Here is a 60948-nt window from a genome sequence, read left to right on the forward strand (position 1 = left end):
TGAGAGATGCTTCTGTGTTGTTCTGTGTTGCAATTGTCTGTTCTTTTTTGCCAGTGGGTGGGTTACCGGTAACCGGTTGGCCAGCAGGCAGATCTCTGGGCTTTCCCTGTTAGGGGCAAAGCTCCTAGGACTGATCTGGCACAAGGCTTGGGTGGGCATTGCGCTTGGGTATATGTAGGGGTGGGATTGCTGAGTCATAGCACGAGAGTATGTTTACCCTTTGGAGAAACCGCCAGTTTTTAAAAAAGTAATTGACCCTACGGTATGCTGTTCTCCTCCCAATCCTCCCCCACCCCAGCCTGTATGAAAGTTCCAGCAGCTTCTTATCCCGGACAATGCTTCATGTTGACAGTCTTGCCTTTTTCCTTTCAGGCTTTCCTTCCTTCCTTTCCTTCCTTCCTTCCTTCCTTCCTTCCTTCCTTCCTTCCTTCCTTCTTTCCTTCCCCTCTCTTTTTTAAAAATGTTTATTAATTTTTTTTAATGTTTGTTTATTTTTGAGAGAGAGAGAGAGAGAGAGAGAGAGAGAGCATGAGCAGGGGAGGGGCAGAGACAGAGGGAGACATAGAATCTGAAGCAGGCTCCAGGCTCTGAGCGGTCAGCACAGAGCCCAACGTGGGGCTTGAACTCACAAGCCGTGAGATCATAACCTGAGCCGAAGTCAGACGCTCAACTGACTGAGCCACCCAGGTGCCCCAAATGTTTATTTATTTTTGAGAGAGATAGACATAACGTGAGCAGGGGAGGGGCAGAGAGAGAGAGAGAGAGAGAGAGAGAAACACATAGCCTGAAGCAGGCTCCAGGCTCTGAGCTGTCAGCACAGACCCTGACTCAAGCCTTTCTTTCTTTCTTTCTTTCTTTCTTTCTTTCTTTCTTTCTTTCTTCCTTCCTTCCTTCCTTCCTTCCTTCCCTCCCTCCCTCCCTCCCTCCCTGCTTTCCTTCCTTCCTTCCTTCCTTCCTTCCTTCCTTCCTTCCTTCTTCCCTCCCTCCTCCCTCCCTCCCTTCCTTCCTTCCTTCCTTCCTTCCTTCCTTCCTTCTTTCCTTCCTTCCTTCCTTCCTTCCTTCCTTCTTTCCTTCCTTCCTTCCTTCCTTCCTTCCTTCCTTCCTTCCTTCTTCCTCCCTCCCTCCCTCCTTTCTTTCTTCCTTCCTTCCTTCCTTCCTTCCCTCCCTCCCTCCCTCCCTGCTTTCCTTCCTTCCTTCCTTCCTTCCTTTCTTCCTTCCTTCCTTCCTTCCTTGCTTCCTTCCTTCCTTCCTTCCTTTTCTTTTTTCTCTCCCCTCTCATTTTAACCGTCCTGGCAAGTATGTAGAGGTATTTACCGTGGTTTCAATTGATCTTTCTCAGATGAGTAATGGTGTCGAGCATCTTTACATGAGCTTATCGGTGATTCTTAGTATTTTGTTTTGGGAAGTATCTGTTCCATTCTTTTGTCCATCGTGTAAGTTTCCTGTGGCTGCCGTTACAAACTACAAAGCTCGCTGGCTTAATACAATACGTCTGTATTCTCTAACCGTTCTGGATGACAGGAAACTGAAACCGGGGTCATCGGACTGAAATCAAGGTGTCGGCAGGTCAGTCCTCCCTCCCTTAAGGGGAGAAACGTGTTCCTTGCCTCTTCCAGCTGCTGGTGCCCCCCTGCCCCGCCCCCGCCGGCGTTCCAGGGCAGCCACATCCCTCTGGTCTCTGCCTCTGTCTTCACGTGGCTTTCTGCTCTGTGCGTCCATGTCGTCTCTCCCGTCTTTTATGAGGACACTTGTCACTGGGGTTAGGGCCCACCTGGGTAATCCAGGATAACCTCCCCATTTCAAGATCCTTAATTAACCTCATCACATCTGCAAAGTCCCATTTGCCATATGAAGTGAGACTCACGGGTTCTGGGCATTGGGATGTGGACATGTTGGGGTCTGTTACCCAATGTACCACAGCCCCTATTTGTAGGCTGCTCGGTCTTTTTCCTAGTGACTCGTAGGTGCCCTTCCTAGAATCTGCATACCACCCCTTGGCCCCTTGCTTGAGGTGGGGACACTTTCTGGCCGACCTCTCATGGGAGCCGAGGGGTAAGAAGCTTGGCAGGGGGGACATGGGCTGTGCTTCTGGATGGTCCCTAACTGGTTTGGCATATTTTCAGCTGCTTATTGGACACTCGAATTCCTTTGAGAAATGCCTGCATTCCTTGTCCCTAATGCTTGTTTAGGGTGTCTTCTGTCCTACAAAAGTTTTTTGGTTTTGTTTTTGTTTTTTAGTTTTGATAAGCCAGGTTTTCTCATCTTTTTTTTTTTTTTATGGCTCTTACTTTCCCTCCCTTGTTCAGGAAGAGCTCTTTCACCCCAAATTATAAGCATCTTCACCCTAAGAGTATGGGATGATTATGCCCCCCAGTTTGCAGAGGAGGAAACTGAGGCACTGAACTGAATCTCTTGCATTTCTCATTTATTGGGTCCCAGGCACCTTATGAAGGATTTTGCAAGAACCACGTCTTTGAATCTTTGAATCTCCTGGTGTTGGGGGTCCCCCGAACCACCTCAGGCTCAGTGATTTGCTAGAAGGACTCACAGGACTCAGAAAAGCTGAGTCATGTTGATTCCAGAAAAGGGATACAGATTAAAATCAACAAAGGGAAAAAGGTGCATGGGGTATAGAGTCCAGGAGAGACAGGGTGCAAAGGGAACAGCATGTGCAAAGGCCCAGAGATGTGAGTGAGAAGGAAATCCGTAAAAACAATTTTTCAACGTTCCTCTTAGAGTGTGTGGCTTAGTGCGGCAGGAACGAGGGGTCGGCGAGCAGGTTACAGAGGGCCTGGGCCATGGAAAGGTGAGCAGGCACGGAAAGGAGGCCCTGCGTGACCGGAGACCCGAGGACACTGGTCTGTACTGGTCCGCACAGAAACGCATTCCATTCCGGTCATCTCTTTTGTTTCCCAGTCATTCTTTTCTGCATATTTCAAGCCACAGCAGGCTGTCTACAGAAAACTCACCAACACTGAAAAACATAAAATGGAATGGTAAAAATCACCTGTAATCCCACTATCCAGCGATGACCACCGTTAACTTCTAGCCACGTTTCCCATCCTCTGTGCACACGCACACACGCATGTGTGTGTAGAGAAAAAAAAGTTATGCATTGTATGTGTGTTGGTAGATATACACATATGTACAAAGTGGGAATTGTCCTGTAGAGTGCTCCGTATCCATCTTTTAAGTGATCAATAAAGAGTCTCAGAGGAGAGGGCTTCACCCTTGGCCAGGTGAGGGCTGTTTTTGTTTGTTTTTAACGTTTTTTTGTTTTAAGAGCATGAGCAGGGGAGGGGCGGAGAGAGAGGGAGACACAGAATCCAAAGCAGGCTCCAGGCTCTGAGCTGTCAGCCCAGAGCCCGACGCGGGGCTCAAACCCACGAACCGTGAGATCATGACCTGAGCCAAAGTCGGACGCTCAACCAGTCGACTGAGCCACCCAGATGCCAGGCAGGTCCGTTTGTGAGCTGGTCTCCAGAGGAACACTGGCTTCAGCAGCAGTTCTGGAGGGGAGGGTGTCCCCATAAGAGGTACAGAATGTGCAGACATGGCCACCATGGGGAGTGTCCCCGAGGGCCCTAGGGAGCCCTGCCAGCTTCTCCTTTTTGTTCCCTTTGTTAGTTTTGGTTATTGAAGAGAGTCCAGCGCAGGACGGTGGTGTGGGTAGGGTGAAGGGGTCTAGGGGAGTATGCTGAGGCCCCCAGGGATTGGACACAGCAAAGCCGATAGCATCCCACGATCTCAGAAGGGCACCAGGAGTCCATCCCAGTTGAGTGGGGGCAAGAGCCGTAGCCGTAGGTCAAGGGCAGAGCCACTGCGGCCTTGCGACACAACGGGAGAGATGTGCCCCACTGTGCCCTTTCTCCCATCGCCATCCTCCCTGGTGGGCACTGCCCAAAGCGAGTGCCCGCCAGAATACAGAGGACCGCTTCGCCCAGATGCCACCCCTGCCTCCTGGGAGCAGACAAAGATGGGCAAGGATGGGGGCGCCTGGGTGGCTCAGTCGGTTAAGCGTCCGACTTCGGCTCAGGTCGTGATCTCACGGTTCGTGGGTTCGAGCCCCGCATCGGGCTCTGGGCTGACAGCTCAGAGCCTGGACCCCGCTTCACATTCTGTGTCTCCCTCTGTCTGCCCCTCCACTGCTTGCACTCCGTCTCTTGCATCGTCTCAAAAATAAATAAACATTAAAAAAAAAAAAAAAAAAAGATGGGCAAGGATGGAGAGAGCGAGGGGCGCCTGGCGAGGCATTTGCCTCGCAAACGTCCCCAGAAATCCCTTCCATCCTGTGTCCCTCGTGGCTGCTTGGCCACCCCAGAGGGGCCAGACCTCCCTTTGCCCCACACCATGCTCACCTTCGGAGGGACGGAGCCTTCCGTGCAGGAATGGGAGCCCCAGGGGAAAGGGAGCTCCAGGGGAGAGAGGTGTGAGGGAGGGTGAAGGAGCCTCCAGCTGGAGGAGACCAGAGGAGGCTCGTGGTGGGAGACCAGTACCTGAGAAGATAAGGAGTGGGCACTCCCAGCCTGCATCGGGCTGCCCCTGGTTGATGCCTGTGGCATCACGTGGCGGCCACAGCACGTGGGGGGAAACCGTCTGTATCTTCTATTTGCCCATCCCCAGACTGTTAGGTAACTCCCTGAGTACTTGTAGGGTAACACAGAATTATTATGTTAATGTTTCACTTGTAGGGTAACACAGAAGGTATCTGTTCATGTTTTACCACGAACAGAAGCCTTTGTTAAATTCATAAGTGATCAATGGATCTTTGTTATGCTACCAAGGTGACTCTGGGTGGGGCTGGTGGAAATACCTAAAATAAGATGATGACTGAGCCAGCCTGATTTTCTGGTTCAAGCACATAGCCGTTCCTCTTGCCTACCGGAGGGGCCTGAGTGCCAGAAGGAAAGCATTGTTTTCCCATGGAATGTGCACAATCCCTCCTACACCTCACCTGCCGTGTATCTTCTATAATGAAGCTGCAGTTGTAGGTAGAACGTTTTCAGGGTGTTCTCGAACCTGAGGGGGTTTGTGGGAGCCCCCGAATTTGTAGCCATTTGGTCAGAAGTGCGGGTGGCTTGGGAACCCCACTCGTGGCTGCTACCTGGAGTGCAGGCAGTCTTGTGGGACTGAGCCTTTACCCTGTGGAGTCCACACTAACTCTGCATGATTCTTGTCAGAACTTCATGGCAGTACACCATGCTTGTTGGCCAGCTGGGGGTGAAACAGAGCAGTACCCAGATGGGTTTCTCATTACCAAATTATCTTTTCTTGCTAAATGGACAAAATAGACAGCACATAAGATAGATCCTTGTAGCCATTTTAAGTATACAATTCAGTGGCATTCAGTACATTCACAACTGTGTGTAACCATCACCACCGTCTTTGTCCAGAACTTTTTCATCATTCCCAACAGAAATTCAGTATCTCGTAAACAACTGAGTTACTTTTTTTTTCCCCCTACAAATATGGCCCCGTATTACTCTCTTCAGAAAGTAATTACAGGGACGGGCGCCTGGCCGGCTCGGATGGAGCAGGATGTGACTCTGGATCTCGAGGTCGTGAGTTCGAGCTCCATATTGGCGGTAGAGATTACTAAGAAAAAGTAAATAAAAACTGAAACATAAAAGTAATTGCAGGGAGAACGAACTGCTGCTATCCTTTGACTCTTTGAGGGGAAGGGACAAGATGTTCTTTTGGAGAAAAGTGAAAGGAGAGAGGGAAGGAAGTCTGTATCAGGTATGTTAATGAGCAGGTTACTTCTCTGGGCAACTGGTGCTTAATCGTGCAGGAGATGGGAGGCCAGGTACGAGACACCTCAGAGTTTTCCCCCTGCCCCTCTTACGTGCCTATGGATCTTGAGCTTTATTTTAATTTTTTAACTTATTTTTTAAGTAATCTCCACACCCCATGTGAGACACCCCGCCGAGCCTGGAGGTTTAAGCTTAGAAGATGGACACATCACACACCACACAGTGGCACAGCAAGCCCCTCTCTTGCCCTGGAGGGCACCATCCTGGCAATTAGCGGGAAAGAGCCTCCCCGAGAGCCATGCTGGGCCTCAGGGACCCTGGGCTAAATCTTTGTGCATCCCGTTGTTAGTTTCCTTTGTTTTAAATGTTTTAATTTACTTTTGAGAGAGAGAAAGAGATAGTGTGCAAGCAGTGGTGGTGGGGGGGCAGAGAGACAGGGAGACAGAGAATCTGAAGCAGGCTCCAGGCTCTGAGCTATCGGCACAGAGCCCAACAAGGGGCTCGAACTCACGAGCTGTGAGATCCTGACCTGAGCCGAAGTCAGATGCTTAACTGACTGAGCCACCCAGGCGCCCCTCCCATTGTTAGTTTCTTAAGAATAATTCCGGGAAATGACACCGTTGGATCTGATCATATGTACATTTTGGATTTTCCTCCTTCATTTAACTGAGCAAGTCCTCGGTATTCAGAGGAGAAAATTGGAAAATCGAGACCATCATAAAACCTACCTGGCAGAAATCATCAGCATTTATTTACATTTTGGTGTATTTTCCTTATATATTCTTTTTCTTTATCTTTTCCTTTCTTTCTTTTTTTTTTTTTTTTTGTATTTTAGTTCTCCCTGACATCTCTTTTGAAAAATTGTCAAACCTACAGAAAAATGGAAAAAAACTATGCAATGAATCCCAAAATGCACTTGTTCACACTGTGTGCCCTGTCTGTGCACTTCAGATATCTTAGATCTGCATGCTTTTGTCTAAGATCATGCTGCTATTAAAAAAAAAAAAAAAAAACACAAAACACCACAGGCTGGAGGGCTTAGACAACAGACATTTATGTTCTCACAGTTCTGGAGGCCAGGAAGGCCAAGATCAAGGTGCTGGCAGATTCGGTTCCTGGTGAGGTCCCACTTCCTGGCTTGCAGACGGCTGCCTTCTCACCAGTGTGCTCAAATGGTGGAGAGAGACAGAGAAAGCCCGGGGGGCCTCTTTCTCCTCTTTTAAGGACACCAGTCCCCTCCTGGGGGCCCTGCCCACATGTCCTCACCTAGACCGAATTACCTCCCGAAGGCCCCACCTGCAAATACCATCTAGGGTTAGGACTTCAATGTATGTGTTGGGGGAGCCTACGAACATGTGGTCTATAACACTTTACATCTCTATCTGTGTCTTTCTACATACACAGATTTTTTTTTTTCCACTGACTCGTCTGCAGATGTCATGGCACTTTACGCTAAAAAGCTTAGGTGTGTGTCTCTAAAGAACAAGGACCTTCTCCCACATATAATCCAAAATGCCATCATACACCAAGACAATTCTTTTTTTCCCTCAATTTTTTAATGTTTACTTATTTTTGAGAGAGAGAGAGAGAGAGGGAGAGAGTGAGCAGGGAAGGGGCAGGGTGGGAAGGAGACACAGAATTGGAAGCAGGCTCCAGGCTCTGAGCTGTCAGCACAGAGCCCAACGCGGGGCTCGAACTCACGAACCGTGAGATCATGACGTGAGCCGAAGTCAGGCGCTTAACCAACTGAGCTACCCAGGCGCCCCACCAAGACAAGGCTTCATAATTGCATAATGTCATCTAAGAAACTGCTTGTTGTCAAATTTCCCCAACAATGTCAAAATGTCTTCTATAGATTTTTTTTTTCTGCCCAACCCAGGACTCCATCGTGGCCCACACATTACATTTTATCGTTGTCTCTTTAATCTTTTCAAATCCAGGACAGCTCTACCTATTTTGGATTTGTATAACTTTGGATTTTTGCAAACTTCCAGCTCAGTTGTCCCGCAGAAAGCGACCCACACTCTGACTTCATGATTAGATTCAGAATGAACACTTTCAGTAGGAAAACTCAGTGGGTGATGCTGTGTCTTCCCTGTAGGTGGTGAGCACTGGGTTTGTCCACTCAAAAAGTGCCTTTTGCTCTTTTGTAATTAGTCGGGAAGTTACTTATTCATTGATTGTCGGGTTCATTTGTTTGCTTTTATTTTTTAACTTATTCTCATTTTTTAAGTAAGCTCCACACTCAACATGGGGCTTGAACTCATGACCCTGAGATCAGGAGTCGCATACTCCACCAACAACCAGCCAGACGCCCCTATTTATGTTTTTAATAAATATTCCCCAAGGGGCACCTGGGTGGCTTAGTCGGTTGGGCGTCTGACTTGGGCTCAGGTCATGATCTCACGGTCTGTGACTTCAAGCTTCACGTCAGGCTCTGTGCTGACAAGCTCGGAGCCTGGAGCCTGCCTCAGATTCTGTGTCTCCCTCTCTCTCTGCTCCTCCCCTGTTCACGCTCTGGCCCTCTCTCTCTCAAAAATAACAAACATTTTTAAAAATTAAAATAAGTAAGTAAATAAATAAATATTCCCCGAGCACCCACTCTGTACCCGGCCCATGCTAGGCGGTGTTGGAGATACAGGAATGACCGAAACACTCTTGGTCCTGCGTTCTCGGGACTCCCAGTCGATTGAGGAGACAGGCCCCTCCCCAGATAGTGACAACCCAGAATGGTTGGAGCTAGGACAGCAGAGCCCCTACAGAGGGTGATGGACTCAGCCAGGGTGGTCAGGAAGGGCTTCCCACAGGAGGAGGCCTCTGAACCAGGACCCGAAAATTCAGGATGAGTGTGGGAAGGAGTGAGTGTTACAGGCAAAAGGAATGGCATATGCAAAGGCCCGGAGATGAGAGCAAAGTGGGCTGAACGCTGAATGAGGTTCCATTGGAAACTTCCAGAAAGTCAGCAATGGTGTAGATCAAGCATGTGGTCATTTTATTTTATTTAATTTTTTTAATTTTTATTTAATTTATTTTCTTTAACTTACATCCAAGTTCGTTAGCATATAGTGCAACAATGATTTCAGGAGTAGATTCCTTAGTGCCCCTCCCCCATTTAGCCCATCCCCCCTCCCACAAACCCTCCAGTAACCCTCAGTTTGTTCCCCATATTTATGAGTCTCTTCTGTTTGGTCCCCCTCCCTGTTTTTATATTATTTTTGTTTCCCTTCCCTTATGCTCATCTGTTTTGTCTCTTAAAGTCCTCATAGGAGTGACGTCATATGATTTGTGTCTTTCTCTGACTAATTTCACTTAGCATAATACCCTCCATCCATGTAGTTGCAAATGGCAAGATTTCATTCCTTTTGATTGCCGAGTAATACTCCCTCGCATATATATACCGCATCTTCTTTATCTGTTCATCCATCCATGGACATTTGGGCTCTTTCCATACTTCGGCTATTGTGGATAGTGCTGCTATAACCATGGGTGTGCATGTGTCCCTTCGAAACAGCACACCTCTATGTATCCCTTGGATAAATGCCTAGTAGTGCAATTGCTGGGTCGTAGGGTAGTTCTGTTTTTAGTTTTTTGAGGAACCTCCATCCTGTTTTCCAGAGTGGCTGCACCAGTTTGCCTTCCCACCAACAATGCAAAAGAGATCCTCTTTCTCCGCATCCTCGACAACATCCGTTGTTGCCTGAGCTGTTAATGTTAGCCATTCTGGCAGGTGGGAGGTGGTATCTCATTGTGGTTTTGACTTGTCTTTCCCTGACGATGAGTGATGTTGAGCATTTTTTCATGTGTCGGTTGGCCATCTGGATGTCTTCCTTGGAGAAGTGTCTATTCATGTCTTTTGCCCATTTCTTCACTGGATTATTTGTTTTTTGGGTGTTGAGTTTGATGAGTTCTTTATCTGATATGCCATTTGCAAATATCTTCTCCCATTCCGTCAGTTGCCTTTTAGTTTTGCTGACTGTTTCCTTCACTGTGCAGAAGCTTTTTATTTTGATGAGGTCCCAATAGTTCATTTTTGCTTTGGTTTCCCTTGCCTCCAGAGACGTGTTGAGTAAGAAGTTGCTGCGGCCAAGGTCGAAGAGGTTTTTGCCTGCTTTCTTCTCGACGATTTTGATGGCTTCCTGTCTTACATTTAGGTCTTTCATCCATTTGAGTTTATTTTTGTGTCTGGTATAAGAATGTGGTCCAAGTTCATTCTTCTGCATGTCGCCGTCCAGTTTTCCCAGCACCACTTGCTGAAGAGACTGTCTTTATTCCATTGGATATTCTTTCCTGCTTTGTCAAAGATTAGTTGGCCGTACGTCTGTGGGTCCATTTCTGGGTTCTCTATTCTGTTCCATTGATCTGAGTGTCTGTTTTTGTGCCGGTACCGTACTGTCTTCATGATGACAGCTTTGTAATACAGTTTGAAGTCCGACATGTGTTCATTTTAAAGCGTCAGGACTGTTTCTGTGAGCAAAAAACCATTAGGTTTTTTTTTTTTTTTTAAGTTTATTTATTTATTTATTTTGAGAGAGAAAAAGAGAGTGCATGCAAGCGGTCGAGGGGCAGAGAGAGAGAATCCCAAGCAGGCTCTGTGCTGATGGCACGGAGCCTGATGCGGGGCTTGATCCCATGGACCACGAGATCAGGACCTGAGCTGAAATCAAGAGTCAGATGCCTAACCGACCGAGCCACCCAGGGGCCCTCTCTCTGGCTTCTTGCAGTGAGTGTAGCTCAGGGAGTTTGAGGAGCGTCCTTGAAGCCTTGCTCAAGATTTCAGGTCCGGAGAGGGAGCAAGGTGACTGAGCCTGGCCCGTGAGCCTGAGAGCCGGTTGCCAGGGTGGGAGAGCAGCAAAGACTCTTCTGGTGGCTGTAAAGAGAGGCCAGGTCCCCCCAGCGGCACTCACTTTGGCAGGCACTCTTGTCCCATGTTAAGTCACCATTCCCCCCCCCCCCGCTTCTCCGTCACGAGCACCCCAGTTTGATTGGGTGTAACCATGTAGCCAGCCAGGAATATTGGGCTCCCCTGCAGTGAAGGGGAAATCTACTCTCTGGGGTTTTCAGGAAATCCAGTGGCTTCCTCCTAAAAAGGGACAGCTCAGATGCACATGCTTTGTGACCACCCCTGCCCTGCCTACTGCCTAGAAGGAGGATGTGGGTGCCCAGAGCGACCTCGGGCATCTTTTGGGCATGTGACTAAAAGCCCCATAACGAGGGAGGTTAGGCTGGAGAGGGAGCCTGGGTCCCTGGGGACATCGTGTGGCCACGATGGCGGCCTGGCTGCTGGCCTCAGGCCCTGTGCCTGTGGCAGAACAGTAATCCCCACTTGGGGAAGTCATGGGATTCTCCAGTTTACATGCCGTTTCTGGCTGACGGCAGGGGCGCATCTTAAATTTTGGCAAACCGAACACCCCACAAATACCAGCATTCATTCCTGAGGCCACGGCTGCTTGGCCAGGGTCCTGCTTGGGCTCAGCAGGGAGCCTCCGTCATCAGTGCGTGACCCCGGCTCACGACGGGATCTGCCAGTCTCAACGGGAGATGCTCTGAGACTCTGGTGTTTTGTTTTGTTGGTTTAAACGGCTTTATTGAGGTCGGGTCTACACGCCATAAAGTTCCTGTTTCCAGTGGACTCTTTTATTATTTTTAGTAAATTTACATAGCTGTGCAACCATTACCAAAATTCAATTTTAGAATATTTCTGTCATTCTAAAGAGATCCCGCGTATCCATTAGCAGTCACCCCCTACCCCCTCGACCGCCTACACCCCCCACCCTCCATACATCTATCCCCCCCCCTCCACACACCCCCCCCCCCCCCCCCCCCCCCCCCCCACCACTAATCTACTAGATTTCTCTGATCTGAAAATTTTGCATAAAAGGAATCATACACTATGTGGCCTTTTGTGTCTGGCTTCTTTCACTCAGCCTAATGTTTTCAAGATTCATCCATGCTGGAGCATGGATCACTGCTTCACCCTCCTTTTTATGTGTTAATAATATTCCACTGTATAAATACGCCAGATTTTGTTCATCCATTCGCCAATCAATGGCCACCTGGGTTGTTTCCTCTTTTTGGCTCTTGTGAATAGACGCCACCGCGAACATTTGGGCACACGCACGTGGACGTATGCTACTTCTCTTGCGTAGATACCTGGGAGTGGGTTCGTTGGGTTTTATGGTAAATTGATGTTTAACTTGTTAAGAAACTGCCACACTGCTTTCCAAAGCGGCCGCACGATTTGACATTCCCACTGGAGGAGGTACGTGAGAGTTCCTTTTGCTCTGAAACCTTGAAAGCTATTGGCTTTGTTGTTGTTGTTGTTGTTGTATCTATTATAGTTATTCTAGTAGGTGTGAAATGGTATCTCATTGTGGTTTTGATCTGTGTTCCTCTAATGACTAATAAGTTGAGCATCTTTTCATGTGCTTATTGGCCATTTGTATGTCTTTGGTGAGATGTCTCTTTTCAAAGCTTTTGCTCCTTTTTTAAAAAAAAATTTTTAATGTTTATTTTTGAGAGAGAGACAGAGAGTCCGAGCAGGGGAGGGACAGAGAGAGGGAGACACAGAATCTGAAGCAGGCTCCAGGCTCCGAGCGGTCAGCACAGAGCCCGAGGCAGGGCTGAAACTCACAAACTGTGAGATCATGACCTGAGCCGAAGTTGGATGCTCAATGGACTGAGCCACCCGGGTGCCCCACCTCTTGCTCCTTTTAATTGGGTTATTTATCTTCCTAATGTTGGGTTTGTTTTTTAAAAAAAAATTTTTTAAGATTTTATTTTTCAGTAATCTCTATACCCAATGTGGAACTCGAACTCACAACCCCAAGGTCAAGAGTCCCACGCTCTAGGGCACCTGGGTGGCTCAGTCGGTTGAGCAGCCAACTTTTGATTTCGGCTCAGGTCATGATCTTGCATTCATGAGTTTGAGCTTGGCACTATGCAGAGCCTGCTTGGGATTCTGTCTCTCCCTCTCCCTGTGCCCCTCCCCAGCTCACGCACTCTCTCTCTCTTCAAAATAAATAAATAAAACCTAAAAAAAAAAAAGAGTTGCATGCTCTATCGACCGAGCCAGCCAGGTGCTCCTCCCCATTTTGTAGAAAATAAAACCAAAGCCTCATCAGTTCTCCCTCCCTCCTCCACCATCTGTCCTGACGATGCTGAGTATAATTCCATGTGAGACTTTATACTTTTCCTAGATCTGCATGCGTCCGAAGTCAATGCATGCTCTTGTTTTTAATCACACTTTATGTGTCTTTCAGGACTTGTATGTATTTCTTCACCGCACGTTATGTTTTGGCAACTTTTCTGTGTCGAAATGTATAAAGCTCACTCATTCTTTTTATTTTTTATTTTTGAAATTATGACATTTATTAGTAGTGAAGTATTTCAGAATTGTTGGTGTGTTGGCAAAAGCCTGCCTGTGGATGGAAGACACTGCCAGGAAAGCAAACATGAGTGATTTCACTGCTTTTGCTGGTTTCGTTGTAACTACGTGCTTGACAACCACGGTTTAACTTACAGATTTTGACAGAAAATTCCCTTCCCTTCCATTTTAGGCTGAGTTTCCATTTGGAGCCCTTACCTTTAAGGGACTGTTTCTTTAGATTTATGAATGAGGAGCGCCTGGGTGGCTCAGTTAAGTGCCAACTTCGGCTCAGGTCATGATCTCGTGGTCTGTGAGTTCGAGCCCCGGGGCGGGCTCTGTGCTGACAGCTCAGAGCCTGGAGCCTGCTTCGGATTCTATGCCTCCCTCTATCTCTGCCTCTACCCTGCTCGCTCTCTCTCTCTCTCTCTCTCTCACACACACACACACACACTAAACTTAAAAAGAAACTTAACAAAAAAGAAAGTAAACACCCACTCATGATTAAAAAAAAAAAACTCCCTGAAAACTAAGAATAGAGGGGACTTCCTTAATTTGATAGAATTCTACAGCAAATACCATACTTTCTTCCTTGATGTCTCAAAAGAGTCATGGAATAAATGGCAAAAGAAGTAGGAAGGAAAAAATGGTTCTTATTTTCAGATAAGTAGATACATACAGTTTAAAGAATCTACAAACTATAAGAGTAAGATCAACATACATAAATAAACCTAAAAAAGAAAAAAAGAGGCTACCTTGTGGGGCCTTGGAGGAGGTAAGGGTGGGAGAGGAGAGGCCTGGATCAGGGCAGGGGCTGCAGGGAGGGAGAAGACTATGAGGAAGGCCCCAGGAGAGACACTTCCTGCCTGGATTTGGGCATCGCTGGGCCCACATTCTCAGAATTCTCACTTGGTTCACTTACCAGGTTACAGAGGTGATAAAGCTGAGTAGAGACTCTAAAACTTATCTGCATGTCTGAATCTTCTGTAAAATATTTTTTTTAAATAAAGGAAGGCTATATAAAGGTTTCATAGATACAAATATGTTTGCCAAGAACCTCTGAAACTGATAGAGAAGTTAAAGAAAGCTCCCAGAATGTGGAAGGAAGAGGAGGGATGGGAACCAGGACAGTGACATCTAGAGGCGATGAGCGTCACTGCAGGTGGCTCAAAGTTAGGGGCTCATCCAGACCGTTCCTTCTGACACCAGCTGCAAGTTCCGGGAAGGGGGGCAAAACAACCAGTACAGGAGTACAGGACAGGGTGGGGCTGTTAATGTGCTTACAGGTGTATTCGCCTGGAAGTTCAGAAATAGGTATATATTATTTACAATTACCAAGATTGCCAGTAAGCAGTCAAAAATTAAATTAAAATCACTTGTAAGGGCGGCTGGTTGGTTCAGTCAGTTAAGCCGCTGACTCTTGATTTTGGCCCAGGTCACGATCTCACGGTTCATGAGTTCGAGCCCTGGGTCAGGCTCGGTGCTGGTGGTGGGCAGCCTGCTTGGGATTCTCTCTCTCCCCCTCTCTCTGCCCCCCCCCCCCCTGCGCCCCCCCCCCCCCCCCCTTTTTCCCCCCCCCCCCCCCCCGCAAGACAAACAAGTAAATAAAATCGCTTGTAAAAATTGACAGGGGCAAGTACAGGATGCAGAATATGTTATAAAGTCACATAATGGATGGGTGGCAGCAGAAAAATGGAAACATTTATTTTATTTATTTTCAAAAAAATTTTTAATGTTTATTCAAGTTTTGAGAGAGAGAGAGAGAGAGAGGGAGAGAGACAGCAGGAGAGTTGGGGAGGGGCAGAGAGAGAGAGGGAGACACAGAATCTGAAGCAGACTCCAGTCTCCCGGCTGTCAGCACAGAGCCTGTCGCGGGTCTTGAACCCATGAACTGCAAGATGGTGACCTGAGCTGAAGTCGGATGATTAACCAACTGAGCCACCCAGGTGCCCCTATTTTATTTTATTTTATTTTATTTTATATTTGAGAGAGAGCACGTGTGCACTGGAGCAGGGGAGGGGCAGAAAGAGAGAGGGGGACAGAGGATCTGAGGAGGGCTCTGTGCCCACAGCAGAGAACCCAACCGGAGGCTGGAGCCCCTGAACCATGAGACCGTGCCCTGAGCCAAAGTGGAAGGCTTAGCCGACTGAGCCACCCAGGTGCCCCTGAAAACACAATCGTTTTTGAAAAGTCAACTTAGCAAATCAAGAAATGGAGGTATAAGCTTGTTATTTGGCATCATGGGGTTAAACTGGAAGAAATAAATGCAGAAAAGACCAAAAGTGGTTTGAGTAAGAGCAGGCCTGAGGCCGGAGGTAGGGAAGGTGGACTTCTCTGTTTTTCAGTGCACCCCCTTCCGTGTTGCTGAAATCATCCCCCACCCCCCGCCCCCAGCACCACGCCCGCCACGTCCTTATGTTATTCTTCTAACTAAAAGGAAGGAAAGGCAACCAGGTCACCGTGGCTGCTCCGGGGGCTGGTTGCCCGACGTGATGTATAGGACGTTTTCAGAAATTCATTTCGTAATGAGCCCGAGGACGCGTATTGTCCCCCATCAGTTCCTCGGTCTGTGGATGGCTAATAATCACTCCTAGGGAGACCCGCGTTTCCGCACCAAGTCTATGCTTGCGTTGCGTTTCCAAACGATGACAATGCTGAGACTCCTCACTCACATGAATAAGTGATCAGGTAAAGACGTTGTGGGCACAGCCTGTGGCTCAAGCCCCGAGCTCCTTTTGAAGTCCCAAACCCCACAGCGAACACGCCTCGGGGGCTCAGAAGCGGCAGCGCCACCTTAGGGGGAGGCGGGAGGGAGCCTGGCTGGCCCTCGGGGGGCGCTGGGAACGCGCTCAAGGAGCCAGCTTTACCTCTGCCCTGGCTCTGTCCTCTCCCTCCCCCTAGAGGTGCGGCCCCCGCTCTGGACGGCCCTTCCGGGGCGGCCTTTCTCAGCCCCGGCTGCTTGCCAGAATCCACTGGAAGCTTTCGGAAGATGCCCTCCGGGCCGCCCCAGGCCCGCTAACTGACTCGGCCCGGCGCCGGTCGGTAAGGCGCCCACTCCCTGGCGCCGGCGGCCGCGTCCCCATTGCTCCGGCGGGGACGCCGAGGCGTCGAGGGGCGGGGCCTGCGGCGGCTCCGCGGCCAAAGATCCTTCACCCCTCTTCCCCCCGCAGTGTACCACTGGGCGGAGATGCGGGCCAAGATGCGCCTCATGGGCTTCAGGGCGGAAGCCGTCAAGCCGCTCAATGAGGACGCGGCCGCCGAGCTGGGCGCCGAGCTGCTGGGAGAGGCCACCGTCTTCCTCGTGGCCGGCGGCTGCCTGGTGCTGGAGTACTGGCGCCACCAGGCGCACCAGCGGCGCAAGAGGAGCGAGCGGCTGACCGCCTGGGAGGCGATGCGGGACGAGGTGGGCCACCTGGCGCTGGCGCTGGAGGCCCTGCAGGAGCAGGTGCGCGCGGCGCCTGCGCAGAGCGCGCTGGAGGAGCTGCAGGCGCAGATGCGAGAGGTGCGCGCCCAGCTCTGCGCCCGGGACCCGCCGTCCGCCCCCCGAGCGACGCCCGAGGAATAGGGGGACTGTAGGGCCCCGGTCTTCGATGTGGCTGCTGTCGGGGCTGTGACGACTCTGACATGGCCTTCTGTCCACACGGTCCGTTGAGGAACCTGCCCAGCTGATTCCACCTGGTCCCTTTCGGGGCGGAAGGGAGGCTGGACTGGGGCTGATCCAGCCAGGCTTTTGGTCGGCCGCCTCCCTACTAACCTGGCCGGAGGTACCTTCCACAGGGACTCTGTTCCAACAGGAGTCCCTTTGTCCTATCCACCCCCCCCACCCCCCGCCATCTCTCCCCCACCCCCACCCCCAGGCCCAGTCCACGGGTTTAACACTTTGTAATGGAAAGAGATCGTGTTCCATTGGATCCCACCCACCCGCTACTAGGTGGGCCGGCGAGACACGTGGACCCAGCCAGCTCATTCTGTCACACTTCCACTTATCTGAGTAGAGCCCCCCCCCCCCCATTACACCAGAACGCCCTTTCCCCCTTCTTCATTGGTGCAGACCATTGTAAAGAAAAGGCAAGCTCCCAGGGGGTTTACAGACCCGGTCACTTTCCATCTACCTCACTTTGGAGGGGACAGAGAAGGATGGGTCTTGGAGGGCCTTCTGCCCAGTGGGTCACCCTGTGGCTCCTGCCTTCAGTCCACCAACCACTCGTACCTCAGCAGGTCACCCCCTCAAGTGGATCATTCCAATAGATACCCCCCCGCTTTAGTCTGTGGCATAACCCATGGTACAGGGTCTCCCCACCGCCTGTGGTCTGTTCCAACAGGACTTGGTCCTCTGGGACAGAAAAATTGGTCCTGCCTGGGGATGGGCCATTCTGTGTTGGTCTAAGCCTCTGTGTACCTGAAGTTCTGGACCTCCTGTTGTCCTTTTCCACTGTCCTTCCCTGCTAGCCCTTCACAGGGACCCACCCAGTCCCCTGCTACATGGGTCACTTGTCACATCCCATCCAAGCCTGCTCTCAAGTACTCAGGGATTCCTTCTTCCTTCTTGCCTTTGGACTGATCGCCCAGCCCACCCTCACCCTCCTTCACGCAGTGGGACCACCTGCCCCTCAGCTCTGAAGTCCTCCACCCCCATCCGAATGGAATATTCCAACCAGGCAGGGTTTTCTACCCCACCTACCCCCTGCCAACCCATTGAACCACTGAAGGGGGTGTGTGTGAGCTCTGTGACTTCTGAATTCTATTTTTTTTCAAGACTGTAAATATTTTATAATTAAAGGAGCTCTGGGGTAAAGAAGTCATCTTTAAGAATGTGTCAGAGAACCATGACGTACATCTACAAAATGGGTACAAGGCTCACTGAAATTAGGAGAGAAGCTGGGAGGAGTCCCACAGGAAGGGCAGAGTCATCCCGTAAGCCCTTTCCCAGATGGGGAAACTGAGGCCCAGGGGTAGCAAAGGGACTTGCCCGATGCCACACAGTCAGTGAAGGACCATGCTTAGCTTTCTCTACGGTACTGAACTGTTTGGTGCAGGGGGGAAAGGAATGAGGAGGCTGCCCAGAAGAGGCTTGGGGACAGGAGGAGGCTGAGAGGGTATTGAGACCACCCAGGCTGCAGGAGCCCTGTGGCAACTGGAACAGGTGCAGGGTGGGAAGGAGGAAGAGGAGGGGAAGGGAGTTTGCTGGGGGAGGGGCACATCCCCGTCTTCATCAGAGCGGCCCTTCAAATCACTCCAGAAACCTTAGCATTTATAAAAACTGGCAGATTTATTCCGTAGGGGCCAATTTTTCAAGAAGCTAAAGGTGAAGGTGGGAGAGGGGAGGTTTCCTCCCCTTTTCCTTTCTCCCTCCTTTTATTTTCCCCAGGGGGTAAAAATGGCCTGGCCCCCAAAACCTACCCAAATAAAAAAACAAAACAAACAAAAAAAAAAACAAAACTGAGGTTCCAAAAAGTTACAGCATCTTAATTCCTCATAGAAAAGGGGAAGGAGCCAAAGGGAAGGGAGTTCCCTGGGGTGGGGGGGTGGAGGTGCCCCCAGCCTGGTGGGACACACCCCCCCCTTAAATAGCTGCCCCAAATGGGACAAGCCTGGGGCACAGCATTTAAAAACTCCCCATACCCCATTTTATCAAAACCAAAGAGAAAAAAAAATTTCCCTTTCCCCCCCAAAAAACCTAAATATATATATATTTTTTTTTCTTAAAAAAACAAAAATTCGAAGGCATTAAGCGTTAAAGTGAATCTAGAACAAGGGAATGTGAAATTCCCTCCTTCCTCCCCCCTTACCGTGGGGTTCATTGGTACATCCCCAGCGGAGGAACCAGCCCCAAGGAGAGGGGAAGGACCAAAGGGAGCAAAGGGTGGGGGCCTCCCCAGCCAATCAGCAGCCAGTATGGGTGTGGGCACGGTGCCAAGGAAGCCACACCCCCTTGGAATTTTCCAAGTAGGATGGGGAGCGGGGACATCGCATTCCTGTGTAGTCTTCAGCCAATTCCAAGTCAAGTTGAGGCAGGGAAAGCAGGGTGACAGGCGGGGTGTGCAGAAAGGACATATGGGATTTTCGGGAGCCCTGTGGTCAGGGGGAACCCCGCTTCCTCAGCTCCTGGACAAATGCTGGAAGGAAACAAGGGGCAGAGGTCAGGGGCGGAGCCTCTTCCCCCTTCCCTTCCAGAACAGGGCTCTCTGCAAGGGATGCCTCCAAAATAGACATTTAAAATTTAAAAAACCGCCTCACCTTCAATGATTTCCTCTTTCACTTTCTGCAGTTCCTTCCTCACCTCTTCCAGAAGCTCCTGGAAATAATGGGGTGTAACCAGTCAGGAAGGGTACCTGGACTTGTAGAAATGAATCCTCCCTTTCTTAATGACTGAAGGGCCAGAGGAATAAGGTTCAAGGACCACACACACACACACACACACACACACAATGACATCACTGATAAAGCCATAGAGTGACTGGAGAATTCTAGGGGAAAATTCTGGATCCTTGGAGCCAGATGAAAAGTACTGGAGAACATCCAGTACCGGGGTTGGCAAATACATTCCAGTCTCCTGCCAATTCCAGTTGGTGATGGATGGCTGGGGCTGGTGTGCTGGAAAGGACTCTGGGTACTCCTCAGGAAGGAGCGCAGTGATAGATTAGTAAGGTCTGTCCGGGCACTGGCAGAGGAGGCTGTGGTTTCAGTGTCCTCCCGACCCGATTGAATCCCTCCATGTCTCGGGTTGGAAAACGGAGGTTTCAGAGGCTTTATCATGGAATCACAGGGCAGGCCAGCGGCAGCGTTTGGACCCAGATCTCCTTGTCTTCCCGTGGCCCCTTTCTAGCCCCCGATTCTCACCCCTGGCCCCTCCCCTGAGCTACCTGTTTCACTCTCTCCAGGTCTGACTCATCACTGGAGCTGGGCGTAGAGGGGTGGGCCTCGGAAGTGGTCACGGAAGACGAAGACTTCATCCTAGGCGAGTAGGTGTGGTTTGTAATAGAAATGAGGTTAGAGAGAGGGTTCGTCTCCCCTGCTTCCCCTTCCAAGGGTCACATGGTGTTCCTTCCTACAAAGTGGGCAAATCCGACTATTTACGGGGGGATGGGGCCCCAGCATTGATGGCCCACCTTGGCAAGGTTGTGCTGTTCTTTTCCCAGGGTCTCCGCACAGATTCTGGGGGAAAGACAACGAATCGGGAAGATCAGGGGCAAGGAAGGTCCTGCCTCAATCTCCACCCCCTAGCTTCATCAGCCCCTGTTCAAAGAACCGTCTCCGGAGACCACAATCCCCAGCAGTGTTGGCACAGACTCCCCCATGGAGGGGAGGGGGCGGGAGGGGCGTTCCGGGTGAGAACAGGGCATCCTGACCCATAGCTCCTGTGGCCGGACGGCTCACTCACCACTCTGGGCTGGGACTCTAGCCTCTGGCTCCTCCTGCTGGTGGGAAATAAAACTGTCATGAGACGGGAGGCTCGTTCTCCTCCTCCAGCTTCAAACCCCGCCCATTCCTAGCACACCCCCACCGCCCTCCCCAGTATCCCTACCCGAATGGTACAGCCTAAGGTGCACGTGGCAGGAAGAGCCCCTAACTCACATTGGCAGATTCATCCTTGGGGGGTTTCTCCCCAACTTGTGTGGCTTTCCTTCTGCAGGAGGGACAGGCAAAAACAGATGGCTTCAGCCCTCCCTCAGCCACTGGGTAGTTCTTAACCAGAGTTCTAGAAAGGTGGATTCTAAGGCGTAGAGTTCTGGAATTCTCTAAAACTTGAGTTTTAGAAGTTAAAGAGAGCGCTGTTCTCCAGCTGAGGTGCGGGCCTCACACTGCTCCCATCTGGGAAGCACAACGCGCTAAGGGTGGAGGGCTCTCTGTCTTCCGCTGCTTGGGATTCTAGGAATCTGAGTGTCCAAGATGCCCAGGCAGGATCTCCTAAGGGGAGACCTCCTGAGGTCCTAGAATTCTGGGTTTTAGAACATTCTAGAGGCTACCTGGGTGGTTGCAAACCTCAGCCATCTCAGGAGAATGGAATCTCCAGCATGAGATCCCAAACCTGGCTGTCAAAGAGGGAACTTTCACCCAAAGAAACAAACGCATTGGGAATCTGAGCCCTCCCCCAACCCGGCCCTACTGAACTGGAATCTCCAGGTGATGACTGCTGGTCTCGGGACGCCTTCCCAGAGCTTTCCAAGGCACTGACTGCTCCAGGCTCCAGGCTCAGGCTCACCTCCGGGCCAGCATGGCGTTCATTTCTTCCATCAGCCCCCCGCCCGTGCTCCGGCCGCTGTCTGCTTTGGGGGCTGAGGGCCCCGCTGAGGCCTCCTCCTGCTGGAGAAATTACAAAGAGGAGGGGGCTTTATGCGCAGGCCTCTTGCCCCCCCCCCCCCCCCCCCCCTGCCACCCCCCCCCCCCCCCCCCTCCCCAGGGCAACTCTGGCCTCATTCCATTATCCCATCAGGGCCCCGTCACCCCACATCCTGCGGGACCTGGCCCCCTCACCTTGCTGACTTTCCTGAGTTTGGCTCCGGCAATGGCGGCCGCAAGGCCGGGGGCCCCAGTTCCGCCACCACTGGGGCCTTGTGCTGTGGGGAGAGGGGGCGCAGGGGGCGGGCCTCCCCCTGCTCCGTGCCCTGCGGCCGAGACCCCTGAGGGGGACACCCCAGGAGGTGGGGGGGGACCCGGAGGAGGGGGAGGCCCTGGAGGGGGGGGGCGGCCCCCCAGCTGGAGGAGCAGGTGGGCCTCCTGAAAGAAACAGAGAAAGAGGGTGCTAAGAGAGAAGCCTCGCCCCTCGCTGTCCAGCTGGCCCACCCCCTCCTCTGGGGAGTCCCGCCTCCACGTCCCCCCCAAGGCCACCACCAAGCACTCACCTGCATTGGAGACCCGGCGCTCCATGTGCTCCGGCGGGCCCGGGGGCTGCCTGAGAAGGGGCGACAGAGCTGCTATCACTCGGGGTCCCCGAGGATGGCCAGCAACCTCTCGGCTTCTCTCTCAGGTCTCCGGGGGGGGCTGGCTGCCTTCCTCCCCCGGGGGCCCAGGAAAGAGTTGGGGGGAAGGGCAGGGACAGGGAGACCCAGACGTGAGGCTTCTAGTCATCAGACCGTCAAGAACGTTTGAATCACAAAATGCCCAAGATCTTTTAAAACGACCGACTTGTGGACTCTGGGAATGTAGGGACCAGGATTTGACGGGGTCAGAAGGTGCTGCAACCCTGGGTGTGGGAACTTCTCGAACTCTCCAGGAGGTGGGGTTTTCTGAAAGCCCTTCATTCTTAGCCCCCTGGGAGTAGGAACATTGGGGAAACAAAGTGGGAGAGTGCCGGACTCTGGGAGTCAGGGGTTCTGGAACATCCTAGAACGCTGGTGGTGGTAAGGTTCCCCACCCAGGGGCTGGCCCCACCTTTTCTGCTGTTCCACCTCCTCTGGGGCAGGACCGTTCTGGACAGACCAGGTGGAAGGTGCTGCTGGTGGTGGCGGTGGTGGAGGCCCCCCTCCTGGAAGGTGAGAGTGAAAGGGTGGTGAGTCAACCCTGGAACTCGGCCCCACCCAGCAGCTCTCTCGCTCAGCTCTCCCAGGAATCTCGCCCGGAGGCTCTCGCTTCCTTCTTCCTCCAGGACCCCGACCCTCGGGCTGGGGTGTGGGTTGAAGGTCCCCCCACCAGCCTCCCTTGACAGAACTGGTTGGAGCCGGGTGCTGTGATGATGCCCAGCGAGGGCAGCGATGCCCATGGGGCCGTCACCTACCCCGTGTCTTGCGGACCAGAGTTTGCACGAACCCCGCCAATTCGGGCTGATTCCGGCGTCCAGGTTTTTAACCACCGTCACCGCCACTCAGACCCCAGCCCAAGAATGCCTTTCCCAGAAAGGTCGAGAGCCTCTTCCTCACCAGCCTCCAAGCCTCTGGTTCCCACAACCTGAACCACCCACCGTCTTTTTCTGTGCCCCCAGACGGGCAAGCCCTTCCCCCGCTGGCACTGAGGTTGCCCCGGGAAGCGAACCCCTCTGCCATCGGGGTATCTGAAGTGCTACGGTGGCCGCCCCGGACGCCGGTCTCCTCAAGCCCTGCTCCTCAGTGTATTGTCTGTGCACTGGCAGCCCCATATCCACCGGGGCGCTTACTACAAATGCAGGGGCGCAGGCCCCACCCCAGCTCACCTGAACTGGAACCCGCCTCTACCTACACACCCGGGGCGGGGGGGGGGGGGGGGCGGGTCCACGTTTCACACTGATCAGAGGTCTTTTTCTTCATAGCGATGCCAGAAAACTAACCGATGACGTATCACTACAATGGGCACCTAGTGAAAGGGCACAGGGAGCCTTCTGGGGCCTGGAAGTATCTCCGTCTTGATCGGGGAGGCGGTCACCTGGGAGTCCCGCGTTTTACACATGGGTGCACGTAGGGCACAGAGGGGCCCGTGCAAAATCCTCACCGTAGAATCTCCACGGTAGCGGTGAGTTAGCAATGAATGAGAATGGGGCTAATTTGGGGCGCCTGGGGGGCTCAGTCGGTTGGGCATCTGACTTCAGCGCAGGGCGTGATCTCACGGTGTGTGGGTTCGAGCCCCGGGTGGGGCTCTGTGTGGACAGTTCGGAGCCTGGCGCCTGCTTCCGATTCTGTGCCTCCCTCTCTCTCTCTGCCCCTCCCCGGCTTGGGCGCGCTCGCCCTCTCGACAATAAATAAATAAACATTTAAAAAATGGGGCTAATTTGAGAGCGGTAAAGTGGCAGGCCTCAGCGGTCCCCTCTGCCCAGTTTCGAACCTTCCAATGCCTCTAGGGCGCTGGCCATGCCCGCGGCGAACTGTGCTGCGTCCTCCTTGCTCCCGAAGTTGAGGCCCCAGACCTGGCGGGCGTCGCGCCACTGGTGGAAGCTGGGGGTGGCCTGGTTATACTTGATACCCCGGACGATGGCACAGTTGATGACCACCTTGGCAGGAGGGGAAAGGCGGGTGAGGATGCTGGGGGCAGCGGTGGGGGGCAGAGCCCGCACAGGAAGAGGGAGAGGGAGGCGGAGGCTTCACCTGCTGGTCTGGCTGCATCTTCCAGCCGACAACCCGGAAGGAATTGGCCGTGGGGTTGTGGTAGATCTGGACGCGGCTGAAAGCCTGGGGCCCCGTGCCTGCCGGCACCCATCGCTTGTTGATGTCATCGTAAAGCATCACGGTGGCCCAGCTGGAGCAGATCACGGTCTCACTGCGGGGTGGGGGGGAAGGAGAAGGGCAGGTTAGCACAGCCGAGCACGGGCCCCACCCTCCACGGGCTGGTCACCTCCATCTGGGTCCCCCGGGGAGATGTGGAGATTCACAGCGTATGAGGGGGAGACAGGCCTGCAGGGAGACCGAGGCAGAGACTGAGAGAGAGAAGCAGACAGGTGGGACAGAGACAGACTGAGTGGAAGGGAGACAGACAAAGAGGCCAACTGGGAATGTGAGGGAGAGGAAGAGTCAGACGGATAGACGGCAAGAGACAAATGTACTGACGGATGTGGGGAGACGGGTGAGGGAGGGAGAGCCAGAGACAGAGAGACAGGCGGAGGGAACAAATGGGAAGACAGGGGCTGGGGAAAGAGACAGACAAGCACCTAGTGAGTGAGGAGAGACAGGCAGACAGTCCGAGACAGACGGACGGAGATTCAGGGGAGCGGGTAAGAGTTGGACACGGGGGCTCAGGAGAAGCAGGACAGGGGGGACCCGGCAGGAGCTCTGCGCAGCACTGGGGACCAGCCCCCGCCCTGTGCTCTCAGACCCGGTTTCCCTGTCTCCGCCAGGGTGCTTGACCACCCCCCTCCCCCACAGCCCTCACTCCCCGGGCTCCGGCCAGGGGAGGAAGCGGAGGCTCAGGGAGGGGAAGGGTGAGGTCTGCAGTGGGCGGAACATGGACGCTAGATCCCAGGCTCTTCCGCCCCATCCATCCGGCCCCCGGGCACCAGCCGCCATCAGCAGACGCTCCCTGTTCTCTCAAGCCTATGTCTTGGGCAGTGATCCAGACAGCCCCGGCCCCACCCTCTAGGGCAGTAGACAGTCCTGTCCAGGGACAGTGCCGGCCCAAGGCCAGGCTTGGGGTGCTCAGAAGGAGCACCCGCCCTGGCCTGGGGGTTAGGGAGGACTTCCTGGAGGAAGTGACATCTGACTCAGCTTTGGCAGGGAGGAGTCAGGACACCGGTTCTGAGTTCAGGATCTGATATTCAGAGACGTGGGTTCAAATGCTCCCTGAGACGCCTACTCCATGTGACTCAGGCCAGCACCTTCCCACCCAGGTACTCGTCTTCCTTGCCTGCAAACTGGGGAAATGACAGTCCCCACCTCCTGGGGCAGTGGGAGGAGTAAGCGAGTCTGGGCACAGACAGCCCTTGGCAGAGTGCCCGGCACGTACTGAGTGCTTAGTAACTGTCAGCATCCCTTTCACGGCACCCTGAACGGACACCCCTGGGGAGTCAGACGGCCACATCTCCCCGGAGCCCCCATCAGTCCTGGAGAGGTCCCATGCCCCCTCCCCCAGTGAGGGAACTCAGGCTCCCAGACGGGAAGTGACTTGCCCAAGGTCACACACAGACCAGAGGGAAGCACTGGTCCCCACCCCGCCCCGCCCCACCCCCAGCAGACTTTTTCCTGAAAAGAGGAAGTTGGTGGTCAGGGGTTTCCGGGGAGATAAATTATACTTGGCAATGGTGCTGCCTCTGCCACGGCTGGGGGCTGGGGCGTGACGCTGACGTTGTAAAAGACAGGGCAGGGAAAGCCCCTCAGCAGGCCCAGGCCCCGGTTCCTAGGCCAGGAAGCTGAGCCCCCCGTTCCCCCTCGCACGTTTACGTAATCGCAGCGCCGCCCTCCCATCGGGCACTAGAGCCGGTCAGGCGCTCTAAGCCCTTTGCAAAGGGACACCAGTTTTATGCCCACGGCAGCCCTCCAAGACGGGCACTATTTTCTCTTCATTTTGCAAGTGAGGACTATAAATGGAGGCCCAGAGAGGTGGAGTGACTTGGCCACGATCACACAGCTGGTAAGCAGCGGAGCAAGGACTTGAACCCCCGCCACCTGGCTCTCAAGTCCGCGGTCGTAGCCACCGGGGAGACTGCGTGGGCCCCACCCAAATATCAGGTGCTGTTTCCAGACAAGTGCGGCCTCGGGGACTGTTTCTGGCTCCCGCTGCCCCTGGCAGAGCAGGGTTAAGGCCTCGCCCACACCTGCCACCCACACCCAGGGCAGACTCTGGCCAGGCGCCCGGGGCTATGGTTGCCACTCCACCCTGCCTGCACTTTGCTCTCCCAAGCAGCCTTGCCCTGCTGAGTCTCTGGCCCGGCTGGAGAAGCGGGGAGTTGACCCTCTCCAGGCCACAGCGTCCCCGTGAACAGCAGAAGGACCTTATTGAAACACAAGTCGGGTCGTGGCCCTTCTCTTCTCGGAAGCTCCCGCGGCTCCCGCAGAATAAAAGCCAACTTCTCTCTGTGGCCTGTCTGATCCGGGTTCATCTCTGATCTCATCCCTTCCCTCCCTCAAGCTCGCTGTGCCGGCCCCACTGCTCTGTTCCAGCCCCGCAGTCGGGCCCTCCTTCAACATGCCAGACACATTCCTGCCTCGGACCTGTGCACTTCCTCATCCTGGGTTCTCATCTCCTTCAGGTCTCCCCTTAGATGTCACCTCTTCCGGGAAGCCCTCCTCAACTACTCCGTCTGGAAAAACTCCTCCCTCTCATCCCATGTTCCCTGTTTCTCAGCAGGGATCCTACCTGACAGATCCCTGTCTCCCCTACCAAACTGTCAGGACAGCAACTCTTTTCATCTCTGTTCACCGCTGTGTCCCCACAACTTATGTACCTGGCACGTAATGGACGCGCAATTGTTGCCAATTCACCAAGTAGTTGTTGATCGTTAAAGGGAAAACTCTTAACGAAGGCGCCCACCTTTATGGGTTAGCCTGCGTCCCAGACACTGTTGTAGGTACAGAGCCCCAATTTGCCCAATGAGCCTTGGGACATGGGCTCTGGTGCTTTACCCGTTTTACAGATGAAGCACTACGGGCACAGAGGGGTAAAGACACTTGTCCCAGGTCATTTGGCAAGTTAAGCGGAGGGGCTCCTGTCTGTACCCTAGCCTACCCAAGTTCTTAGTCTCATTTAAAGAGGAAACAGCTAAGCTGAATTTTTTTAAGAGGCAAGGTATAAAGAGGTGCATATCAGAGGTTTAAAAAAAAAAGGTGACAGGATATAAATACATCTGCACACAGGGTGGTGAGGTGATATGGGCAGGGGCTGCTTCTCAGGAGACTAACCACGGCCAGAGGGCCCCTGGGGGCCTGAGGAAGGATGGGAGGAAATGGACGTTTAGGACGGTTTACCCTTTTGAATTGCTTATTTCTTTTTTCTTTTTCAACCCTGGGCTGGTGTCACCTATAAGACGCTGCTTCGTTACTCAAGTTCAAAAAATAAAACTGTAAACCAGGCAAAAAAAAAAAAAAAAAAAAAAGCTGGAATGGAAAATCCCACAGCCCGGGCAGCAGGGAGTGAGTTTGAAACGGAGTCCGCCTGATTCCCCCAGTCTCCCGGGGTCTCGCACCCTTGATCTGACACGAGAGAGCCTTAAATCCCAGCCAGCCCAGGACCTATACCTTCCCATAAGTCCCTACATTCTGGAAAGTGCTAACATGTGGTGGATGACAAAGGGCTCAAGTCACCCCCGTGCTATGTGGCTTCACCTCTCTGAGTTGCAGTTTCCAGCCCTGGAAACCGTAACTCACCGGGTTTGCTGTAAGGATTCAAAGAGATAAGAAAAGCCCAGAACTCAGGACCTGGGACTTGGTACTGGCTGAACAAGGGAGTCAGAACAGGAGGAAGAGGGCTCCCCATCACTGAAGGCAACCACGCATAGTCACTCTGGTTTACTCAAGCCTTCCAGATTAGAGGCTTGCCCTTCCCTCCCCTGCTTCATTCCCCCCTCAAGATTCACCCCACAGCCTCCTTAAACCATAAAACTTGGAATCCAGTCCCCCCAGGCACATACCGCCTTTCCAAACTACAAACCTTGGAAGCCATCCTGGATGAGGAACCAGGTCTGTGGGCTTGTGTGGGTTCATTCTAGTCCCTCCTCCCCCAAAAGCCTCAGTTTCCCATAAACGAACAGGAAGAAAGGGTTCTTTTTGCTTCTCTGCATTATCTTAAGTGTTCATACAGCAAAATCACGTTACTTGTATTTTTTTTTTTTTAAGAGCATTAAAAGCCCTGAGACGGCCTTGAGTTCAAATCCAAAGTTGCCTACTTCCACAGACTTTAATAGGTGATTTACTTAAACTCTCCGTGCCTCGGTTTTCCCATGGAGGGGGGCAGTCATAATACAGTGCCTGGCACTGAGTAGATGTCTGATCAAATGGTCTCATTATTTAAAAAAAAAAAAAAAAAATTTAATGGTAATAATAATTACCATAACTGGAAGAAGAAAGAAATGGACCCAAATACTTGAGTCCCTTCTGCCCCGAGACTCTCAGACCTCTGCCCCCTTTCTCCGCCTTCCCAGAATTCCAGCTGAGTCTCCGACACAGCACTCAACAAATATTTGTCAAACTGGGAGAAAAAGAACTATATCTTGTAATTTTCCATTTTTTAAAAAAATTTTAATTTTTTTAATTTTTTTTTTTTTTTTTTTTTTTTTTTTTTTTTAATTTTTGAGACAGAGAGAGACAGAGCATGAGCAGGGGAGGGGCAGAGAGAGAGAGACACAGAATCTGAAGCAGGCTCCAGGCTCTGAGCTGTCAGCACAGAGCCCGACGGGGGGCTGGAACTCAGACTGTGAGATCCTGACCTGAGCAGAAGTCGGACGCCCAACCGACTGAGCCACCCAGGAGCCCCGGAATTTTCCGTTCTAACATCCTCTCTTCAGACTGCCCCCGAGACTCTCCCAGCCAAACCAGACAGAAATCAGAAGATCCCAGTCCCCTCCCTTCCATCTACCCTGCCTATCAATTTCTGATGGATCTGGGGCCAGGCCTGTCTCTCCATGAGCCTCAGTTTCCCCAGCTGCCCTCAGGCAGAGGCATGGGTCTTTTTGAATGCTAGCGGTCCTGGGAGAGGGGGCACGGCCCAGGAAGTTGGGTGTGGCCATCAGCAGAGAAGACCCCCCCTCCCCCCCCCGGAGGTGGGACACGCTTTAGTTCAACTTCTGCCCCCACCCCCCAGGAGGTGGGAGGTTTGGCCGCATCCAACAGTAGGGGGGGCCCTGTGGGAGGACCAAGGCCTCTGGGACTGGGGGAGGGGGGTGGGAGGCCGGCCCAGACGCTGCTCCTGCCCTTTTACGGTCTCACAGTGAGTGAGGCAGCACTAACTCGGACATCCGCCATCCGCCTTCCACGGGCCTGGGACCGGAAACGCGAGGGGGGGGCAAGGGGCGGGGCTGGGGGGGGGCAGTGGGAGAGGAGGGTCCCCCGGGAAGAGGGTGAGGGAAGAGAGCCTGGCTCCCGAAAGAAGCCCCCTCTCCAGGGCAGACCTGGAAGAGACGTTGCTACAGTGGGGGTAGGCAGGAGACCTTGAGGGTGTCTGTGGGTTTCCCCCTTGCTCCAAATTTTCCTACAAGCACTTTCACATGCGGAGGGGACTCTCTAACGGTCACCAACAGGAATGCCACTCGTAATGTCAGAGGGCAGGGGCATGGGGAACGTGAGGGAAGTGGGAGGACGTGGGCACCAGGGGGTTAATCCCCAGTCGTCCCAGGGGCCTCCCCCCTGAAGCCGGGGGCTTTGGGGGCAGGAAGTCCCCGAGAGAGTGGAGGAAGGGAGATAGTATTGTCAGGCTCAGGCCCCAAGGGAGAGATTATGGGGGGCCGGGGGAGGGGAGAATGGGGGGAGGGTCTACTCCGGTCCCCCAGCCCACACCGGCCCCGCCCTCAGGTGAGCCCAGGAGTTCTCAGGGAGGCCCAGGTAAGACAAAATCCCCAGGTCCTTTGGGCCCCCCCCCACCCCCAGGATTAAATTCCTGGGAAGAGAGCTGGAGCTGTCTTGGAAGCCTGGGTCCCAGGGGGAGAGGGCTGTGACCTTGAGGCTTCACAGCGTGCCCCCTCCAACCCAACAGCTCCGGATGGCCAGGAAGGGGGGCGGTGGTGAGAGCAGGGGGAGGCGCGTGGCGGTGGGGAAAGCAGCCGGCCCACTGCGCTCCTTGCCCGCCCCCCCACACCAGCTGTCTCGACAGGTGAGTCAGGAAGACAAAGGCCCCTCTTCCCCCAGCTGCCGCGCCCCCTCCCTCCCCAGGACCGCGCAGGTGGGGGCGAGGGGCCGCCCTTCTGGCCCCGGGCCCGGGAGCCGCCCTCCGCGGGGAGCGCTCGGGCTCGGTCCTAGGCACAGCTTGCTTAGAGCTGAATGTGGGTGGGGAACGGCGGGGGTGGGGAGTCCCAACCAGACCCCTCGAGGCTGCGCCTGGGTCTGTGGGCTCGCCCGCACCAACCTCCACAGGAGGATGAGGGCCCCCCAAATTCGGGGGGGGGGGTGAAGCACCCCCGAAGTTAAGCGAGGTCCCACTTGAGAAGGCTTTTTCTAGAGTCATGTAACGAGAGACCCCCCCCAAACCAAGGTCTACGTCTCGAATCTCTCTTCCAGGTTCCAGGGACCCCCAAAACCAGTCCCCACCCCAATCCCTTCTGGAGCCCCAGTTGAGGTTGTGGGGGGTGGTCTGAGCCCTGCCTAAATCCTGGCCTCCACGCAGGGAGTATCTGCCAACTTGGAGGTTCTCTGAAAAAGTCTTTAAGAAATTCGGGAGTCCTCCGAGCGCCCCCAAATCTGAGGGCTCCCAGGAGAACCTCAGCGGCACCACCCCGAGCCTTAGGAGTCACGGCGAAGTGGTCAGTAACTGGAACTCGTCCAAGGGGGCTCGGCCTCAAATCCGAGGCCCCCAGTGCCCTGTCCCCAAATTCCAGCCCGGAGCAAGCTGGGGGAGGGGGACAAAGGCGGGGCGAGGAGCCCGCGCGGAGCGCGGAAGGGTTTGGAGGCAGTTCGAGGCTCACCTCATGGCTGCTCAGCGGGCGGGCGGCGCACCCACGGGTGGGTGCTCCCGGGGCGCCCCTGGCTCAAGGTTCAGGGGTTCGGGGCTGGCTCCAGGTTCTGCTCAGTCTCCCCCAGGGTCCCGCCCCATAGAGTCCGGCTTCCTGGGGGGAACGTGGACGGGACCGGGCCGGGTCCTCAGGCGCCTCCTCCCTCTGGAGGTTTGGTCGGGGGTCCCTGCGGCAGAAAGGGGGTGCGGCGTCCCGTCCCCGGCGCGCCCCCTCGGCCGGCGGCGGGTACAATGTTACTCTTACTACTGTACTTCTCTTCGCTACATTTCGTTCCAAAATTCCACTCCCCGCACCCACAATGCCCTGCGCCTTAAAGGGGCCGCGGACACCTCAAGGCAGTTTGGGGGGGGGGGTGAAGGGCGCTTAAAAGGGCAACGCGGAACCCTAGACTTCCGCTGTTTACCTCTTCCCCAACGTTATTGCATGGGGATGCATGCCGAGGGTCGCCCCCAAATTACGGGGGGAAGTTTGGTGGAGGGTAAGTGTTCCTTCCTGGATCCCTCGTTCTCTCCCACGATGGAAATTCCTAGGAGGATCTTAATGGGGACACAATTTCTTCTCACCCTCCCCTTCGACTTCTCCATTTCTTCACATTCTGCTTAATGGAGGGGGCGGGGGGAGCGATCTGGTTAATCCTAGATTCACTCAAATTTTCTCCCTTAAAGGCTACCTTCAGACTCCCAAAGTTCCCTTCTCTGCCAATTTATGAAGGGTTCCTGCGGGTGAACCCCTTCCCCAGCACAGACGGGGGCGATGGGCCTGGAGGGCCCCATCCCTCTCACCGCCCCCCGCCCGCCCCAGGAAGGTGAGGAGGAAGTGGGCCGAGGGGGCGCGGCCGGCCGCTGACTCACAGCAGCGGGGTGGGGGTGGGGGGGGTGCGGCGCTGGACCTGGGTGGGGATAGGACTCCCGGTTCCTGTGTGGATAAAGCCCCTGGCCCCCTCCCCACGCACGCCCCGCCGTGACTCAGTTTCGCCCGCAGAGGATGGCGGGATCATCCAGCAAATGGAGGGCGCGGAGGCAGGGGCACCCACCCTAGTGCTAGCTTCTGGGAACCCCCTCCCCCACGCGCCGGCTTGGGGCTCAGCCCCGACACCCTCCCAGGCTTCCGCAGCAGGTCCCGCAGGCCCCGCCCCACGTGACGCCGCTAGTGGTCACGCCCCTCCCGTAGAGCGCCACCTGGCCGGGGTGAGGTGCCTTAGGCGTGGGCAGGATGCCTGGGAAATCATCGGTTCAACGGTTACAAATGGGTAAACTGAGGCCTGGAGGTAAGGAATAAATCTGGTCCATAGCCGTCTTGTCTTGCCTGAGCCCTCAGAACCTACAGTGGTGTTTGGGTGCAAGGTATGAGTGTAAAACCAACGATTCTCGGGGCCCAGCCGACTAGATGAGGGAATCGGCTTTCCCAGCCTTTATGCTAGCCTGGTCCCCTCTACCCGGACGCTGTGCTGACCTCCCTCACCTCATCCTTCGAGGCCATGCTCTGACAGATTTCATCTCTGAAGAACTGAGTAATCTTCCCTTCTCTACCCCGCTCTGTGAGATCTTGAACGCTGATCCGTCTAGGTTATAATTATTTCCCACTGTGTCTCCTAAGCTGCGAATTCTTTGGGGGCAGGGGTGGACTTGGTCAGTTTCTGCCTCACTCAATCCAGCCAGGCCCAGAACAGCAGCTCAACACATATTGATCCAACAGAATGGGAACCCTCGTTCTGTGTGACCTAGGGCAAATTTTTTCTCCTCCTGAGTCTCAGCTTTCCCATCTGTGAAATGGGAGGGGTAGCGCTTCTGTGTGCCGCCTGCAAACTTTTCTATAAAGGTCCAAATAGCAAATAACATGCCTCATCTTGAAAATGCCAGGTTCCATCCTGTTTCTAGGCTTTTGCCCTGGCTACTCCTTCTGTCTCGGAACACTGTTCCCTGGGATATTTGCATGGCTGGCCTGTTCTCTGTCATGTCTCTGCTCATGCTCAGTTGCCCCCTTCTCAGAGATCTTCCCTGATCCCCCTGTCTAAAAACCCAGGTGGAAAATTGAGTGGCTATGGGGTAGGGTAGGGGACCGAGAAAGACTTTTCATTGTATGCCATTTTGTACCCTGTGAATTTTGAACCAAGTGAACTTATGACCCATTCAAAAATTGAAAAACCAAAGTAGCCCCCCTCCCCCAGACATCTTATCACCTTGCCCTGTTTTATTTTCCTCGGGACACTTATCAGTGTCTAAGATGATATATCAATTCTCTTGTTCGCTGTCTTCCCACACACTAGTTGGTGGGTCCGTCAGGGGTGGGAATCTCAGTGGTTCTGCCTGGGTGATGGCTGTGAGCCGGGTCTTACACACAGCAGGTACCCAATCCATATTTGCCAAATGAGAAGACAAATAATGTTGTTGTTTTCTACAAGAGAAATTTATTTTGAGTTATATAATTAAAATTTAATAATACTCTCCCCAATCTCCCCCTAAAACATGAAAAATAGGAAAGGAAGAGGTTATTGAACTGTGCGATCTTTTTTGTTCTTAAGTGTACTTATTTACTTATTATTATTTTTTAAACGTTTATTTTTATTTTTGAGACAGAGAGAGACAGAGCATGAATGGGGGAGGGTCAGAGAGAGAGGGAGACACAGAATCTGAAACAGGCTCCAGGCTCTGAGCAGTCAGCACAGAGCCCGACGCGGGGCTTGAACTCACAGACCACGAGATCATGACCTGAGCCGAAGTCGGACGCTCAACCGACTGAGCCACCCAGGCGCCCCACTTATTATTATTTTTTTGAGAGAGACAGAAGAGTGCGTGCAAGTGGGGGAGGGGAAGAGGGGAGAGAGAGAGAGAGAGGGAGAGAGCGAGAATCCCGAGCACGCTCTGTGCTATCAACATAGAGCCCGATGCAGGGCTGGATCCCATGAACTGCAAGATCATGACCTGAGCTGAGATCAAAAGTCCGACCCTTGACCAACTGAGCCACCCAAGCACCCTGAACTGTGTGATCACTTAAGGGTCCATTCAGCCCGAAAATACTTCAAAAACATTGGATTTGGGGTGGTTTGATTTTTGTTTTTTGTTTTCAGATGGAGAGTGGAATTTCCCCTCTCATGAGACTTTCTGCGAGAGGGAAGTAGGAGAAGGGGAAATAAACATTCTGGGGTTCCTCCATCGGTTTGTCTTCCTTCCGCCGATCTGTGTAGCTGGGGAAAGGGAGTTTTCTTCCTTAGTGACCTTGAGGCCCCAAGTGGCAGAGGGTCCCCAGAGGGCAACAGCTGTCAGGCCTCCAAGTCCAAGGAAGAGTTTGAATGGGTGCCAGTGGGTTTTCTGGCCCCATTTGGGCCCTTCTGTAACACAAAAGGTGGGAAATGGCCAATAGGAACATTTTCTTGGGTCTCTGTGTCTGTTCCCCTGTGATCTGGAAGCCGTGCTCTTGTTTTCCTTTGAGGGACTGCCTTTCCCCATCTCTCAATCCATCAGGTTTGGGTGGAGTGGACCTCAGCCTGTGGCGCTTGGGGTGGGCATGTGACCCCAGCCTGGCCAATCAGAGACACACTGACTGGTCTGCCATGTGGTCCAGTGTGGCCAGTGAGTTCTCAGCTCCCGGGAACCTGGGGTACTCCCTCCACTGGGGATGTTGGGCTCCTGGGCCAGGAGGCTAGTGCTGCCACTCTCTGCTACCGCATGCGGAAGTCCACGCAGAGCAAATAAAACTAAGAGATCGTTCCTGATAACGTTATCTGACAACTGGATGTAGTCATGCCTCGAACTCTTCAATTACTTGACCCATTAAGTTCCCTGTCTTGCATTCCCAGGTGGAATTGGGCTTCTGTCAATTACAACGCAAACAATGCTGACAAATACATCCTTCTGCTGCTGGGAAACTATCAACAGTCCTCTCCCTGAACTGCCTTCTCCGCTGTGCAAAGGACTGCAGGCTTGAGCCCCAGCTCCCTCCATCCTATTGAGGTGGTGACTCTCACCCCCCCCCCACCCCCGCCTTCGTTTATGTGGTTCCACCCACCACCTCTTGGGACAGCTCCAAATTCTTGTAGGCTACGTGGGACCAATTCACCACTTCTCTCCTCCGAGACCCAGACCATCCTCGGAGACATCCCAGTGGTTTCTGCAGCACACCCAGTCTTTGGGATTGGTCATAAACATTCCTCGAATTTTTCTGCCTTACTTATGGATGAAGGGGGTGGTGTTTGGGATGATGCATGGGGCTTTACAGAGCAATGCAGGGGACACATTTGTTGGGAGGAGGAGCAGTCTTCTCTGCTTCTGCATCACCCCCCCCCCGCCCCGCCCCGCCCGTGCCCTGCCTCATCGTGTCTAGCACATTGCTTCAGGGCCAGGAGTGAGAATTTATTAACATATGAGGCAAGTCCCTTGTCTCCTCTGGCCTCAGTTTCCCCAACACTAAATGTAGGAGTGCTGCGTCACATGTTTCTAAGAGAAACATTCAAGAACAGAGGGTCCTTACCTGCCAGCGCCCTCCTGAGGCCTGGCAGAGCCGAGAATAAGCTTCAGCAATGACAGCGACCCTGGAGAGCAGAGAGAGACCCTCAGGAGGGGATCCTCCTTCTAGTACCCCATCCCCCCATTCCACCTCACTGCACCCCGACTCACTTGCAGTAGAGCCCTCCCCCAGGAGGTAAATCTGGGATGTCCTCTGAGGCCAGAGTCCTGAAAACCGTGTTCAGGCTGGGGGGCTCCTGAGCAGAGGAATACAGCTCTGAGAAGGAGGCAAGGATTATGGGAGTGTCCTTGCTTACCGGCCACCCCTCCCGCTATGCTTTTGGAGCCTGCTCACCAGAGACCCTGCGGCCCAGGGCTGCGTCCAGCGCTAGCTCCTTCCTGATTGCCTCCTCACAAGGCCTGGGGGCCCCGGGGAAGCAGACCAGGACGCAGGTCATGTTGTCCAAGCTGCCCTGGGGAAAGTGGAGAAAAGAGAGCCCGGTGGGACACGGTCGAATGCCCCAGCACGCCTCCACGCCCTTGGAAGCGGAGCCTCCCGACAATCTCAGCGTTCTAGTGCCCTCTTGCCCAATCTGGTTGGACACATTTCTCTCAAATCTTGCCCACCTGCCAGTCTAACCCAAGCCCTCTCCCCAGGACCAATCACCTAGACCACGCCCTCTCACTGTCCTAGCCAATCCCCATCAGAGAGCCACGCCCCTTCCCCGAAGCTCCTCCCACTGCTGTCTAGCTGCTCTTCCTTCTGGCACTAATCATACTTCAGGACCCAACTCCTAAATCCTAGGCAGTCCCGTTCCAGAAGGCCACGCCCTTTCTCTCAAGTCCCTCCCACTTACCTATCCTGCGTTACTGCTCTCCCATCTTGACTCAAGGCGGCCCTCAGTCTCCACCCTCTCCATATTTTGGTCCTGCCCACTCCGGCAGGCCACTCCCTTTAGTGGAGTCCTAAACTCTGGTTGCGGAAGCCTCTAAAACTCCCTTCTCCTTAGATCCTTTAACTTCTTCCCCTCAATGACTCCAAGCCCCGCCCCGAGGACCTTGCAGAGACACGTGTCCAATAGCTGCGCGCAGAGAAGTTCCGGGGCCAGGCCCAGGCAGAGGCGCGATGCCACCAGTCTCGCCAGGGCAGCGCCAGACATCGCGTCCCACACACCGTCAGAGGCCAATAGCATGAACTCGTCCTCAGCCTGGCGAGCCAGGGCGGTCACCTCAGGCTCCGCGGAAACGAGCTGCAGCTCAGGAGGCCTTCCCGGAGCCTCTTTGTAAGCAAAGTCGCCCAGGGCCCGGGATACCGCCAGAGAGCCTTCGAGGCGCCGGCGACGGATGGTGCCTCCCGCGTTGTGGATGCGCTCGCGTTCCCGAGGCCGGAGAGGCCGATGGTCCTCGGTGCTGAAGGCCACAGCGCCGGCGCGACTCAGCATCGCTCGGGAGTCACCACAGTGCGCCAGGTACAGAAAACGCGGGGAGACGAGCAACGCCACGGCGGTGGAGCCCCCCGGCTCGCCACGAGGCCAGAGCGCACGCAGGCGCGCGTCTGCGTTCAGGAAGGCTCGACGCAGCGCCCCGCGCACTCCCTCGGGCTCGTCGGGCGCGGTGCCCAGCGCCTCAAACACGTGGCCAGGCAGGTGGCGCGCGCCGAAGAGGGCGGCTCGCGCCCCGCCGTGGCCATCGAGGACCGCGAAGAAAGCCCAGCCTGGGGGTAGCCCGGGCAGAGCGAGCCAAGCGCAATGCGCGTCCTCCATGTGCGCGCGCCAGCCCTGCACAGCGCTCGCCCCAAAGCGCAGTCCCCAAGACGCGGCCGCACCCCCGTGTGGCCGCTGGAAGCATCGCGGCGCGTCCAGGAGCGACCGAGGCCCGTCGTGAGTCCTCCGTCCCTCCTCCTCCTCCTCTTCTGCCTCCTGTTCTTTGCGAGCTGACCAAAGGAGACATTCCAGCAGGCGGGCAAAGGCCGCCATCCTTCAGCCCTGGGATCAGGAAGCCTCCACCCTGCATTCGCCCCCCCGCCCCGCCACCACTCCATTAATCCCCTCCACTGTGAGATTTTAAACCACCTAAATCTCCTTCCTATGTCCTTGACCTGCACTCGAGTTACTAGAGGGGATTGGACTCCTGGGTGTCCTCTCTCCTACACCTTCAAAGCGAAGGTTGGGATCTGGGTCACGGAAAATCATTAAAAAAATTAGCACTTACCACGTGCTACCACGATTTTGCATCGTCTCCGATTTAGTGAAGAGGAAACTGAGTCATAGAAGTAAACAGTGTTGCAGGGAAACGAATTCTAGAATCAGTGTTTTCCACTTTGGGTTTCGGGTCCCCAACCTTGCTCCCTCTAAGCTCCGCCCACTTCCGTGGTCCCGCCCCCAGCCTCAAAAATCTTTAAATCCTTTCTTTTTTAGTTCGACCCCTCCACTTCTGGGTCTTGCCCCGGGACTTCAGTTGCTTCTTTTCCAGTTCCTGTCCATCCATTCAAGCACACAGCCTCAGACATCCTAATCTTCTCCGTTCTAGCTCCGTCTCTTAACTACAGGCTCAGCCGCTACTTTGTGGTGAGCCAAAGCTGGCCTCCTCTCGGTGGGTTACGCCTACCTTCTGGGCCGTGTCCCCAACCCTGCATGTTGTTATGTATTTTCTCTAGGCCACACCTCTACCTCCTGGGTCTTTGACCCCGCCCAACTACCTGCATCATTCTAAATTAATTTAAGCTCCACCCATATCTGAGCTCCTCCCCTTTTCTCAAACTTTCGGAGTAGTTTCTCCTGCCCCCTTTCCCACTCCCTCTTAGGATCTCAGCTCAGACCCTACCTCAGAGCGGTAGGATCTTTATACCCTCTCCTGAAAACCTCCCCTGGCTCCGCCCCAACCCACTCTGAGATCCACGCCCCCATTCTAGGTTCCTTCATCATTTTCCCTCCTGAGCCCCTCTCACTACCCTATCCTAGGCTCCGCCTCTCTACCGCTAGAGGCCGCCCCCTCTTCCATCTAGGCCCCGCCCTTCAGACCGCCTTCCGCGCCTTTTCCGCCGGGTGGTATAACCTTCTAGCCCCGCCCCTTTCGTAGAAAAGCCACGCCCACCTCCCCTGGCCCCTCGGTGTTTACCCGCCTCCCCCCCCCTCCGCCCTTCCTCAGGTCCCGCCCCTCTCGTCCTCTGGCCCCGCCCCCGGCCCCGCGCTGCAGTGCCTTCCCAGCCGCGGCCCCGCCCGCCCCCGCCGAGCGGAGCAGAGGGCGGCGGCGGCGGCGGCTGCTGCTGGAGCGGCCCGGGAGGAGGAGGCGGCGAGGATGGCGGCGGCGTCGTGGGCGCGGCGGAGATGAGCGCCCGAGGCCCCAGGCCCAGGGCGGCGTGGCCGGAGTGGGCGGGGGTCCCGATGCAGGCCCGAGGAGGGCCATGGGGCAGGTCCTGCCGGTCTTCGCCCACTGCAGTGAGTAGGGGGAGGCTCAGGCCGGGTGTGGGGCTCACAGGCCCGGGTGGGCTCCTCCCCAGTAACCCCTCGGTGCCGGGTCGCGGGAGAATTGGGATGGGGGAGGAGGCGAAGGAGACAAAGGAAGCTCTCCCCTCCCCCCCGCATTCTAGCGGCGACGGGGGCGACCTGACCCGGAGGACCTGAGTGAGTCAAGGAGGAGGTGGGGGGCACTGAAATAGCTGGCGGTGGGGGGGGAGCGCCGGGCTCTGGGATATGGCGCCGGACCCCACCCAGAGATGAGGACGCTCGCCGGGAGCTGTCCCCTCGCCCTGGTGCTGGCCGCAGGCGGCGGGGAGGGGAGTTGAATGGAGGGGTAGAACCGAGATAGAGAAGAGGGATCTAGCCCCCACATCATCCATCTTCGCATCCCACCTCCGTTTTCTGCCCAGACTCAGAGGCTGCCCCGACCTCGCCCAAATTGTCCAATATCCCGTCCCTTGGACACAACCATCCCTGGGTTGGGGCCAGGACTCCTGGGTCCTTAGTGGGCTTTACCACTGATTCGTAGTAACCCATTTCACTCCGAGCCTCTAAGTCCCAGCCTCCGACTCCCCAGCTGCCAAAACGAGGTGGGAGCAGGGGGTATCTGATTTCGGTTTCCAAACAGCATTAAGCATCTCCTGTAGGCAAAGCCCAAGGCTAGCTCTGAGGGGCTAGGTTCCACAATTGAAACTGCCTTCCCTGATCCCCACGATCTCTGAGACCTGATCCCCACGATCTCTGAGACCCCACTGAGATCTCTAACAGTCCTCGTCTAACATTCTCTGTCTCACACCCCTGTGGCTCCCACAGCAGAGAATTTCAGCATTCTCAGACCTAGCCACTTGCATATCATAGGAGTTCAGATGCCAAAATTCCAAGAATTTGTTATTTCAGCATTTTAGAGTATCATCCCCACATTCTAAGATCGTGTCCTTACCTTGGCTTACAAAGGAAGGCCCTACATGATCCCCACCACGACCACCACTCTGCCTTCGTCTCCCACCCAATCCCTCTGTTCCAGTCATACCTTCACACCTCCCTGTTCCTCAAATATGCCCAACGTAGTGCCTGCCTCAGGGCTTTTGCACTGGGCTTTTTTCTCTGCCTGGAAGACTCTTCCCTGGACATCTGTATGGCTTCCTCACTTCATTCGTCTCTGCTCAAATGTCATCTTATCAAAGAAGTCTTCCTGGAGTGCTTGGCCGCCTCAGTTGGTGAAGCATGCAACTCTTGATCTTGGGGCCATCGGTTCGAACCCTACCTTGGTCGTAGAGCTCACTAAAAGAAAGAGAAGGAAAAGGAGAAAAGGAGGAAGAGGAGGAAGAAGAAGAAGGAGAAGAGGAAGAAGAAGAGGAGGAGGAGGAAGGAGAGGAAGAAGGTCTTCCTGACCACCCTGTCTGAAATAACACCCTCTCAATTTCTCTCCCCTCACCCTGCTTTATTTTTCTCTACACACTTAGCACCCAACATCATATATTTAATCCTGTATTGTCTATCTCCCCCGTGGAGTGTTATACGAGGGCAGGGTTTTTGTCTGTTTTGTTCACATTTGTATTCTCAGTCTAAAACAGCGCCTGGTATACAGCAGGTGCTCAATAAATGGTTGTGGAAAGAATGAACTAACTGAAACTTCCTAAAAGCCCTAATTTGAAGATTCTAAGATTAAGACTCCTGGATCTTTGAAGCCTGAGCCCCTGATAGCAGTATAGTAAGGTTTTACGGTCTGTATGCAGAATGTTCTAAAGGTCCTGTGATTCAAATATTCTAAGATTCCTTAACTCGGACCATCCAAGTTTCCAGGACTGGCACACTTCTGTGATTTCGACAGGCTAAGCTTCTAAGAATCTTCGATTCTTTCCCTCTCGCAGAAGAAGCTCCGTCTACAGCCTCTTCTACCCCTGACTCCACAGAAGGTAAGTGGAGGGGGAGGACGTGAGAGCGGGACTTGAAGCGGCTCACAGTTGGGGGGAGGGTTGGGGAGAGTGGGCCAGGGCCCTGCTTCGCGCAGCTTATGTCCCCCTTTGCTGACTGCAGGAGCGAACGACGACTCGGATTTTCGGGAGCTTCACACGGCCCGAGAATTCTCAGAGGACGACGAGGAAGAGACCACGTCGCAGGACTGGGGCACCCCCAGGGAGCTGACCTTCTCCTACATCGCCTTCGACGGTGTGGTGGGCTCTGGGGCGCGCCGGGATTCAGCCGCCCGCCGCCCCCGGCCCCAGGGCCGCTCAGTCTCAGAACCGCGAGACCCACCCCCTCAGCCTGGCCTGGGCGACAGCTTGGAGAGCATCCCCAGCCTGAGCCAATCCCCGGAGCCTGGGCGCCGCGGTGACCCCGACACTGCCCCTCCGGTAGAACGCCCCCTGGAGGATCTAGGGCTCCAGCTCGACCGGCTGGACTGGGCGGCCCGGGGAGCAGGGTCCGGGGAGGATTCTGCCACCAGTGGCTCCACTCCGCTGGAGGACGAGGAGCCTGACGGATCGGAGGTTGGAGAGGCTGGGAAAGGTGAGATGTCCGAGGTTCTGGGATCGAAGCCACCAGGGGTGGGTGGTCTCTCCTCAGGGCACCTCCAAGGCGAAAGCTCACACAGCCTTCTCTCTCTAACTGCCAGAACTGGACCTGCAACACGGAGTCCCTCAGTCTCCGCCTCCGGCAGTCTTGACTCCGCAGCCCAGCCCTGGCTCTGGAACTCCCCAGGCGGGTACCCCGTCCCCTTCCCAACCCCGGGATTCGAACTCTTGGCCTGATGAGCCCTCACTGGACCAGAAAGAGGAAGAGCCGTGGGGGCCTCTGGAGCGGGAGCCAATCACGGGGCAGTGCCTGGATAGCACGGACCAATCAGAATTCACATTGGAACCACTCCTTCTAGGTAAAGTTCTTTTTTGAATCACAGAGAGGATAGGAGAAATGGAACTTAAAGGGACCAACCTTGCGAAGGAAGTGAGGAGGCGGAGAAGAGGAGGTGTGGGTGTTGGCTAGGTATAAACTCCATCCTTTAAAAAAAATTTTTTTTTCCTGTTATCTAAGATTGCCATTGGCTCTTTATATAGTTCGCCCTCCCACTTGAGAAGTTAGCCCTGCTTTGAGCCTTAGGATTGGCTGATTGCTAAAATAATAATAATAATAATAATAATAATAGTAATCCCTCTTTTGGAGTGCTCCTCCTAGAGGCTGACTTTGGACAGGACAGCTTCCGGGGGGTGGGGGGGAGGGGGAAGGCTGTCTTCTGGATGTGGCCGTGGGGCATTTATAAGTAAACTCTACGCCTTTTAAAAACTCTCCTCTTGCCTCACCGTATCCACTGGCCAGTGGGATATAGACCCCCCCTTTCTCTAAAATACGCTTAGCTTCCATAAACGCCCTGGGTTGGTGATAGACATCACTGCTTTCGGGTGTTTACAAAAGAGCCACCCCTTTTGGGAACTGTCCCCACCCCTGTGGAGAGCCATTGGCTGGGTCCAAAGGGGCCCCGCCCCCCTATTCCCTCGCTCCGGGTTCCACCGAAGTGGGCAAAATCCCTGAGAAGTAGCGGTGTCCGCAGCCTCTCACTCACTCGGAGCGGAGATGGGGAGTAAAGGTGGGCTTTCGGAGCGGGCTGGGGGGACTGGGGTTGGGGGACTGTGTAAATGGGTCCAGATTCTCTCTTATGTCCCTCAAATCTGCCGGTATGTTTCCTACTGGTCCCGGATTCCCCAGCGCTGCAGGCTGGGGCTGGGGGGGCTGCAGGGGTGTCTAGAGAGGGCGTGGAGGGAGCGTGGGGTCCTCTCTCCCAGGGGCAGAGGCTTTGGGGCCCAAGAGCAGGGAGGCCCCCTCCCCCAGCCTCAGGCCCAGGCGGTGCTGTCACTCAGGAGCTGGACAGGCCAGCACAGCTGTGGGCCAGGCCCCCTCCCCCCCAGCGTGCCTAAACTTAGCCCCCGCCTCAGGCGACCCGGCCCCTCCTCCACCCACTGGCACAGGCCTTGGGGAGCCTGCAGGGGAGGGCCCTGCATTGCGGGTGGGGGGAGGCCTGCCCTAGTTAGAGGTGGATGGGAGACCATGTATAAGGAAGATACAGAAGTGAGGAGAGTCAGACTCTGAGGGGGACCAGTCAAGACGGGTCAGAGTTCCATCAGAGCGAGGGTGGAGGGGGTCTGGAAGGGTTCAAGGCTCAGATGGGATCATATTATTGGGAGGGCTGTTAAACGTTTGGATGGGCACAGTGAAACGCTGGAGGGGCGCCTGGCTGGCTCAGTCGGTAGAGAATGCAACTCTGGATCTCCACTCTTGATCTCAGGGTCATGAGTTCAAACCCCACGCCCGGCATAGAGCCCATTTAAAAATAAATCAATAAAACGTTGGCGTCTGGAAGTCATTGGTCAGGGCTCAGGTTGGGCTTGTGAGGTGAGCTTAGCATCTCAGAAAGGAGTCAGAAATCTACAGAATCTCATGGGGCCCTTAAAAAGAATGAATTAAGGGGCACCTGGGTGGCTCAGCCAGGTCAGCAACAGACTCTTGATCTCAGCTCAGGTCACGATCGCATGGTTTGTGAGTTCGAGCCCCGCAGAGGGCTCTGCGCTGACCGTGCAGAGCCTGCTGGGGATCCTCTCTCCCCTCTGTCTCTGCCCCACCCCTCTCGCACTCTCTGTCTCTCTCTCTCAAAATATATAAACAAAAAAAAAAAGAGAGAGAGAGAGAGAGAGAGAGAGAATGAATTAAGAGCTATGCCAACTGACTAGGAGGGAATTCTAGGGCAGGGGGAGAGAACGGGATGTGCGTAATACAGAAAAGTATATATAGGGGGGGCACCTGGGTGGCTCAGTTGTTTGAGTGTCCGACTTGATTCCCGCTCAGGTCATGATCCCAGGGTTGTGGGAATCCAGCCTCAGGTCGGGATCCGTGCTGAGCGTGGCACCCGCTTGGAATTCTCTCTCCCTCTTCCTCCCTCTGCCCCTCGCCCGCCCTCGCGCGCGCTCTCTCCAACTAAAAAGCAAAACCAAAACCCAAAAGAAGTATATGTATGATTCCATTTTCCATAAATAATGACTAAAAATTGTATCCACCCATAACACATGGGAGGGACGGAGACTGAGGGGACTTGCTACCTGGCTACCTTGGGTTTTCCAGGAGACGAGGGGGAAGCAGCTCCGAATCAAAGAAGACAACGGGAAATTGGGAAATTGAGTTCGGGCTCAGGCCAGATGCGTCAAGACGTCGTGGTTCAGCCCCGAGTTTGGGAAGCGGGAGGTCGAGAGATCAGCCAGGCCAGGTGCAAAGCCCAGCCTGATCGCCCCCTCTCCCTCCACAGTGGCGGACCTGCTGTACTGGAAGGACACAAGGACTTCAGGAGTGGTCTTCACGGGCCTCATGGTCTCCCTCCTCTGCCTCCTGCACTTTAGCATCGTGTCCGTGACCGCCCACGTGGCCCTGTTGCTGCTCTGTGGCACCATCTCTCTCAGGGTTTACCGAAAAGTGCTGCAGGCCGTGCACCGGGGCGACGGCGCCAACCCCTTCCAGTGAGAACCCCCGGCCCTTAACCTTGACCTCGGTCTGAACCCCAGTGTTGGGCGGGCTGACCCCCGACCTCAAATCAGGCGCCGCTCGTGACCCATCCTATTCGTGTTTCTGACTCCGGCCCCCTTCTGACCCTGACTTCCAGCCCTAACCTCCGATCCTAACCTCTTACCCTGAATCCTCGATCCCATCTCCTGACCCTGACCTTGACCCTAGCCCTCTCTGGGGCTAAAAGCCCTAGCCTTCTCCTCAACCCCTATTTCTTGCCCCTGTCCCGGCCACAACCCTCAGCCTGGGCTGCTCCACACACTGAGTTGCCTTACACCCCTTTGTCCTCTCAGGGCCTATCTGGATGTGGACTTGACCCTGACTCGGGAGCAGATGGAACGTTTGTCCCAGCAGATTGCCTCCCGAGTGGTCTCTTTGGCCATCCAGCTGCGGCATTTCTTCCTGGTAGAGGACATTGTGGACTCCCTCAAGGTGCCTCGAAACCTACACTCCCTCCTACCCCCTCCTGGGTTCCCACCATTCGCCTTGCTGCCCTTGGGGGGTAGGAGGGCCGTTGCTGGCTAAGTTCACAACCTGGGGAGTGCCCCTAGGCTCTGCTGACCCTGACCTGACCCTCCCCCCCAGCTGGCCCTTCTCTTCTACATCTTGACCTTCGTCGGTGCCGTCTTCAATGGTTTGACTCTTCTGATTCTGGGTGAGCCGGGAAGGCTGTGGGGAGCAGGCGGGGAAGTGGGTCATTGGGGTTTGGTGAGGGGACAGGGTTCTAGATGGAACTGTCAATGTCTTAGGAGAACCCTGACCTCCATTTCTGTGCCTACAGGAGTGATCGGTTTATTCACTGTCCCCTTGCTGTACCGGCAACACCAGGTGAGTGTGACAGGACCTCTCGGTCGGCAGTGTCCCAGCCAAATATGGGTGGTCTGATGACCCCCACCCCCTCTGCCACAGCCAGGGTCCTGTGGACGGATGTCCCCGTCAGAGACAGGAGGACCAATTGGTGTTTCTGCCCCGAAAGAGTCAGGGTGTGACTGACATGCCCCACCCCAAGGCAGGTGGCCTAACTGATGTTTTCACCCTGAAACTGCCAGGGACTGACCTCGAGGTCAGTATCCGGTCAGAGGACTGTTGTCCGGAACACTGACAGAACCAGAGGCCAACCGACATATATCCTATCCGGAGACAGGCAGATGGACTGACGATCCCTTCTCCAGCACAGCTGACGACCAAGTGATACACGTGTCTGCCAGAGACAGTCCTGAGTCCCTCCCATGCCGGCATCATCAAGACTCCGAAAGTCAGGAACACTGCGAATTAAGCCAGCATTTAAGTCAATCCACGCAGGAACTTGGCAGCTAACGCCAGTTCCCTCTACTCTCACCCGACTCACACACAGACGCACTCACGTAGGACTCACTCAGAGATTCATAGTCATGCCCAGGAAGCAGACTTACTGGCAAATTCTCGTCTACCTGACATCATTCCCCACGCAGAGCTTGGCCCAACTGACGGACACGTCGGCTCGAACTTCTGATTTCCAAGGGTATGGTGCTAGGTTTCGAGTTGAGTAGTGGACCACCTTCCCCAGTTTCTCAAGTGGAGGTGGGGGAGGAAGCAGCCTCCTGAATGAACTGGGGAGAAGAACCCCTCCAATCTCTCCTTCTTGGTCTCCCCAGGCCCAGATGGACCAGTATGTGGGATTGGTGACCAATCAGTTGAGCCACATCAAAGCTAAGTAAGGGCACGGAATGGAGGCGGATGGGCTGGGGGACGGGGAAGCTTAGGATTTTTTCCCCCCAGATATTACCTGTTCCTAAATCTCTTGGGGCCAATGCCCCCTCCTCAAAGGGTGACAGACAATCCCAATGCAGGCCATTAGGTGAACGGTAGGGGCTGGCTTTGGGCCCACAGCTAGCTCCCCCGTCCCGATTTCCCCTTAGTTCTCAGATTCCTATCCGTCTCTTGCTCCAACCTGTGACTCCGCTTGTTTCTCCCTCAGGATCCGAGCTAAGATCCCAGGGTCCGGAGCCCTTGCCTCGGCAGCAGCCGCAGTCTCTGGATCCAAAGCCAAAGCCGAATGAAAGGGGTGTCTCTGCCCTCGGGACGCCTGCCCCCATCCCCCGCAGCCCTCTGCCCAACTCCATCTCCCTTCCATCCCCACCCTCCCGCCGCCTCCGCCCGAGCCATTTCCCGGCGGGTGTCTGGATCACTCGCACCAGGGAGTTTGTGCAAATTGCCTGAGCGGCCAGGACTACATTTCCCAAGAGGCTCTGCTCTAGGAGTCCAGGAAAGGCGAGGCACCTTGGCCGCGGCGCCTGCTGGGAGTTGTAGTTGCCTAGATAGGGCGCCCGCCCTGCACTTCCGCGACCCCGCCGCTGGAGGCGCCGTCAGAGATTGGTGTCTCCTGGACGCCACTAGCCCCAAAGCCAGGGCTTTGCATGGGGCCCAGGGGAGGCCTGAGCTTGGATTTACACTGTAATAAAGACTCCTGTGGAAAACCCAAGGCCTCCTGTGCTTCCAGCCTCCTCCAGCTTTCACCTTCCTGCACCGAAAAGCACCTAAGTGATATCCAAGGAGGAATCTTCCCATCTCTCCAGAAGAAGCTCCCTCATAATCTGTTTATATTCTGAAATGATTGAGGGGATGATGCTGAGAGACCCTCGGTCCCAGGGCTAGCCAAGCCTTTGACAGCCACTTTCCCTGTCTCTGCTCAAGGCAGACATCACTAGTCGATCCCCACACTCTGCCTGCGGGGCAGCGAGTCTCATCTGAGTCCCAGACCCGTGCCCAGCTGCCTTCTGGAACAACTCCCTCCACAAACATATCCAAGCCTTTCCCTTGTCCTACCTGATGTCCAGCTCAGGGATGGCCCCTCTGCCACTTGGTCACCAGGCTAGAGACCTAGGTATGGTCCTGGATTCCTAGTTCCTGGCCCCCAACATCTAATAAGTCAGGAAGCCATGTCTTGTCACTCTCAAATGTCTCTCCTCCAACTTCTTTATTCCACTTGCCCTGGGACCAGGTAAAAGGCCCCATGGCCTGCCTGGGCCTCGGGTTCCAAAACCGAGGGAGAAGGAGGCAGGAGACTGGGTTCTAACAACCCACAGACCTGGATTTGAATCCAGGCTTCACTACCTCTTGGCTCTGTGACCTTGAGCAAGTGACTTCATCTCTTGGAGCCTCAGTTTCCTCAAATGAAAAACTGTCACCATAACCGTGCCTACATGCAAAGCTCTTGGTACAGGGCCTGGCATATAATAAATACCCAGTAAACACAAACTGCTTGTTAGCTGTGACATTGTTTCCAAACCTCGATCATCCCCTCACGACCTTCATGATCTTTCTCTCACCCGTTCCATTTTTCATCTACTATTTTCCTTCAAATTGGTTAATTAAAAATAAAACAAATGTCTTTTAAAAAAGAAATGTAATTCACCACCAAGGAAGTCAGGATCACTTGCCAGAAATAGAAGATAGCAGTAAAAATAAACACAAAACTATTAACATTTAAACTGTTTGTTCGTGCATCACCCAAAATCATCTCATTTGCCTCTAGCGACGCATGTCACATTTTAGGCGATAATGATGTTACGGGAGTAGTAGTTACAGCCCCAGTCTTCGTGTGTAGGGGTTGCCTAGCAGCAGCTCTAGACACACACACACACACACACACACACACACACAGAAGGCTTAAGGGGGCTTCTCTTGAATATAGATTTGCCAGGCAGGGTCAATGTGTTAAATTTCCAAATTAAAAAATAGCGGGGCACCTGGGGGGCCCAGTCGGTTAAACGTCTGGCTCCTGATCTCTGCTCAGATCACGATCTCTGCTAAGGTCATGATCTCACAATTTGTGGGATCAAACCCCATGTGGGGCTTTGTGCTGATAGAGAGGAGCCTGCTTGGGATTCTCTCTCTCTCTGACCCCACCCCCATCCCCAGTTGTCTGCGCACGTGCTCTCTGTCTCTCTCAAAACAAATAAACAAAAACAATAGTTTTAAAAAAGCAATTTTTCTTAAAGATGCTTCTATTCATACTTTCCATAAGACAGTGTCGCTTTGTAAGAGGGACTGGTTGAAATTACGAGTCCAGGAATGGCTAAAGCCCACAGGCCCATCCTTGACACCAGCACTAGAAGCTGGCAACAGGTTGGAGATCGAAACAGCCTTTACTGAATGCCTCCCAGACTTTTATGTCCACCTGCTCATTGTGATTCCTCCAGTGAAATCAGATTTCCAGTTGGGGAAACTGAGGTTCAGAGAAGGATCATGATAATAACCTTTCATTCATCCTACAAACATTTACCTGTCTCCAAACATCTGCTAAGTTCTCAAGCACTCTTTAGGCAGTAGGGACATGGAAATAAACCAAAACAAAGTCCATAGTTTTATAGAACCATTATTCTAGAGGGAGGCAGACAATAAGCAAACAGACATAGAACATGGCACGTGGTGATCGGAGTGATGGAGAAAAGTCCATCAGGGTAAGGGGATAGAATGAAGGGCCTTTGCTATTTTAAACGAGCGGTCAGGGAAAACTTCACCAAGTGGTGGTATTTGAGTGAAGGCCAGCATGAAGGGAGGCAGTGAGTCATGTGGACGTGTGGAGGAAAGGAGATTCAGGCAGGGGATCAGCAAACGCAATGGCCCTGAGAAAGAAGTATGCCTGGTGCGGGCAGCAGGAGATCTAGAAGCCAGAAAGCCAAGTAAATGAGGAGAAAGGCGTAGGAGATGGGGTCAGAGGAGTGAACAGAACGAGAATATAAGGATTTGTAAGGCTATGGTGGGAACTTGGGCTTTTACTCTGAGATGGGAGCCCCGGGTAGGTTTCATATGGTCCGGAACGACAGTGTTGTCAAAGGATCACTGACTTAGATTATAAAAGGGTCGCGATTTTGGTCTTAGCAATTAGGATTTCCCTGGGGGATAGGCTGTGTGAACTAGGGTCCGATACCATACGTTTATAAGCCTTGGTTTCCTTGGCCATAAAAATATAGTTGCAGAAATTGATGATCTCCAGTGGCTAAGCTCAATGGGGACAGAATTGCTGTCATTACGCTGTCTAGGACGGTGCCTGGGGCTTAGCAGGCGCTCAATAAATATCTGAACGAACAGGGCTCCGTAGGTCGTTGAAATTCCTCAAAGGAACAGCAGGTGTCGCACCAGCTCTATAACCGCCTCGCCCGAGTCTCTGGGGCTGGGCTAAGTCCAACTCTAGCTGGCATTCGTTCACTCGAATTCGGATTTTTTCGGGGAAGAGTCTTCTGAAAGCCGAATTATGAGTTTCTCCTCTTAAAAACAAAACCAAAAACAAGAACAAAAAAAAACTTCTCACTTGGAAAAAGGGGCTTCTGGCCCTTTAACACCTAGAGGTAAGTGAGCCGCGTCCTCTAACACCGCTTCCCAGAATGCGCGGCGCTATGCAAATGAAGATGGTTTCCAAAGGGAGGATGATTCGTGCCATGTAAGAGAAAGGTAACATTCTGGAAGGATATGTGCCCTAGCTGGGGAGAATTTATAGATACCGGAATCAACAATCTCACACCAGCCTAAAGTATGTGACCATAAGTCTAAAAAGATATGGATTCTTGGGTTTTATATAGCTGTGTGGAGAAATGCGTGTCTTGCCCGGATGATCCTCAGTGGTCTGGGGTGCAGGCTTCAAACCTGTAGCTGTCTAGCGACAGAGTGGTTCAATTCCACCTTTCGGGCGGCAACAACTCCCGTTTTTTTTTACTCCCTTCAAACTGGATACTAGAACGGGCTATCAAGAGAACATCCCTCTACCCGGTGCCTAAAAATGTCACTGCAACCCTCTGCCTCACAGTTTTAACTTTCACCACGCGGGTCTCTTCCTACGGTTACACTTTTGCCGGCTCTCTCCCTTATCACCTGCTTGTTCCTCAGTCAGTCATTTGCTCACACCTGTATTTATTAATCGGTCAAATATTCATTCATTCATTCATTCATTCATTTGACAAGTATTTGCTGGGTGTCAGGTCCTGCACTGGGCAGTGCTGGCGACACAGAGCTGATGGCAGTCCCGGTTCTGGTGCTCCCAGTCCAGTGAAGGAGACAAACATTAAGCAATCATTAATTACCCATTTAATTAACAGCTACAAAGATGTCAACTACTGAGAAGGCAAGTAATGAACTTAGAGGCCATCTAGGAAGGAGACCTGGGTTCGGGTGAGGCGTCAGGGTGACATTTGGGCAGATCCCTGAAGGATGAGCAAGGATTAGCCAAGAGAAGGCGGGGATGTCCCAGGGCAGGGATCAAGGTGGCCCCGATAATGCAGTGAGGATGGTGATATTTGCACCTTCACTCTGCACTCGGTGTTGGCATGCATGAGCTCACTGACTCCTCATAGCCCCATTCTGCTGCCGAGAAAACTGAGGTCTAGAGAGATGAAGTCTCTTGTCCAAGGTCACCCAGCTTTGGTAGGCCTCCAGCCCCGGGCCTCTCAGACCGCTGGCCCACGCTAGTCACCACTGCCCTGTTCTGTCTTTCTCAAGCTAGCTTTTCACCATGTCCTGTCTAGTCTGCCTCCTAATGTCTTTTCCGTCCTTTCCTCCTATCTCGTAGCCCTGCCCCTGTTCCGGGCTTCCCCAGCAGCACACACGGGTGTCCCCGCCTAGCCCGGGTCTCCTGCCCCTGTCTTGCCCCTTTGCCAACTACCCTCAGCTTGGTGGTTAGAGCAGTCTTCCTACAGGACCCCTAGGTGGCTCAGTCAGAAGAGCATATGACCCCTGATCTTGGGGTCTTGAGTTCCAGCCCCAGATTGGGTGTAGAGATTATTTAAGTAAATAAATATTTTTTAAAAAAGAAAAGAAAAGAAAAAAATCAAGCAAGCAAGGAACGGGGCACCTGGGTGATTCAGTGGATTGTCTGGCTCTTGACTTTGGCTCAGGTCATGATCTCATGGTCTGTGAGCCAGAACCCCTTGTCGGGCTCCGTGCTGACAGCTCAGAGCCTGGAGTCTGCTTTGGATTCTGTGTCTCCCTCTCTGTCTTTGCCGGCTCTCTCTGTGTGTGTGTCTCTCTCTCTCTCAATAGTAAATAAACATTGAAAATTTTTTGAAAATGAAATAAAGAAAGGAAGGAGGAAAGAAAGAAAGAAAAAGACAGGAAAGAAAGAAAAAGAAAGAAAGGAACAAGGAAACAAAAGAAAGAAAAAGAAAGGAAAGAAAGAAAAAGAAAGAAAGAAACAAGGAAACGAAAGAAAGAAAAAGAAAGGAAAGAAAGAAAAAGAAAGAAAGAAAAAGAAAGGAAAGAAAGAAAAAGACAGGAAAGAAAGAAATAAAAGAATCAAAGAAAAAAGAAAGAAAGAAAGAAAGAGAAAAAGAAAGGAAGGAAGGAAGGAAGGAAGAAAGAAAGTGGTCTTCCTAAAGCACAAACCCGCCCCTACCCTTCTTGTGCTCAAAACCTGCCATGACTCACCCCCACCACCACCACCCCCCACCCCACGCCACCCCACCCCACCCCACCCCCCGTGGCTTCAGGAGAAGATCTAAATTCTTAGTCTGGAATTTAAGACTGCAGAATCGGGTCTTCGCTAAGTGGCTTCCTTCTCTACACTTTTTGTTCCAGCCACTGTGAACCTCTACCCCCCGCAACGTATCAAGCCCTGTCCGCACTAACTGTCCTATGTGCACACTGCGTCTTTTTCTATCCCCTTCTATGTCCTCTGTTCAGCCTCCAGGACTCAGCTCAGCTGTCCTCCTCACGGAAGTCTTTCCTGACTCCCAGATCAGGTTCCGCGCCCCATGGTTTCCCCCAACCCTGTGCGCTTTGGATCATCCCCGAGAGGTCTGTGTCCCTCACTGGCCTGGGAGCCTTAGGAGGGGAGAGCCTGGCGCTGTCTCAGTCCCAGCAGTGTCCCCGGCCCTCCCGGCACCGGGCTGGGCACGCAGTAGGTACTTGGCAAATGTTCCAAATTGATTAATAAATTTAGGGATTCCATCACGACAACTTCTGCTTATTCCTTTACGAAGGCATCTGAATGACCTCTGGCCCCTCACTTAATTCCCAGAGTACTTGCTGCTTGCAAATAAGAGAGGGCTTGAATTTTGCACTGGGGATGGCTCATCTATTTTGGGTTCAATTTTAGGTGGGCCCCTGCACGTTCAAAAACGAAAAAATCATCATGTGACGCGTAAAAGGAAATTCGTCTTCAGTGGACAGGGAGCCATGAATTTGTGGTTCCTATAACCCTGAGGACCCCCGATACTATATTTAGGTGATCTTCAGTAATTTGGGAAGGATGTTTCAGAGGCTTCCTGGCAAACGAGGAATTTAGGCAGAGCCCTATATGCTCAGGGTGACCTTAGCGAAGGTCGAATAGGTAGAGAAGCTCGAAACATCCTTGGGCATGTCAGTATCTCACGCCTACTATTCTGCCTCATCCTCTCCAAGAGGAGGCGTGCCCTGTGGGAAGCCCTCTGGCTGTCTATCCTCCCGTGTCCTGTTGTCCTGCCGTAGACGGATTCGTAAGCCGTAGACGGATTCGTAAGGACAAACCTCGTCTGCAATCTCAATCTAACCTCATCCCCTCCCGCCAAGCCAAAGGAAGGCAGGTGATGGGTACCGGGAGCAAACAGACCCTGAAGCTTGGCAGATGCATTTTTAAGAGCTTTTTATTGGCGACAGTGCAGAACCATGGCGGGGAGGGTAGTGGCCCAGTGCCAGCCAGCCCCCAGAGCCCCCCAGGGTCAGGTGCAAAATACAAAAAGAGAATCACAAATACAGCAGGGGGTTGGGGGGCTGGGGATTCAGTAAGTTGTCGCAGGCAGGGGCCAGGCCCTGCTCACAGTCTTGCACTCACACTCAGAATCCTTAAGGATACAGATTGTAAAATTCTATGATCCCTCAGGCTCACTCACCAAAAAGAAAATCTCATGTCCCCGACAAAACCCAGAGTCAGGAGACAGCTGGCCGATCGGGGACAGTCAGAAAAGAGACAGATGGAAACGACCAGGTGAAAAAACACAGGCAGAGAAAAGACTGGAGTGGAAGAGACCCTCGAGAAAGGGACAACAGCCACAGACTGCCAGAAACAACCAGAGGGGCCGAGACGATCATTAGAGACAGCCTGAAAGGGGCCGACTCCTAAATTTCCAGAAGCAGCGGTCTTCCAATTCAAAGGGCACACTGCTTTGGGGCCCAACGCGACCTAGGCCGAGGTTGTAGAAGCGCTCACACGCTCACACGCGCACACATACATACACACACACACACACACACACTCATATATAATATATTTATTTATACATAATAGATATAAGTGCCTTTTCGGAAACCAGGAAAGGGATAAATAGCCATGGGGCGGGGGAGGCGGGCGCGGGACGGGGCACGTGGAATGTTTTCCATGCAGCACAGAAGGCGGCGTGGCCCTCCCGAAGTTAAAAAATATCAATTTGCCTCACGATGAAATCCTCGCGAGGTGAAGCATAAGGAAAGGGGATTGGGGCGGGGGGCAAAACCGAGGATCGGGGCTGCGGCTGGGGAAGGGAGGCTGGGACCGCGGGAGTCCAGCCCCTTCGAGTTTGCCAGTCCGAAAATATTGGGGGGTGGAGGGGCCAAAGCCTCGGCCTTCGAATCTTCTCCGGAAAAACACTGGGCCCCCTGGCAGACTCCCACGGCTCCCTTTCTAGAAAGGATGTAGGGGGTGCCGAGGGGAAGGAGAAGTTGGCGTCCTAGGCCGGGGTAGGGGGTCAGGCCTTAAATAAAAAGGCCAGGGCTTGGGGCTGGGGGTCCTGAGGACAGATGCCACGCGGATGGGTGGCTGTCACCCCCACTCTCGAATTCTGTCACCCCTTGAGTCTAACTCACTGGTGGGGGAGGAGGGAGGCAGCTGGGGCGGGGAGGGGAGACCAAGGAAAGGCTTTGAGGCGTGGGGGGCACAATCCCCCCGGAAGGGTTCTGTCCCACCGGGCTCCCCCCCCCCCCACAATCCCGCCAACTCATTTCACAGTATAAAGCGCTCCAGGACGGGCATCACAGCGCCCCCTGCCGCCTGAATCAGAGAGGCCCAGCAAGGAAGGCCAGGAGGGAAGGCTGAGCCAGGCTGGGAGGCTTGGGGTGACACTGTAATCCGAGAGGACGGCTGGGGGCTGAATGGGGGGAGATCCTTAAGAGGCCAGGAATTCAGATCAGAGCCACTTTTGCTGGAAGGGAGCGGCTGGACAATCAGGGAAGAAGGTTCACATTTCAGACTAAGTCTGGGTAGGAGGGCATCATAGGAGGCATCAACTTCCCTTAAAGGGAGGCTCAATTCAGAGGAGGATCTAACCATGTGGAAATGTTGGATAAATAAGCTAAGGTCAGGGGAGCAGGGAGAACCAGCCTGGTCACCCCCTGAAGGGTGGGCGTGGGAGACATTGTGGGGGAGGGGGGCGGTCTGTGGCATTTCCTTGTTGGGCCTCTCTGGAGAAGATTCCAGTAGACTCCACCCCCCCACCCCCACCCCCCACCCACTACCAGCACCCCTTTCCCTCTGCCCAAAGCGAGGCGCCGCCCCCCACCCACCCCTCCCCACAGGTTGGGATGAGGTGAAAGGGCCAACAGGCAGCTGGGGGGTGTCCATTCCCTCCCCACCCCCTGCCCCCAAAGTCACCAACTTTGTGGCCTCGCCGGGCCATAGAAACAAGAGGCGGCACAAAACACAAGGAGGTCCTCCTGTCCGATGACAGTGGTCGCAGGGAGTCAGACACGAGAGGCAGGAAGGCCACACGCCCGCTTTGTCTCTTCCCCAATCTCTCTCTCTCCTCCTCCTCTTCCAAATCTCTCTCCCTTGTGTGTGTGTTTGGTTTGTGTCTAAAGAGTTCACAGAGCAAGAAGGGAGGGCGAGTTCAGGGGGTCGGAAGGCTGGTCACTGCCGCTGGGGCGTTGGGCGCCGGTGAACGCGGAGACGTCCGGGCAGGTGAGGACAAACGAGGAAGTGTACGAAGGGTTAACAACGGGGAAGGGGTCACCGAGGACTTGAACTTCACTGTGTGTAAAGAGAGAAGCTGTCAGGTTGGGGGATGCGTCTTGGCCGGTCTGGAAGGGCAGGGGCGGTGGTGGTGGGGGCGGCAGCAGCCAGCTGAAACCATCTTCCTTAGCGGATGCTGACCCCGGCAAATCTCTCACCTCCGCCAGCGGGCCCGGCCCCGGCCCCTCTTCGTAGGGGATCTTGCAGCCCGGTTTGTGGGCCACCAGCACAAACTCCAGACGTTCCTTCTCCTTTTGGAGCTCGGCGATCTCCGACTCCAGCTCTGCCTTTTCTTCCTCCAGCTGATCTGTCTCCTGAGGTCCCCCGGCGTGGAGGTGAGGGAAGAAGGAGGAAAAAAAGGCCCATGAACGACTAGAGAAGGTGGGTCGGAACCATGTCGCCTGGACTTGCTGCAGAGGCCCCGGGGCTGAAAGGCAGCTCCTGATTGAGAGGAAAGACACCCCCACCCCCCGCCCCCGCCCCCACCAGCACCCCCCTCTCCGGACATGGAGTCCTGGTGTGCTATGGATTTGGGGCATGGGTCTTGCCTCCCAGGAGCCTCAGTTTCCCCATGTGTTCAGTGGATAGTTGAGAAGGGGCCAGATGTATATGGAGGGCTCTGGTTTTGGGAGAGGGACTCAGAGGTTTGTTGAATGAATGAATGATCGGTGTTTTTAATGCCACCTGTTCCCCTCTGGCACCCCTCCCCCTCTGCCTCCCAGGGAGGTGACCAGGTAAGGAAGGCAAGGAGAGGATTCCCCCGATTTCCTCTAGGGGCAGCACGTCAACCCTGCAAGCCCACCTCCCGGACCCAGGTAAGTTGTAAACAGGGAGGGGGGGGGGGGGCGGATGCCGCCTGCCCACCATCTGAGAACTTTGGGTGCAGGCGGTAAGAAACGGATGTAGGATTAGGAGCATTTTGTTTCACGGACTCTCCGGAATGTAAAAGCGGGAAGGATCCCGGGAGATTCCAGGAGGGGGCTGAAGAGATGGAGACACCGAGGCAAAAATGGGCTAACGCTGGCCCCAGGCGCAAAGGGAGAAAGGGCGGGACCTCTGTTAAAGGTCAGCAACCGGGGCAGGCAGGGGCAGGAGCTTGTGGGGGTCTGCGTGTATGCCTGGGGTTACCCTGTCTGGCCACACCTGTACCTAATTCCTTACAAGGAACCTCTGGCTGTCGGCCCAGGACAAGGGCACAGGTGGTGAGGAGGGAGGATGGGGGGGAGAGCCCCCCCTTCAGTGTATCCTCACCGCCCCCTTCCACCCCCCCCAGGGACGATCCTCACCGCCTGGAGTCGGTCGGTCAGTTCCCGCCGACGGTTCCTACACTTTGCTGCTGCCAGTTTGTTTCTTTCCCGGCGAACCCTTCTCTTCTCCTCCTCTTCCGGAGTCAGCTGAGCAGGAGAGATAGAGGCCATGAGGTTTGGGGACCTTGTGCACCTCCTCCATCCACCCCAAACCTCCTCTTCTTGCGGGACGCAGAAAAGGACCCTCTGCTAGGGTTTCTGTAGCCACCAGAGGCCTGGGTGGCCCCTCACCCCGCGGGCGAGAAAGTTACTGCCTCTCTGGCTCCCTAGACCCAGTCCGAGTTGTGTTGCCGCTTACTCACCGTCTCCTCTCGGGGTCTCCTAGGCCGGGCTCGGGCCGGACGGGAAGGCCCAGGTCCGCTGGCGGCTCCGCTGGTGGAAGGCCCGCCACTGCCACTGGCTCCGCCACTGCCGTAGCCACTCATGCCCGGCGTGGAGTAACTGGTTCCTGGCATGTCGTAGGGGTCGACGGCCGGGGGCTGGGAGGCCAGTGGTTGCCCCTGGGACTGGGCCATGGAAGAGATGAGGGTGGGTTGCACGAGCCACTGGAGGTCCTGGCTGGTTGTGATCGCGGTGACCGTGGGCACGAAGGAACCGGGCATTTCCCCGAGACCGGCGCACTCCTACGGGGTGACACATACACACACAGGCGTAGACACACAAACAGAGACACCGACACACACACACCCAACACACATACACACACCGACCCCCGTGAGTGAGCACAGGGCGAGCGGGTGTGGATGTGTGTGTCACAGGCAAAAAGCCACAACACCCACCCTTCCACTACACCGTGACGCAGTGGTTAATGAGAGGATTTCTGCTCAACTGGCTTCTACCTCCTCCTTCTTCTTCGGGGAAAGGTTGCACGGTTCCAGCGGGTGGTGAATCACACCCCGGGTTGGTGACTCTTAGGTGGGGGGGGGGTGGGGAGGAGGCTGGACACAGCCGGGTGACAGAACCCCCGGGAAGGAGTCACAGCCACACACACAGCCACAACACCCCACCCCCACCCCACAGGCAAGGGGAGGGAGAGGGAGAGGCCTGAGGCCAAGCCTTCCTCTACACTCACACACACACACACACCCCTCTGAGCCGGGGGGATGAGCGACTGGAAGGTCCATGAGACCTCCGTGCAGGGGCGGGGGTCTTAGTTAAAAGGGTGTTGGGGGACAGGCCTAGGAGTTTAGAACAACGTTTCAAGTAATTGTTTCTCCACGGGGTGAGGCTGACAAGTGACAGGTTACGGTGGACGGACAGGTAGAGAAAGTGACGACCCGGGCACCCTCAGACTGCCGCGGAGGGAGAAGGGTGTAGGTCCCGGGCCCCCGAGCCCGAGCCGCGCTCATCTACCCCCCCCCCCCCCCCCCCCAAATGGAATCCTAGAACTGCTCGGAAGGCTTAACTACTCTCCCAGGGGGCGTGGTGAGGGAAGGGCTGGCTCGCTGGCCAATCAGAGTCCTGGAAGCCCAGAGAGGGCGGGGCTCCTGGAGACCACCTGGCTGGTTCCCCCTGCGGTTAGCGGTTCCAGTCCGGTCCTCGGACACAGCAGAGGGATCTGGCAGAGGGGCTGGGACTGTGTCTGTGTATGCCTGGAGAAAAGGGTGACAGTCACCCATGTCTCCCAAAGAAACCCCTGCACACAGGCACCCTCGGCCCCTGAGATCGGAGGAGCCGGCTCGCCGCAGGGTCCTCGCGGACCCATTGGATCGCAGAGAGTCGCTCCTGTCGCGACAGGAATCCCCTCGCTCTGCCTTTAGAGGCCCGTAAAAGAGACCCTAGCGCCAAGGAACCACGAGTTCCGGGGACAGAGAGGGGGAAGGGAACTGTACCCTACAAATAGGAAGGGAAAGTTGATTGGCCAAAACCCGCGCCGCGGCGGCCAATCGGAACGCCGAGCTGCCCCCTCCCTTAGCAACGTGGCCCCGGCGTTCCAAAATAGAACGCTCCGGGACGTCAGGGGCGGGGCGGACGAAGGGGGCGCCGCGCGCCGTGCGTGCCCCGCGTCAGACGGAGGATTCCAGCGCGTCAGCCGTTACGCACGGGTCCCCCGTTACGTCTCCGCGCAGGAGGCGGAGGCAGCGCCTCCAAGCGAGGGTTCGAGGCCAGCTTACCCGCTGGATCGAGCGCAACCCGATGCCGGAGTAGGCGCTCGGTTGGAGAAGGAAAAGGGAGGAGGCTACTGGAAGCTTCCCTGGGACTTCCCCACCTGCCTAACTGAGCTAGCTTCAGGTTGGGGACCTGGGTCGGGGGCAGTCCCGGAGCAGGCTAAAAGTTCGCAGCCCTGCTACCGCATACACGTTGCACTGAACGGAGCATTCTCCCCACCCCCAAAGCTAACCCCTCTGCGTTCCCTTCCTGCGATCCACGCACACAACCAATTGCAAACACGCCCCGACTCTGCAGTTTGCAAAGTGCGCGGTGAGCCTATTCTCTCTCAGATCCTGAGTTTTGATGCGTCTTTATTTGGGAGGGGGGATGGCGCGTTCCAACCCTGACTTAAAAAAGAAAGAAAGAAAGAAAACCCATAAAGCAGCACCCCAACCCTCTAAAACTTACCTGGGAGGCGGCGGCAGTGGGTGGACTGCCGAAGGAGTCCACCGAAGACAGATACTGAGACTCGGCGGAGGGTGAGGAGCTGCACCGGGAGCCGGAGTCGTAGTCTCCGGGGAAAGCTTGAAACATTTCCCTGGGCACAGGGGGGGCCCTGTGACCACGCTGAGGTCGCCGGGAAGCCAAGGCTATGGCCGGGTGGAAGAGAAAGGTGCGAGTCCGGGGTGAGCCGAGCGCGTCCCCAAAGCGCGCTGTCCGAGGAAACTCGGGATGGGGGCAGCGTCCCGCTCCAACAATGGCAAAGTTTCTGTGCAATTCCTCTGCGGTGCCCAGGCCCCCACAAGATGCCGCTGTGCCTCCTGAAAGTCCAGGCTCCGTAGGACCCAGGGGCGTGGGGGGGATCGCTCCCCCAGAGGCGGAAAGCGCTGTCTTGCTGTATAGAATCCGCTTCGGGTGCGGTCTTCTCCACGCGTCCAGCGGGTCCCACGGGGGGAGGGGAGTAATAAAGAAGACAAAAAGAGTAAGTCGCTCCTCCAAAATAAAATGTAGAATTATCTAGAAGAATCCTCCCCAAAACTTTCTCTCCGGAAAAAAATAATAAAGCGAACTTCACAGCCCCCAAGAACCACAACAATCAAGTCCCCAAGTCTCAGCTCCGCCTGTCCCTGCCGAAGCCGTACCTCTCAGTCTTATGAATGAAGCCCAAAGCCGCCAGCCTGTATTTATTTGTCCGGGACCCGCCCCCCTGCTTACGTCACTCGTCCAGCGCTCCACAAACTTCCTAAAATCTCCGGTCCTGCGGAACTCAGCCCCGCGCCGTCCGGCAAGAGGTCTACCCTAGCCTCGATCTGTCCACCTGAATCACCCCCGCGGCCCTGGGGGTCGTGGGGGCTCCGTTCCAGGGTCCTCGGCGGGAGGGGATCCCGGCCCCGCCTCCCAGGAGTTCCTGTGACGCAATTAGCCATATAAGGAGCTCGGCCGGCGCGGCGGAGTGTTTGTTTGGTATCCTAGCAATTACGTCAGAGGGAATCCCTCGCTCGCTCGCGCGCTCACCCCGCGCGCCTGCGGAACCCACCCGCGCCTGCGCAGTGCCACGCCGCCCCGGGGGCCGGTATTAATAGGCTCTTAAACTAGCCCGGGGAAGACCCCGGTGAACGGGTACCCGTCACTTCTGGAAGCCCCTCACATTTCTCCCTGTGATGCAGCGCCCTCGTTCAAGAGGAAGGTCAGACCCCCCAGAAAAGGCCCTGGCTAGTGTGGTCTAGTCACGTAGGCGGGGAAACTGAGTCCCAAAACGGAGTGGGAGGGGCGGTGATGCTCCAGGTAAAAGTGGAGGAGGGGATGGCGTCCCGAGGCTCTTGGCTGCTTCGGCCGGGACTCGCTAAGCGGGCTCGGTAATGTTTTCTGTCTCTGAGCTTCGGCTTCAGTTTTCCCAGCTGGACAAAGGATGTGTGTTTTGGACCCTGCTGGCCCCGCATTCCGGCGTTTGGGAGGTATGCGGGTTTGGAGCGGGTAGAGAATGAAATTTAGGATGAAGCCTCTCCTGCCTGCTAGGAAATGGCTTCAAGAGTTTAATTCAGGTACTTGGGGTATGCCACAGCCCCCAACT

The 60948-nt window shown here is 54.6% G+C and overlaps 5 protein-coding genes and 1 non-coding gene across 6 annotated transcripts; 3 read left to right on the top strand and 3 right to left on the bottom strand.

Annotated features, from left to right (window-relative positions):
• The first annotated feature begins 11018 nt into the window (after positions 1-11018).
• Positions 11019-16757, top strand: LOC125916146 (optic atrophy 3 protein homolog). The gene is made up of 2 exons (XM_049622310.1): positions 11019-11043; positions 16164-16757. The coding sequence occupies exons 1-2, from the start codon at positions 11019-11021 to the stop codon at positions 16679-16681; spliced, it is 543 nt and encodes a 180-aa protein (XP_049478267.1). The 3' UTR covers positions 16682-16757.
• A 1609-nt stretch (positions 16758-18366) lies between these two features.
• Positions 18367-31352, bottom strand: VASP (vasodilator stimulated phosphoprotein). Its single transcript, XM_049621189.1, is given in 14 exon segments — positions 18367-19232; positions 19354-19411; positions 19980-20070; positions 20226-20271; positions 20498-20534; positions 20692-20743; positions 21320-21420; positions 21592-21801; positions 21803-21834; positions 21960-22009; positions 22489-22582; positions 23848-24013; positions 24108-24279; positions 31061-31352. Coding segments are annotated over 14 exon segments (1152 nt in total). The 5' UTR covers positions 31066-31352; the 3' UTR covers positions 18367-19194.
• A 2193-nt stretch (positions 31353-33545) lies between these two features.
• Positions 33546-37526, bottom strand: PPM1N (protein phosphatase, Mg2+/Mn2+ dependent 1N (putative)). The gene is made up of 5 exons (XM_049621188.1): positions 36609-37526; positions 35906-36023; positions 35722-35827; positions 35576-35636; positions 33546-34436 (listed from the first exon to the last, which is right to left on the bottom strand). The coding sequence occupies exons 1-5, from the start codon at positions 37524-37526 to the stop codon at positions 34368-34370; spliced, it is 1272 nt and encodes a 423-aa protein (XP_049477145.1). The 3' UTR covers positions 33546-34367.
• A 1262-nt stretch (positions 37527-38788) lies between these two features.
• RTN2 (reticulon 2) lies at positions 38789-47058 on the top strand. Its single transcript, XM_049621186.1, has 10 exons — positions 38789-38987; positions 40880-40924; positions 41046-41516; positions 41623-41880; positions 44296-44503; positions 44843-44981; positions 45135-45204; positions 45331-45377; positions 46184-46242; positions 46507-47058. The coding sequence occupies exons 1-10, from the start codon at positions 38954-38956 to the stop codon at positions 46586-46588; spliced, it is 1413 nt and encodes a 470-aa protein (XP_049477143.1). The 5' UTR covers positions 38789-38953; the 3' UTR covers positions 46589-47058.
• Positions 47059-50133: 3075 nt separating this feature from the next.
• On the top strand, positions 50134-50220 carry TRNASTOP-UCA (transfer RNA opal suppressor (anticodon UCA)). Its single transcript has one exon. It is a non-coding gene; the product is annotated as a tRNA-Sec (tRNA).
• Positions 50221-55047: 4827 nt separating this feature from the next.
• On the bottom strand, positions 55048-60170 carry FOSB (FosB proto-oncogene, AP-1 transcription factor subunit). The gene is made up of 4 exons (XM_049621193.1): positions 59346-60170; positions 57089-57409; positions 56766-56873; positions 55048-55793 (listed from the first exon to the last, which is right to left on the bottom strand). Exons 1-4 carry the CDS (start codon positions 59469-59471, stop codon positions 55332-55334), a joined length of 1017 nt encoding a protein of 338 aa, XP_049477150.1. The 5' UTR covers positions 59472-60170; the 3' UTR covers positions 55048-55331.
• Positions 60171-60948: the final 778 nt, after the last annotated feature.

Source organism: Panthera uncia (assembly GCF_023721935.1).
Source record: "Panthera uncia isolate 11264 chromosome E2 unlocalized genomic scaffold, Puncia_PCG_1.0 HiC_scaffold_19, whole genome shotgun sequence".
NCBI classification, from domain to species: domain Eukaryota; kingdom Metazoa; phylum Chordata; class Mammalia; order Carnivora; family Felidae; genus Panthera; species Panthera uncia.

Coding starts and splice junctions, on each gene's coding strand:
- FOSB (XM_049621193.1), bottom strand. CDS start 59,471: ATGTTTCAAGCTTTCCCCGGAGACTACGACTCCGGCTCCCGGTGCAGC. Junction 56,874..57,088: donor GGAGACCCCGAGAGGAGACG/GTGAGTAAGCGG, acceptor TCTCCTGCTCAG/CTGACTCCGGAAGAGGAGGA. Junction 55,794..56,765: donor TGACCGACCGACTCCAGGCG/GTGAGGATCGTC, acceptor GGGGGACCTCAG/GAGACAGATCAGCTGGAGGA.
- PPM1N (XM_049621188.1), bottom strand. CDS start 37,526: ATGGCGGCCTTTGCCCGCCTGCTGGAATGTCTCCTTTGGTCAGCTCGC. Junction 36,024..36,608: donor TGGACACGTGTCTCTGCAAG/GTCCTCGGGGCG, acceptor CACTTTCCCCAG/GGCAGCTTGGACAACATGAC. Junction 35,637..35,721: donor GGGGGAGGGCTCTACTGCAA/GTGAGTCGGGGT, acceptor TCTGCTCTCCAG/GGTCGCTGTCATTGCTGAAG.
- LOC125916146 (XM_049622310.1), top strand. CDS start 11,019: ATGGCGGCCTGGCTGCTGGCCTCAG. Junction 11,044..16,163: donor GGCCTGGCTGCTGGCCTCAG/GCCCTGTGCCTG, acceptor CCGGTCGGTAAG/GCGCCCACTCCCTGGCGCCG.
- RTN2 (XM_049621186.1), top strand. CDS start 38,954: ATGGGGCAGGTCCTGCCGGTCTTCGCCCACTGCA. Junction 45,205..45,330: donor TTTGACTCTTCTGATTCTGG/GTGAGCCGGGAA, acceptor CTGTGCCTACAG/GAGTGATCGGTTTATTCACT. Junction 46,243..46,506: donor TTGAGCCACATCAAAGCTAA/GTAAGGGCACGG, acceptor TTTCTCCCTCAG/GATCCGAGCTAAGATCCCAG.